The sequence below is a fragment of the Tachypleus tridentatus genome, chromosome 12, assembly GCF_004210375.1.
Source record: "Tachypleus tridentatus isolate NWPU-2018 chromosome 12, ASM421037v1, whole genome shotgun sequence".
Taxonomy (NCBI): Eukaryota; Metazoa; Arthropoda; class Merostomata; order Xiphosura; family Limulidae; genus Tachypleus; species Tachypleus tridentatus.
Window position 1 is genome coordinate 47,157,232 of NC_134836.1, and position 72,089 is coordinate 47,229,320.

The window sequence follows — 72,089 nt, forward strand, 5'->3', positions numbered from 1 at the left end:
TTGGACATGTGGAAGCCATTAAAAAAGTATTTTCACTGTGTAAAGGAAAAACTAGATTCAAAAGGATCTAAAGTGCAGCTCAGTCAGGCAGCAAGACTTGAACAGTCAGGATATCCTCTCATCCACACAAGGGACACAGTCAAGACACCCTCTCAGCCACACAGGGACACAGTCAAGACACCCTCCCAGCCGCACAGGGACACACTCAAGACACCCTCTCAGCCACACAGGGACACACTCAAGACACCCTCTCAGCCACACAGAGACACAGTCAATACATCCTCTCAGCCACACAGGGACACAAGACAATAGTCTCCAAAAGCAGTCAAAGAAATATTTGATATAACTCAATATATGTTTAGGCAGTGTGACCTTGAACTAAAGAAGAGACTTTCAATGAAAAAAGAGAAGAAAACGAAAGCTAACAAGGAAGCAACCAAAAAAGTTATGCGCAGAGCAAGTTAGATAAGTTAACAGTTTTCTTGGACAACAAAATGAACTTGTTATTTTGTCTTTTTCTTCAGTCTGCAATTCCTCTATTTGAGCAAGCCAATTTGATATTGCAAAGAGAAGAACCTTGCATAAACATTATGCATAGAACTCTGATTACACAAGTTAAAAATATACTTGTCAGATACATCAAGCCAGAATATCTTGAAGGCAACATCACTGAACTTGACTACAACAATGAATCCTTACACAAATCTGATGAGGCAGTTTCTATTGGAAGTGCTGCCAAAGAACACAATGTTAATTATGAAAACGACCTGGACCTGATCAGCTTCTACACCAGTGTCAATAAATACTATATTGCAGCTACAAATTACATGATGAAACATTTCCCTCTGAGTGATGAACTTTTGATTCATGCAGAGGTTTCTGATCCAAAACTGAAAGTCAGTAAAGATTTCTCTTCTCTACACTTCTTCACAGACAGATATCCTGTTTTTGTCAATACACATGAGGCAGTATTTGAACTATCAAATTGATACTTTCTCAGAAACTGTCCTTCAGTTGAATGTTGACAAGTTTTTGGTTCAGCTGTCTACAGTTAAGGATGGAAATGGCAACCAGAAGTATGACATTCTGTGTAGAGTTATGCTTGGAATTTTTACAATCTTCCATTATAATGCTGACAGTGAAAGGATATTTAGTTTAGTGACTAAAATCAAAAGCAAGTTCAGACCAAACTTGAGCACCTCAGTTTTGAGTAGTATTATAACACACAAGATGTGTATGCAGTCAAATGGACAATGTTGTTATAACTTCCAACCATCCAGAGACATTCTCATGAAAACAAAGACTGCGAAAGCTGCAAAACTATTACAATAAGTGTCATAAACATGATATAAACTAGTCCTTAAGCAAAGGCTTTTTCTGCTTACTGTTTGTGCATGTTCAATGTTGTTTTACCAGTATGTTTGTTACTCTGAACTAAATAAAAGACAATTTCAAAATAATTTTTTAAAAATTTATTTATTAAATACACAAAACACAGTCATAAATGAGCAATCTATAGCAGTAATAAACAATAATAGTTATAATAATAATATAATAATAAACAGCTTAGAGACATTGGTCAGCCACAAAGGGCTTTGTCTACAATCATTACGCTCAGTCATTTGATATAATTGGCATCTCTGTATATACATATACATATGTGTGTTTAGATAACCACTGTCGCTACCAGTTGATGCTATAAAAGTCTATTCATATTTACCTGCTAATAAAGGAATTTTTTATTTTTCCTATTGTGAAAAACGAATAAAAAATGACGTAGAGATTTAATAAAAAAACAATAACGTGTTTCGAAATATCAAGCATTATTATCTATCATATATTATTCATAAGCTGTGTAATCTACCAATTAATATTTCTATGAATTGTTCCATATAAACAAAATTGGACTTAAAACAGTTTGTCCTTGGTTCTACGACTGGTTGTATTTGTTTCGCCTCTGGAAACTTTCGGTTTGTAATCCGGTCCGAGGAATTTTTTATCGTGTAGATTGCAAAATGAACCAAGAATGTAGGTCATTACAAGTAAAATAATTATTTTTTTTTGTTTTTATAATACTTTATAAGACAGTTGAAACATCTGCGACTCACAAAACAGAGTTGTATTGAATACTCTAAAAATAAAGCATTATTTATCAATTTGTTAATGTTAGTTACCTAGTTATTCAAAACGCTTCTTATTTCTGATCAAACTTATGCTTTTAAACTATAAATTCTGTATTTTAACACATTCTGAACAAACGTCACTTTTGACAGAAAGTTCTTAAGTAATTTCGAGACAAGAAAAATGAAGTTTTGTGGATTCCTCGTGGTTTTGGTGTTTTTTATGACTTTGTAAGTAAAATTCAATACAGCTAAATATGGAGTATGTATTATTTTGTAAACTCAACATAAATAACCGCGTGTTTGATAGCTATTTGAAGAAACTTTTAAATATAAATGGTTTACATATTATAACTTTAGTTTTTGAATCAAGACTTTTTATAGTGATTTCAGAAACACAGTGTTGTATTTATGTTTAGTACTTTCTTTTGTTCTCATAAAAGTTATTTATCACATTGCTTAGGATATTTCAAAATATAAATAATATCAAACCAGATTAAATTTTTAGTGATGGCAAAGTAGTCGAATTATTTATAAATAAACAACGTTAAGAGAAGGTACTTTAGTTTTATAAAATATTGCAAATAAGTGGAAATAGCAACAGATTCAAATAGTATTGGGTTTATTTTGTTTGTTTGGAATTTCACTCGAAGCTACACAAGGGCTATCTGCGCTAGCCGTCCTTAATTTAACAGTGTAAGACTGAAAGTAAGGCAACTAATCATAATCTCTCACCCCCCAAAGATAAGTCTACTCTTTTCCCAACGAATACATTTAATTCTTAGTGATAGTAAAGTACTCAAAATCTTTATATAAATAAACAACGATAAAAGAAAGTACTTTAATGTTAAATAATGTTGCAAGTAACTTGAAAGAGCAACCAATTCTTGCATTATTGGATAATTTTGTATGTTTCACAAAAGGAAAGCAGCTAATCATTATCACTCAACCCCAACGCTAACTAAGTATACTCTTTTACCAACAAATAGTGGGTTTAACCCGTCACAGTATAACATCAACTGCTAAAAGGAACGAGCGTGTTTGGGGTAACGAGGAGTCGAAGCAGTCACCCTCAGAATATGAGTTGAATCCCTAACCTCCTGGGTGCCGAGCGGAGGATTAATTGTAATAATTATAATTGTTGTTCAGCATTTGAAAGTTAAAAGCATTTTTATTTTCGAATAGATGGTCAATTGAATGTCGACCACCATTTCCGATTGGTTGTGGAAATTGTGCAGCAAGGTTATGTTCTTTTGTTCTTCCATCATCCTGTCCAGGTGGTAAAACTACTTTGGATAGATGTGGCTGTTGCAGAGTTTGTAGAAGGGTACGAATATATTTTGTAATATTTATTCGATTAATATTACTTGTATAAATTAAAGTAATCTGTCACTGTCTGAAATTGTAAGACGTTCAAAATATCTTTATTTTCATTAATTAATTTAAAGGACAAAAACAGTTAAGTTCTTGTCCAGTGTATTTAAACATAATGATCGTTGCTTAATGAACAAAGTATAATTAAATTATTGTACAGTTACTTATGTATTTAGAATATGTAATGAAATACATGTATTTATTTACTAATAAGATTTAAAAATATATCATTAATGAGACTTCTAAAAATGATGCATTTCTTTTGTTTCTTAGAGTATTTAACTAGTGTATTTTGTGACATATACAGAAAGTGGACAAAAATGTGGCTCCCCTTGAAAATGTTGTTATTTTATAATACTTCTGTAAAACTGTACGATTTCAGAACGTACTTGACGAGATCTGTACAAATGTGATCTCATATCATAATTTTGTTACTGTATTTTATAAATAACTGTACTTCACTCAAATTGCCATACTTCCAATGCGTTTGTACAAATATTCCTGATATATTAACTGTCATCTTTCTTTGAGTGTTTCAAAAATATCATATTCCATGTTTCGTTTGCGATCTTTCTTCAATCGGCTTAACTGAGCCCATAAATATTTAATGGAATTAATTTTAGGTGATTAATCTTGACAGTCTATGTCATCAGTTCTATTATTTTGAATATATCTTTTAAAGGATTTCACAACTGTAGAGAAATTTGTTTTATCATTTTATAGTCTAATTGGAATAAGAACGTCAAAGACACTGCAGCAGGTGTACAATAATGTTTATAAGAAAATATAATTGTGTCATAAAAAGTTCAGTTATTTGTGAAATCTACTGTTAAAATTAGGATTTGAGATCATATGTGAGCAGATCTCTCCGAGTACGTTCTAAAAACAGGTAGTTTTACATATTTTTCTGTTATCTAATAAAAAATATAACAAATTAACAACGTTTTTGTTGGAGGATCAGTCTATTTCCTCCCTTTGTTTATGTATTGTAACAACAATTCTAATCTTATACCAAAAATAAAATATAACAAGAATTTATAGTTTGTGTTCTCAAAGTGTTTTATTTTTATTTTCAGGGCGGATGGAGCGGATAGACCTTTTGAATTTTCAAAAGCACATTGGTTTTTGCACAATGTATGAAATACTTATAAAAGATTCACAATATAAAATAAAAGTAAACAAGAATTATGAATTTCAAAATAGTTTAGATTTTTTTAATTGTACCGAATCCTTTCTAACCTACATTAATTAAAAATACTAACATAAATGTCTCCCTACTACCACAGCCGCATGTATTGGGACTCATACATCTAGAAACCGGGTTTTGTTGCCGTGGTGGGTAGAACACCAATATCTTATTATGTATATTTGTATAAATAAATATACGTAAATACACTGGATGCTGTTGTTTATATTCGTCTGTTTTAGTTCAAATAACTTTCCACATCACAAGCTTCCGCGCCTCTTTTAATTTCAATGAATGATTTTTCTAAAGACTGAAACAATTTAAGTTCAATACTCTAAATTATATCAATATTTCTTTGAACAAAAAATCATAAATTGTAAATTATACTTTGAATGTAACTTCCTATTATGTAAGTTTTATCTTTTTTCTTCAGAATAAAGATTAACTGGACGAAACATTTGTATTTATCAATGATTAATGAGTATGTGCATTGAAGATAACTGAAATGTGCAATGTTCTTGTTATATAGTTCATGTTCCAAAAAACATAAAGAAACATTTTTCTACTGGGTTGAAAATGTTTAAACATATTTTAATATTTTGAGATCTCTTTAGTCACAAATTGTTTCCAAAGAGGAAAACAAGTTTATATTGCGTTTAAACCTAAGTGGAAAATTTAGCTTTTTTTTTATCTTGATATTTAATGAGGTTATTTAGATAAGGATATTGTACATTCCTGAGCTACCCAGTTGGGTTTGTATTCGTGAAATACCAAAAAATATATTCGCACTTTAAGCTATGACTGTGTATTAAAAGTAACAGTCAATCCATTAGTGTGGACGATGGTTGGCAGGGTGCTACTGACCGGCTTCCTTCCAAAGTAATCAGTAATAGAACACCAGAGCTTGTTTAATAGCACTGTCATAAATGTAAAATAGCAATGCTAAGTTATGGATATCTTTTCAAAACTGGATTACAACTTGAGAGGTATATAAAGAAGTAAGATGGTGTGTATTATTTTATACAACAAAGCTAGTGCAATTGACTTAAATCTACACAATTTTTTGTTATTATATAAAACGCTTTAGAATACCATAGTTTAATTGTATACGTTGGTTAAGTTTTTCAGAAGAAGGTGTGTTGTTGGTGATAAAATTTAAATTTGTGTAATACATTTCCAAATTGTCAAAATATCATTTATCATATGATATAACGATACTTTATAATTATAAGCCCCCCAGTGGCTCAGTGGTAAGTCTGCGACTTACAATACTAAAAAGCGGGTTTCGATACTCGTGGTGGGCAGATCACAGATAGCCCGTTGTGTAGGTTTGTGTTTAATTCAAAACAACAATTTCTTTAAAACAATGTTTTACATTTTGTACTTTATTGTGCTCTTACTTTTAATACTGGCATACTCATTACTTATGGGAATTATATATATTATTTTGTAACTTGGGCGAGCGAGGCCAGTGGTTAGCGGGACGAACTGTGGGTTTGTGGGTCATGCGTTTGTATCCCATTACCAAATAAAAAAATCACGTTCCACACTCTTTAGCCGTTGAGTGTTTCATTTTATTTGGGTCAAACAAGAGTAACCCAAGTATTGGAGGTGGATTCTGTTGATTAATTACCTTGTCTCCAATCTACCAGGTTCAAAACAAAGCACAACTTGTGCCAATAGCTCAGGAGCAGCTTTGTGCAAATATCGAAAATAAAGTAAGATTTCGTTTGCAATTTTAATAAAGTAGCTCAAATAAAAATTCTAGTCAATCTGCCGACAATTTACCGAACACGGGGTACCTGATTGAAAGTAAAGAAAAAAGAAACTTAAGTGATTACTTGGGACTTGATAGACTATGGAAACTACTGTGAATAGAATAAGGTAAAATAAAAAAAAAAACTTTGTGTTATTTGTCACAATATTGTAGATTTCATTAAATAATTACTGATCTTATTTTGAGATAATTCGTATTTTTAAAGTAAGGAATGAAATATTCTAAATTAAGTTAGCATAATATTCGTCTGTAGTTTTAAAAACAAGAACTATTTAGCGATTTAAATGTATTGCTTTTAGCTTTGTTAATAGCTAAACGAAACACTTTTGTATCTGAAAACGGCTGGTATGGCTATTAATACTTTTACTAATGAGGCAAGGAACAACGTTTCGATCATTCAGGTTAATAAAAACACACTTCTGTACGAAATGTAACTTGGCAAGAACGATGTTTTACTGGCATGTTGCTACTTTATATGATGGGTTAAAAAGTGATACTGTCAGCCTCTAAAAATATTTCCTGTCAAGAAAATGTACTCTCTGAGAGTATGATTTTTAATAGGCGAATTCATAAACTGTGTAAACTTGCTAGTATATTTGTAAGAGTTGGGATAATTCGTGATGAAGAGAAATCAAACTGAAGTAAAAATGTTTCTCAGGACGGCTGGTATTGGTATTAATACTTTTACGAATGAAGCACAGAACAACGTTTCGACCTTCTTAGGTCATATTCAGGCTAACAAAAAGAGAGTTTGCACCGTACACAAGTCTTGGGGACAAGAGTATAAACGAGTACGGGATTGTATATTATTAAGTTAATAATTAGTATAGATATAAAGATTTTTCTTTATTTTGATTTAGTTTTGGTTTTAGTTGTTGTATATGTAAAGATTCTTTGATTTTGCGTTTGTTTATATTTGTTTCCCTACTTAGTATCTGCGAGTTTTCTATGGTTATGTTGTGTTTATTTGATTTGTAGTGGTCAAAACGTGTGAAAATGTTTTTTGTTCTTTGAATCTGGTTTCTATTTTTCTGCTTGTTTCTCCAATACAGAAGTCGTGGCAGTTGTTGCATTGTATTTTATAATTAAGGTTGGTGTTGTATTTGTCAGCGTAGTTTTTAGATTGCATGGAGTTTAGTTTTTACCTGTTTTTTGAATAAATTTAGTGTTTACTGGAATGTTGTGTTTTGTTACATTTTTTCCAGATGTTTGTTAATTTTTCGCTGATGTAGACAATATATGGTATGCAGCAGTGTAATGTTTTCTAGTTTCTTGTATCTTTAGATTTATTATCGTTTATTTATCGTTAATTGTGTTATTGATTTAGGTGTGTGCGTACAATTTTTCTATGTTTTTTGGAAAAAATTGTTGATGTTGTTGAAATGTTATTTTATTTTATTGATTTCATTGTTAATTTGATTGAGTGAGCATAGTTTTGCGACTGTGTTTATTTGGTTTCTTAATGTGTTAAGTTTTTGTTTTATTTCATGTGCTGAGCAATAAAGAATGTAGATTCCAGTGTGGGTGATTTTTTTGTGGCTTTCTGTTTTGAATTGTATCGGTTCTAGTTATCTCGAGGTTGAGAAATACTATTCGGTTAGTTTTTTCGTGTTCACAGGTGAACTTAATGTCGGGATGTATCGAGTTAACGTGATTGAAAAACTAAGTGTGTGTTATGTAGATGTGAATCCAGCAGTTGTATCATCAACATACCTCTACCAGCATAGTGGTGGATATAAGGCTGAATTGATCGTTTGAAACTCAATCTATGCCATGAAAAATATTGGTTAGTACTGGTGACATGGGATTCCTTACATTTATGACATTTATTTGAAGGTAGTTTTGATTATTGAACATAAAGTTAGTTTTGGTGGTAGTGAATTTTATAGTGGTTACTAATTGGTTCCTGTGGATGTGTATCAATGGCTTAGGGTCTTGGACATAAATTTCTCAAGCTATCTTGCAGGCTTAATAGATGGAACTTTTGTAAACAGTGATATTGCATTAAAACTAACCATTAAGGCTTTATGACTTAGTTCATTGAGAATATATTCAAAATTAAAAGAGTCTTTGAAAAAGGAGCCGACTAATGTTACATATTTAGAAAATATATATCGATGTTGTACTTAAATGTTTATTAGGGCTATATTATTGGTAATAAGGGACAATCGGGTTTGTAAGGCTTGGGAGTTCCGATTAATTGTGGTATGCGTGACTCGGTCCATCGTAGGTAAGAATAAAGGTTTTCTAATATTGTTTATTTTTTCATTTGTAGTAGCATTTTGTTGAATAAATTTTCATACGTTTTTGTTGGATTTGTGTGTATTAGTTTAAATTTGTTTGTATCTGTTAAAATGGTATTCATTTTTCGAAGATATTCATTTGTTTTCGTTATAACTATAGCATTACCTTTATCTGCTTTTATACTTTTGATATTGTCGTCTTGTTTTAGGTTGTTCATATAATTAATATCTTTTTGTGTGAGGTTGTTTTCTATGTTCTTTTTTTGTGAAATAATGTTGATGATTTTCCGTGAAAATTCTTTGAAAAAGTTGTTTGAGATGCTGTTTTGAGGTGTTTCTGGCAAATAGATGTTTCAAGTTTAACCTGGGAAAATAGAACCTAGGTTGTCGACGAAATTCTTGTTCAAGTGCTCCTTGTGTTCGCTTTCCGTTGTTTTGTTGATGTTCTCAGTTTTTGTAGAATGAACCACCAGTCATCCAGCTAAGTCTTCCAAAGAGACTTTCATTTCGATTGATGGAATATTTCTAGGTGTTACTGCAAAGTTGAGTCCTTTGTTGAGTATAAGTATTTATTCATTCCTTAATTTTCGATTGGATATCCGTTAATTATGAGGATGGTTGATGGTTCGTCGTGTTAGCGTCTATTTGTTGTTCGCATTTTAATTTATCTAGTTTTTTGTTGCGGTAAATCCTCTATTCCTTGTCTTTTACAATTGATTTGTTTGATGTTGCGTTGTATGAGTCCGCTAGAATCCAGGTTTCGGTACCCGTGATCGACAAGAGACAGATAGCCTGTTGTGTTGCTTTGTGCTTAATTACAAACAAAAAGAAAATTTTCTAATTTCAAAAACGTATTCATTTTCGTTATCATTTGGTTTAGAATCATTTGTTACAAGTTCTTTTCACAATACTTAGAGAAAAAACATATTTAATTATAACTGACTTTGGTCCGGCATGGCCATGTGATTAAGGCGCTTGACTCGTACTCTGAGAGTCGGAAGTTTGAATTCCCGTCACACCAAACATGCTCGCCCTTTCAGTCGATGGGGCATTATAATGTAACAGTCAGTCCCACTATTCGTTGGTAAAAGAGTAGCCCAAGAGCTAGCAGTGGGTGGTAATGACTAGCTACCTTTCAGCTTGTCACTGCTAAATGATGTATGGCTAACGCAGATATCCCTCGTGTAGCTTCGCGTAAAATTAAAAATCAAACAACAAAACATTAACTAATTTCAACCATAAAATATTAAATGACCAGCTCTTAGTTCATTGGTGTATTACTAATAACTTTTATCCAGTTAAAATCATTTATCCAACTCTGAATTACAACACTATGTTCCTTCAATTTACAGATGTAAGACTTTCGTTACCATCTTAAATCTAGTATAGATCGATTCTCTCTATGTAAGTACTTTAGTAAAGAAGAACCTTTCAGGTTATTATGAGCTTATTAACGTTCTGCGAAAATGAAAAGCAAATTCTTAGCTGTTTTATTCGGATGTTGCCCAGCAATAATTGTTGGTTAGTGAGCTCTACTCGAAACCATACGTTCGCGAAAATAAAACCAAACGTTGAAAATGCATGCATTTTCAGCTATATAAGTAACATTGCTTAAACGTAAGATTATCACCCTATCTTTGACAGGAACGACATATCACAATATTAGGAATGCACATTATTTATTGAAATATATTTTAATTACTCAAGATGAATTTATATTTTAATAATTTGATTTTCACAAATTTTCTGTACTAAAAGAGGTACAAACCGGTTCAACAATAGAGAATTAACAATTATTTATAAAGACCATATATTTATATCTAATATATGTAATTTATGAGCCATGTAGTATATCGAAAAATTTTACTATGAACCGATGTGTTAAAAACTTAGTTTAATAGTTTACCAAGGAATGATTATTTCATTGTTTATTTTAAGGTTTATATTTTTTTATGTTTCAGGAATTGGTGTACTTACAATTTGTTGAAAGCGTATTTTATCGTGTATAATAATTAGAGATGATGTAATTCATTCGTATTATTTCTTATTTTTTCTTAAGTCGTTAAATGGTTGAAACCACTGTGAATACACAAAATAATCTTATCCTAGTTCTGTTATGCCACAATACAACATATTTAGAGTATCCATTCATTATTTAGTTACATAGTACATTTAAAGGATTCTTATTTTTGATTAAATGTTTGCTTCATAGGTTATTTTACTAGTTTATAGAACAGTAAATTCTTTATCTTCAACACATTGTTAAAAACCTTCTGATAGAATTCCTTAAGCGATTTCAGGGCCGCAAAATAGGGTCTCATGGATTGTTTTTTGTCTTGGTTTTCTACTTTGTAAGTAGATCTTGTCATTCTAACCTTGTGAATTAGATTTGTTGAGATTTTTCTTTACAAGTAGGTTTTCTCGTCATCACTGATTTATTTATTACTATTGTTAACAAACCAGAGCCTTTAGATTGCCTATTATAACTACCTGGAAGTAAATATAAAATTCCAGCACGAATGTTTGAATTAAAAAAATACAGAAAGTAAAAGAATTAGAGATAAATACCGTATTAGTAATTAGGTTGACACTTCAGCATCCACAGTATTCCAACACAGCAAGGCGGAAGATAGAGGGGAATGAAGTTATTTATTATTATCAAATGATGAGAGTAATCGATGTGTTTGTTACAAACACCGAATTGTTATCAATACTTTAATCACTTTATACATGGACAAGCTATGTAGTATTGGAAAATATATTTGTTAATTCTAGACATGTTTTTCTCTGTGTACAAACTTATAGACAGTTGTTAAAATAATGTTTTCACATGTGAAAGTAACGTGAAATATGTGTAAATTTAGTTGAAAGTTTGTTCCATAATAACGGTTTTTTTATATAATGTATAAGTTATAACTGTTGCATAATATCAACTTAAACCTAGAGATATATATCGTGTGCCTGGTAAAAATGTATGTTATGATCATATAACAATAAAGAAAATTTCGTATCATTGAAAATATTTTATTGATTAAGTTTCAGTTCTTATGTTACCTATTAATTAAATACAATTGTATTGATTAAGTAATAATTTCTCATTCTTTTTAGGACGATTTAATTATAAATCAGTAAGAGCTAATAGTCCTTTTCAGAAGTTGAACTAATTATAAATGACTTAAATAATTAGTGTTAAGCATATTATATAGGACAAATTAATTATAAGTATCAATTTAATGATTACATTCATGTTGAAATGGGCCAGCATGTCCAGGTGGTTAAAGCTCTCGATTCGTAATCTGAGGACAAAACATGTTTGCCCTTCAGCCGTGGTTGTTGAAAGTTTCAGTCAATCCTATTATTCGTTGGTAAAAGAGAACCCCAAGAGTTGGCGGAGGGTGGTGATGACTAGCTACCTTCCCTCTAGTCTTATGCTGCTAAATCAGAGAAGACTAGAGCAGATAGACCTCGTGTAGCTTTCAGTAAGTTTTGCTTTATGGTTTGAAAAAAATTATGGTCATAATATAATTAATCATAGGTTGGTATTTGCTGTTTTCAGCGCAGCCCTTCCTCATGACTTCTTTATTCATTTAACTTCGGTTTGGTTTGGTTTTTGGAATTTCACACAAAGCTACTCGAGGGCTATCTGTGCTAGCCGTCCCTAATTTAGCAGTGTAAGACTAGAGGAAAAGCAGCTAGTCATCACCACCCACCGCCAACCCTTGGGCTACTCTTTTACCAACGAATAGTGGGATTGACCGTCACATTATAACGCCCCCACAGCTGGGAGGGCGAGCATGTTTGGCGAGACTCGGGCGTCATTTAACTTCATTTAGATATAATTATTTAATTTCACACGTATATCATAAAGTAGAGCTTTATATGATCTCTTTGTTTTGTCTTTGTTTATGACGAAGGTACTAATATTATATTCCACTGCTTTTCATTCCGAACTTTAGGTTAAGGGAAAGACAAACAGTCATCAATACATTCTGCCTATCCATGCGCTACTCTTTTTCAAAGAACAATGCATTGTTTGAGTACAAAATATACATTTTTTGGAAAGTATTTTAAGTAATTAACGATTTTCTTATGAAGATACTAGATTTAGCTAACCAAATGGTTAGTAGTAAATATTCAAAAATGTGTTTAACAGTCAGAATGTGACACATACTTTTACAATCAATTTTATATTAATTATTTAATATAATTCTCGAAATGAAAAAACACAAAAAATAGCCATTTGAAGAAGATAGAAAGTTTGTTTGTATATTTGTTTCTGAATTTCGGGCAAAAGTACACGAGGGCTATTTACGCTAACCGTCCCTAATTTTGCAGTGTAAAACTAGAGGGAAGATAGAAAATATCAATGTCATAACTTGTTTTACGTCAATGTATTTTGAAGCAAGGATACAAATATGCAGGTGAATGGTACTTTAGTTGAATGATCGAAATCAAAAAGTGTCACTTTAAATTTAGACTTCTTCCCTAAAACGATATATATATTAATAAATTAAGAATATAGTTATAACAAATAAGAAACAAACAGGCCAAGCCATGTTAATAGAAATAGAAACCAAGAGCTTGGAGTGATCGAGAAATCGTTAATGAAAGAATGGGACCATCAGCGATGAAAATCATCAAAGATATTAATACGGAACATTATTCAATCAAATGATTGATGTTCAGTCTCATTACGGTGAGATACCTAAAAGGTAACGTCTTGAAAATAAAGAAAAATATAATAATATGACATTCAAAGAAAATTGGATTTCAGGAGGTGGATTTGGAATCAAATTATTTAATGCTTTGGTGATTTCGCTGCTATCAGATAAGTTAGGTTTTGTATCTGTAACAAAGCCTCCAGAATCTAAGTAAGCTTGAAGGAAACACCAACAGATAAATTTGTTTGTGTGAAGATAGAGAGAAAGTGTTTCGGATTAGGTTAAGATTACATAATTAGCAAGTTTTTATATTCTCAATTGTTTAGTTATCTGGTATGAAAAACCTCAAGCCATGTTGTTTATTTTTTGCGAATGCAATTTCACTTTAAGTATATTCTATTTATGTAATTTTTACAATCCCTATTATCATTTTGTAAATTAACAATTTTTAATGCACTTGTAATAATATATCTAACTTTAATTAACAATGCTACTTTTGTTAAAAACCTTTTCGACTTTAAAAAAAAATTTAATCTCAACAGACATGACGTATTCTTTCCAAACATGCAACGACTTTTAAATTGATTTCACTCTGGGTTCGCGGAATAACCTATATTCCTTTTGAAGTGAAATTACGTATTTTCTAAATCAAACTTAGCCTCAGTATAGAGTTCTCCTAGGAAATAAACACCATGCAATACATTTTTATTAAGATTTCGTTTAAAAAGCATTTTTAAACATGTTTCAAAAAAGTATATTTTGACCAAAACTACTATGCTTTAGATTTTTTTCAAAGTTTTGTAGAAAATAGTATTTATTCATATCTCAAAACAAATACACCCTTTATCTACTCTTCCATAAATGAATATCTTCTCACCAAAGGTCTCATTATTTATTCCATAATCTGATTTCAAAATTTAGGCTAACTTACATTTTTATTTTGTTTCTGAAGATATGGCAAAGTGAGGAAACGTTTTATAAATAAAACAGTTTAAAAACCATTCATACAAAAGGTCAAAAGTATTCTGTCCAAATACACTGCGACTGTTGGATTGCTTTTACGCTGGGTTTGCAGAATTCCTTTTTGTTTGTTTGTTTTCATTGGAAGCGACGTTTTGCAATTTTGTGCTTCATGGATTATCTTCTGTCATGCAGTTAATATGGTTTTAAATTCAGTATCTGTTGGTTTGTTTCTTTTTTCTATCATCTTAGTCTACTACTTGTAATATTGAAACAGAGTTACAGTAGAATATATTTTTTATTGATAAGTTTCATGTGGAAAAAAGCTTGATGAAAATAGAGACATTATATATTCAATGAGATTTGTGGGACTGAAATTTGAAGTATCGTAATTTCATATCAACCATTTTTTGTTAATTTTTCACCGTTTCATGTCACAGTAATAGCTTTGTCAATTATGTCACTGTAATGTATGGGGAAAACAATTTTATTATGAAGATGACAACATAAGTTTAAGAAATTTTCGTTATTACTTGATTCTCCAAGAACATTTTATTTTGTTCATAAAGTTTCCCAGTTATTTTTTATCCATTTTATCCTAATATTACAATTTTTTAATGATGTTATAGTATTTCTTTGAGTTTGAATAAGAACAGAATACATAAAAGAAAAGCAGTAAACACTACACAATACTGTTGAACTAAAATTGAAACATCTAAATGGAACAAAAGAAAAATTAACTTTTCTGGCAATTTATGCTTTCGAACGTAACGAAAACGTCATTGTTTACCCTCTTTCAAATATCAATAAATTAGGTTTCATATGTTACACAAACGTCCTATAATTAATTATTGTCTTCAAAGCACATAATTATTAATCATTTTGAATATAAATGTTTCATTCGATTAAGTGTATTCTCATTAAAAAACTTAAAAAAGTGTATAAAAAGTTAGTTCAAAGTTAGTACAATATTTAAGTTAAAAAGTTTTGTAAGCTTAGATAAATCGTGTACAAAAATTGAAAGGACTAGTAAACTTGCTATGTGTAAAATTTCCTATTTTCCAAAATATAAATAAAATGTGAAAAAACATCCAGCATCTTTTTTTTGTATTTTGTAATTTATATAGATGAGAGAAATTTCACAATAAGAAAAAAAATATTTTTAAATTCGTAAAGTAAACCTGTTCTCTTATATTTTATATTTTGTATCTTCTTATAAAGAAAAAAAGATTTCGAAAGTAAAAAAAGAGTGATTTTGAAACTTCAAATGGCTTATCCAAATCATTCACTTCCTCCCTGAAAGAAAGAATAAAGTATTATTTTGATTTCAACTATTTTGAAACAAACTATTATTCATAGTGAAACTGTAATTTTCGTAGTAAGCTATGAACTCTTGTATTATACCTTTATTATATACATACACACACATTACAAAATAGTTGAGCCTTTCAAAGTAAGAAACAAGAAAAACATTTTTACAGCTCTTTATTAATCAATTAAATTTTGGTTTTTCTTGTTGTTCATAAAATAAAACCAATAAATCTACTTAACTTTATATATTTAAGTTATCTTTATGTTAAGAAATATGTATAATTAAGGAAAAATTCTCAATAAATATCGTTATTAATACACGTATATTTGAAGCTAGTTTTGTTTCAAAATTTACCGTTTTTGTTCAGAAACAAATATTGAATATTAAAAGCATTTACTATGAATTCTACAACTAGTGAGAAAATTGAGGATCATTAAATATTCTATAACTTTTAATTTTATATGATTAAATAATATTAATTAAATAAGTCTTACCAGATAAAAGATCATACATACTCACATACTTCACAACAGTCGCCTTCATCCAAAGTAATTCAGCAACCTGGACCAAATAGAGGTTCTTGAACGCACAAGATTATTATACATATTTCACAATCATTCCAAAATTGTAGTAGACATTCGATTGTTCAACTAAAACAAAAACATAACTTTTAAACTTTACATTTAACAAAAATTGTTGACACAAACAACCTACAACGAGAATTTTAAGGAATACTTACATATTTAACGTAGTTATAGAATACAAGCTCTCTCTCTTGTTGTTTGGGTGTATGCACTGCTGGCCAAAATCTTAAGGCCAATGAACATAAAAAAAAACTATGCATTTTGCGTTGTTAGACTCAACCATTTATTTGAGAAGACGTTTGAAAGATTAAAATAAAAACAGAGAAAATAAAAATAAAAAAGTTTTTAGCATTTAATAAGGAAATGTAAACACTATTAAATTAGCCTAAATACTAGCTGGTCAATAGTCTAAGACCATACCAAAAATAAGCCCTAAACACGGTAGGAAACGCCCAACAAGAGGTCTTAGTAGTGAGTTGCACGGCCGTCATTGCGAATAACTTCAAACATTCGCTTTGACATGGTCGATATAACCGTTTGCAGAAGGCTGGCTGGAATGTTATTCCAAGTGGTGCAGATAGCTTCACGAAGATCATGCACTGTTTGGAATTGATGTTCACTTTGCTAGACTTCCCTTGCCATCCACCCCATACATTTTCAATGAAGTTCAGTTCGAGCAAAAACACTAGATGGGCCAAAAGAATCACGTTGTTCGCCATGTAAAAGTTCCTTGTCCTGCAGGCATTGTGGATTGCAGCGTTGACCTACTGTAAGATCCAGTCATGTTTACACAAGCGAGGGCTTTTAGTTAGTAAGGATGCTCTCCCCAACATTCCAATGTAGCCAGCTGCTGTTTGATGCCCCTATATAACCTGAAGCTCCATTGTTCCATGGAAAAAGAAAGTATCCCAAATCATGATGTAACCTCCTCCACTGTGTCGTGTAACAAATGTCTCCGGTGGGATATGCTTATCGTGCCAGTAACGTTTGAAGTCATCTGGACCATCCCTGTTAAATTTTGTCTTATCAGAGAACAAAACCTTCGTCCACTTTTCTACGTTCCATGTTTGGTGCTACTCAGCAGAGTTTAACCGAGCTGTTTCGTGGTGTGGAAAGAAGCGTGGCCTTTGAAGACGTTTACGGTTTTTAAAGCCTTTCTCTCTTAGATCCCGTCTTATTGTTCTTGAGCTGCATATTGCGTCCGTAAGGGCTTTACTCTGGTTCGACGATCGGCTGGTGTCTTGACGTTCAACCGGTCGAATTCTCCTAATCAACGCTGGCGAAAGTTTCTTGGGCCTACCACTTAAAATTCTCGTTTCGTATTCCTCATTGTCTTTTAATAAATTTGCAACAGTTGTTTTACTACGTCCAATCTCACCAGCGATAGCACGTTGAGAGAGACCTTACGTTTGCAGTTCGACAATTCTGTTACGTTGAAACTCTGTTCAACTTTTAGCCTTTGAAATGTTTTTACCCAATGTAACACAGGAGATGTCAGTGGAAGATGTTGAAAACGCTAATGCTTGAACAAAAATGACTAAATTTCGTTACGTGTTTACCGATTAACGCTTCGTTTTAGTATGGCCTAAAACTTTTGACTAGCTGGTATTTAGACTCATTTCATATTTTTCACATTTTCCGTATTAAATATTAAAAAAGTTTTTTATTTTTATTTTCCCTTTTCATACTTTCATATTTCGAAGCTCTACTCAAATAAGTGGTTGAGTATAACAAAGCAAAATGCATATTTTTTTCTTTATGTTCATTAGCTTCAAGATTTTTAGCCAGCAGTGTATGTGTACACTCAGGAGGGTCAGGTGCACTTGATCTCTTCCTCTTTCCTTTTCTTTGTTGATGTGAACTGTTTAGTATAAAAATAATTACTACATGAGGATTAGAGTAACCCGCATTTACTCAGGCCTCTATAAGGGTAAAGTTGACACTTTAGCATTCAAAAGATGATGCCAGAGAGGATGTCATTTTCTGTTATTGTCATGGATATTACGTGGACATCGTACCAAGTTTACTATCAGGGTCACATTGCTAGGCCGCCGTGACAGGTAATAGATTACATAATAGTGAAACAACGTACAGGACATGTCTTTAATCAGACATGACTCATACAATGCATGTTTGAATTTCGTGGAAACCTAGGTTCCATTTTTCCAGGGTGACCTTGAAACATCTATTTCCCCGAAACACCTCAAAACAGCATCTCAAACAACTTTTTGAAAGAATTTTCACGGAAAATCATCAACATTATTTCAAAGAAAAGAACACAGAAAACAACGTCACACAAAAAGATATGAATTCTGTAAACAACCTAAAACAAGACGCCAATATCAAAATTTTAAAAGCAGATAAAGGTAATGCTATAGTTATAATGAAAACAAATGAATACCTTCAAAAATGAACAACATTTTAACAGATACAAACAAATTTAAACTAATACACACAAATCCAACAAAAACGTATGAAAACTAATGCAACAAAATGCTACTACAAATGAAAAAAGAAACAATATTAAAAAACCTTTATTCTTACCTACGATGGACCGAGTCACGCATACCACAATTAATCGGAACCCCCGAGCCTTACAAACCCGATAGTCCACTATGACCAATAATATAGCCCTAATAAACATTTAAGTACAACATCGGTATATATATATAACATGGGCATTTTCTAAATATGTAACATTAGTCGGCTCCTTTTTCAAAGACTATTTTAATTTTGAATATATTCTTAGCTAACTCAACCATAAAGCCTTAATGGTCAGTTTTAATGCAATATCCCTGTTTACAAAAGTTCCATCTACTAAAGCCTACAAGATGGCTTGAAAAATTTATATCCAAGGCCCTAAGCCATTGATACACATTAATAGGAACCAATTAGTAACCATTATAGAATTCACTACCACCAAAACTAGCTTTGGGTGTGGCATGGCCAAGCGCGTAAGGCGGGCGACTCGTAATCGGAGGTTCGCGGGTTCGCACTGGCGTCGCGCTAAAAATGCTCGCCCTCCCAGCCGTGGGGGCGTATAATGTGATGGTCAATCCCACTATTTGTTGGTGAAAGAGTAGCCCAAGAGTGGGCGGTGGGTGGTGATAATTAGCTGCCTTCCCTCTAGTCTTACACTGCTAAATTAGAGACGGCTCGGTGCAGCGGGCGAACAACTTACTCACGTAAATACCTGTTGAAGAATATGCAAGCGATTGCGGCCCTATGTTCTTTGATGGAATCTAATGGTGATAACTAAACTAACTAAAACTAGCTTTATGTTCAATAACCAAAACTACATTCAAATAAATGTCATAAATGTGAGGAATCCCATGTCACCAGCTATACCCAATATTTTTCATGGCATATATTGAGTTTTAAGCAATCAATTCAGCCTTACATGCTGGATTCAAATCTATATAACACACGTTTAGTTTTTCAATCACGTTAACTCGGTACATCCCAACATTTAGTTCACATGTGAGCACGAAAAAACTAACCGAATAGCAATTATCACCCTCGAGATAACTAGAACAGAAACAATTCAAAACAGAAGTCCACAGAAAATCATCCACACTGGAATCTAAGTTCTTTATTGCTCAACACATGAAACTCAAACAGAAACTTAACACATTAAGAAACCAAGTAAACACAGTCGCAAAACTATGCTCACTCGATCAAATTTTCTTTTCATAAAATTATTACATACGTTAGAATTAAAAGTTATACACACTAATTCATAATTTTTAGCAACCTCAAGTTTTTAATTTGGGTATTTTTTTATTAAATACGAGTACTCAGGAATATTTGTTTTTTAAAAACTTAATGTCAGATTCAGAGTGAGTTTGACTGTAAACCATCTTAGACTGCAAAAAAGTTCTAAATTATTGTGCGTTTTGAAACAAACATTGAAATCATCTAATTTACTAGTATTAGGTTATTGGTACGTTTCAGACGGAAGAGAGAGATTAATGAGAAATGTTAGTTACATACTAGAGAATGTTTTGTACATAAGTAATAAAAATTGTTTTCTGTTTAGCCGTGGCTCATTGAACGGCTCTGACTTTTTACTATTTTGTGTGTGTTTGTGTTCTTTCAAGGACAACTTTTATCTCTCATATCTCTGTCATCTTTTGATTGAGTCAAGAAATAATTTTAGTTTTTGACTAACAATGTCAAACTCTTTAGGTTCATTATTTAAATGTCCAAGGTCTTCAAAGATTAATTTAATATAATCCTACCTAAAATAGTGTCGTGACTATTGAAGATTTTTCCTTCTTTCTGTACACAAGAGATAATAAGATAAATAAACTTTTGGAAAATTTCATTGTTAGTTTAATTTTCCAAGAACATTTTGCTTTTGTTGATAAAGTCTCCAAATTCTTGTTCTTCTCTTGGATGGATTTTGTAAAGAGAATATATTGATAAAATGTCTTAATAGAGAAATAAGAGTACAATATATGAAATAAAACAAATACATTAGTATTTCAACCACATTATCAATTGAATATTAAACGTCACCCAAACAGGTATTACTATATGTTTGACATAAGTAAAATATTAAATAATAAGACTTTGACTTCATTCGTAGCAGAATTGAAAGGTCTGTCAGAAACAGAAATAATTGTTTTGTCTGTAGCTATCAAACTCCATTTTTTTTAAATCTATAATTTTCTTTTTATATATAACACGAACATTGCACACTTCAGTTATCTTCAATGTACATACTCATTAATCATTGATAAATACAAATGTTTCGTCCAATTAACCTTTATTCTGAAGAATGAGATAAAACGTACATAATAGGAAGTTACATTCAAAGTATAATTTACAATTTATGACTTTTGTTCAAAGAAATGTTGATATAATTTAGAATATTAAACTTAAAATGTTTGAGTCTTTAGAAAAATCATTCATTGAAATTAAAAGAGGCGCGGAAGCTTGTGATGTGGAAAGGTATTTGAACTTTAAACAGACGAATGTAAACAACAGCATCCAGTGTAATTATGTATGTTTATTTGCAATTAAGTACAAAGATACATAATAGGATATCAGTGCTCTACCCACCATGGTATCGAAACCTGGTATCTAGTTGTATGTGTCTCCAGACACATGTCGCTGTGCTAGTAGGGAGCATAATGTTAGTATTTTTTAATTAATGTAGGTCAGAAAGGATTCGGTACAATTAAAGAATCTACACTATTTTGAAATTCATAATTTTTGTTTACTTTCATTTTATATTGTGAATCTTATTATAAGTATTACATACATTGTGAACAAACCAATGTGCTTTTGAAAATTCAAAAGGTCTATTCACCCCATCGGCCCTGAAAATAAAAATAAAACACTTTGAGAACACAAACTATAAATTCTAGTTATATTTTATTTTTGGTATAAGATTAAAATTGTTATAATAATAAATAAACAGAGGGAGAACAAAAAAGTGATCCTCCAACAAAAACGTTGTTAATTTGTTATATTTTTTATTAGATAACAGAAAAATATGTAAAACTACCTGTTTTTAGAACGTACTCGGAGAGATCTGCTCACATATGATTTCAAATCCTAATTTTAACAGTAGATTTCACAAATAACTGAACTTTTTATGACACAATTATATTTTCTTATTAAAAGTGCGCTACACCTGCTGCAGTGTCTTTGACGTTCTTATTCCAATTAGACTATAAAATGATAAAACAAATTTCTCTACAGTTGTGAAATCCTTTAAAAGATGTATTCAAAATAATAGAACTGATGACATAGACTGTCAAGATTAATCATCTAAAATTAATTCCATTAAATATTTATGGGCTCAGTTAAGCCGATTGAAGAAAGATCGCAAACGAAACATGGAATATGATATTTTTGAAGCACTCAAAGAAAGATGACAGTTAATATATCGGGAATATTTGTACAAACGCATTGGAAGTATGGCAATTTGAGTGAAGTACAGTTATTTATAAAATACAGTAACAAAATTATGATATGAGATCACATTTGTACAGATCTCGTCAAGTACGTTCTGAAATCGTACAGTTTTACAGAGGTATTATAAAATAACAACATTTTCAAGGGGAGCCACATTTTTGTCCACTTACTGTATATGTTACAAAATACACTAGTTAAATACGCTAAGAAACAAAAGAAATGCATCATTTTTAGAAGTCTCATTAATGATATATTTTTAAATGTTATTAGTAAATAAATACATGTATTTCATTACATATTCTAAATACATACGTAACTGTTCAATAATTTAATTATACTTTGTTCATTAAGCGACGATCATTGTGTGTAAATACGTTGGACAAGAACTTAACTGTTTTTGTCCTTTAAATTCAGTAATGAAAATAAAGATATTTTGAACGTCTTACAATTTCAGACAGTGACAGATTACTTTAATTTATACAAGTAATATTAATCGAATAAATATTACAAAATATATTCGTACCCTTCTACAAACTCTGCAACAGCCACATCTATCCAAAGTAGTTTAACCACCTGGACAGGATGATGGAAGAACAAAAGGACATAACCTTGCTGCACAAATTCCACAACCAATCGGAAATGGTGGTCGACATTCAATTGACTATCTATTCGAAAAAAAAAATGTTTTTAACTTTCAAATGCTGAATAACAATTATAATTATTACAGTTAATCCTCCGCTCGGCACCCAGGAGGTTAGGGATTCAACTCATATTCTGAGGGTGACTTGTTTTTTCTCATCGCTACTCCAAACATGCTCGTTCCTTTTAGCAGTTGATGTTATATTGTGACGGGTTAAACCCATTATTTGTTGGTAAAAGAGTATACTTAGTTAGCGTTGGGGTTGAGTGATAATGATTAGCTGCTTTCCTTTTGTGAAGCATACAAAATTATCCAATAATGCTAGAATTGGTTGCTCTTTAAAATTACTTATAATATTATTTAAAATTGAAGTACTTTATTTTATCGTTGTTTATTTATATAAAGATTTTGAGTACTTTACTATCACTAAGAATTAAATGTATTCGTTGGGAAAAGAGTAGACTTATCTTTGGGGGGTGAGAGATTATGATTAGTTGCCTTACTTTCAGTCTTACACTGTTAAATTAAGGACGGCTAGCGCAGATAGCTCTTGTGTAGCTTCGCGTGAAATTCCAAACAAACAAAATAAACCCAATACTATTTGAATCTGTTGCTATTTCCACTTATTTGCAATATTCTCTAAAACTAAAGTACCTTCTCTTAACGTTGTTCATTTATAAATAATTTGACTACTTTGCCATCACTAAAAATTAAATCTGGTTTGGTATTATATATATTTTGAAATATCCTAAGCAATATGATAAAATAACATTTATGAGAACTAAAGAAACTACAAAATATAAATACGATATTGTGTTTCTGAAATCACTATAAAAAGTCTTGATTCAAAACTAAAGTTACAATATGTAAACCATTATTATTTTAACAGTTTCTTCAAAAATCTATCAAACACGCGGTTATTTATGTTGAGTTTACAAAATAATACATACTCCACATCTAGTTGTATTGAATTTTACTTACAAAGTCATAAAGAACACCAAAACCACAAGAAATCCACAAAACTTCATTTTCTTCTCTCGAAATTACTAAAAACTTTCTGTCAAAAGTGACGTTTGTTCAGAATGTGTTAAAATACAGAATTTATAGTTTTTTTACGATGTGGTAAGCCTGTCAAGAAGCACAAGTTTGATTAGAAATAAGATGCGTTTTGAATAACTAGGTAACTACCATTAACAAATTGATATCATAAAGCTTTAGTTTTATAGTATTCATTGAACCAATACAACTCTGTTTTATGAGTTAGCAGGTCTTTCAACAGTCTTATAAACTATTTTAAAAAAAAAGTAACAGTTATTTTGCTTGTGTTGTTCTACATTCTTGCTTCATGTTGCAACATTTATGGTAAACACTCCTTGGACCGGATTACAAACACGTGCAGTTTCTGGAAGTGAAAAAATACAACCTGTTGCACAATCAAGGACAAAACCATTTTAAGTTTAATCTGGTTGATATGCAACAATTCATGGAAATATTACACGGCTTATGAATAACATATAGTATATAATAATAATTGATATTTCGAAACACGTTATTGTCATCTCATTAAATCTGTTTGTGATTTTTTATTCGTCTTTTATACTAGTAATAATTGAAAATCTGCAAATAAACATGGTGTAGGTTAAACATAAAGTGGTATAGCATCAACTGGTAGCGATAGCATGATTGTTTGTTTTTGAATTTCGCACAAAGCTACTCGAGGGCTATCTGTGCTAGCCGTCCCAAATTTAGCAATGTAAGACTTGAGGGAAGGCAGCTAGTCATCACAACCCACCGCCAACTCTTGCGCTACTCTTTTACCAACGAATAGTGGGATTGACCGTTACTTTATAACGCTGGGAGGGCGAGCATGTTTGGCGCGACGGGGATGCGAACTCACGCCCCTCAGATGGCGAATCGCTCGCCTTAACACGCTTGGCCATGCCGAGCTCCGATAGTATAACAATTGTAAGTTTATTTAAACATATACAAATGAACATGCTATAAGCATAATGATTTTTACAAACCATAAGCCAAACACATTAACATGAAATAAAATACCTTGCGTAATTTAAAAAAAAAAAAAAAGATTCAAGGTTACAAGCTACAACATGAGATTATAAAATGCATCCTAGGTTTTGGAGGTGACTGCAGAAATAGAACCTATATTACGATTGGGATACACCGTCCATCAATATTAACCTTCAATTCGCTAAAGTCATATAAGAATATTAGAAATTACGAGAAAGAGATGTGGGTGCTCAAGTACACAACGTCCCACATTTATATCACCTTTCACTGCCTGCAGAGAGTTGTGGAAAGGTGACTGCTCTCCTAAGTTAAATAAGAAAAATATAAAAAAAATGAAAATAATTATAACAGTTTTATTGCTGCTAATGTAATAAAATGTAACAGCAAATAATATTTTTCATGTCCTATTTTGAATATTTTCCTACTACTTATATTAGGAACAAATATTATATCGACCATGTCAAAGCGAATGTTTGAAGTTATTCGCAATGACGCCCGTGCAACTCACTACTAAGACCTCTTGTTGGGCGTTTCCTACCGTGTTTAGGGCTTATTTTTGGTATGGGCTTAGATTATTGACCAGCTAGTATTTAGGCTAATTTAATAGTGTTTACATTTCCTTATTAAATGCTAAAACCTTTTTTTCTCTATTTTTATTTTAATCTTTCGAACGTCTTCTCAAATATATGGTTGAGTCTAACAACGCAAAATGCATAGTTTTTTTTATGTTCATTGGCCTTAAGATTTTGGCCAGCAGTGCATATACCCAAACAACAAGAGAGAGAGCTTGTATTCTATAACTACGTTAAATATGTAAGCATTCCTTAAAATTCTCGTTGTAGGTTGTTTGTGTCAACAATTTTTGTTAAATGTAAAGTTTAAAAGTTATGTTTTTGTTTTAGTTGAACAATCGAATATCTACTACAATGTTGGAATGATTGTGAAATATGTATAATAATCTTGTGCGTTCAAGAACCTCTATTTTGTCCAGGTTGCTGAATTACTTTGGATGAAGGCGACTGTTGTGAAGTATGTGAGTATGTATGATATTTTATCTCGTAAGACTTATTTAATTAATATTAGTTAATCATATAAAATTAAAAGTTATAGAATATTTAATGATCCTCAATTTTCTCACTAGTTGTAGAATTCATAGTAAATGCTTTTAATATTCAATATTTGTTTCTGAACAAAAACGGTAAATTTTGAAACAAAACTAGCTTCAAATATACGTGTATTAATAACGACATTTATTGAGAATTTTTCCTTAATTATACATATTTCTTAACATAAAGATAACTTAAATATATAAAGTTAAGTAGATTTATTGGTTTTATTTTAAGAACAACAAGAAAAACCAAAATTTAATTGATTAATAAAGAGCTGTAAAAATGTTTTTCTTGTTTCTTACTTTGAAAGGCTCAACTATTTTGTAATGTGTGTGTATGTATATAATAAAGGTATAATACAAGAGTTCATAGCTTACTACGAAAATTACAGTTTCACTATGAATAATTGTTTGTTTCAAAATAGTTGAAATCAAAATAATACTTTATTCTTTCTTTCAGGGAGGAAGTGAATGATTTGGATAAGCCATCTGAAGTTTCAAAATCACTCTTTTTTATTTTCGAAATCTTTTTTCTTTATAAGAAGATACAAAATATAAAATATAAGAGAACAAATTTACTTTACGAATTTAAAAATATTTTTTTTCTTATTGTGAAATTTCTCTCATCTGTATAAATTACAAAATACAAAAAAAAAAAGATGCTGGATGTTTTTTTCACATTTTATTTATATTTTGAAAAATAGGAAATTTTACACATAGCAAGTTTACTAGTCCTTTCAATTTTTGTACACGATTTATCTAAGCTTACAAAACTTTTTAACTTAAATATTGTAGCTTACATCAATAAATCTGATGAATTTTATACACAAGAAATTGAACTTTGAACTAACTTTTTATACACTTTTTTAAGTTTTTTAATGAGAATAACACTTAATCGAATGAAACATTTATATTCAAAATGATTAATAATGATGTGCTTTAAAGACAATAATTAATTATAGGACGTTTGTGTAACATATAAAACCTAATTTATTGATATTTGAAAGAGGGTAAACAATGACGTTTTCGTTACGTTCGAAGGCATAAATTGCCAGAAAAGTTAATTTTTCTTTTGTTCCAGATAGATGTTTCAATTTTAGTTCAACAGTATTGTGTAGTGTTTACTGCTTTTCTTTTATGTATTCTGTTCTTATTCAAACTCAAAGAAATACTATAACATCATAAAGAAAATACATAATTTCAGTTCAACAGGAAAATAGGTAATTCCGCGAACCCAGAGTGAAATCAATTTAAAAGTCGTAGCATGTTTTGAAAGAATACGTCATGTCTGTTGAGATTAATTTTTTTTTAAAAGTCGAAAAGGTTTTTTATCAAAAGCAGCATTGTTAATTAAAGTTAGATATATTATTACAAGTGCATTAGCAATTGTTAATTTACAAAATGATAACAGGGATTGTAAAAATTACATAGATAGAATATACTTAAAGTGAAATTGTATTCGCAAAAAACAAACAACATGGCTTGAGGTTTTTCATACCAGGTAACTAAACAATTGGGAATATAAAAAACTGCTAATTATGTAATCTTAACCTAATCCGAAACACTTTCTCCTTATCTCCACACAAACAGATTTATCTGTTGGTGTTTCCTTCAAGCTTACTTAGATTTTGGAGGCTTTGTTACAGATACAAAACCTAACTTATCTGATAGCAGCGAAATCACCATAGCATTAAATAATTTGATTCCAAATCCACCTCCTGAAATCCAGTTTTCTTCGAATGTCATATTATTATATTTTATCTTTATTTTCAAGACGTTACCTTTTAGGTATCTCACCGTAATGATACTGAACATCAATCATTTGATTGAATAATGTTCCGTATTAATTTCTTTTATGATTTTCATCGCTGATGGTCCCATTCTTCCAATTACGATTTCTCGATCACTCCATGTTGTTGGTTTCTATTGTTTTAACATGGTTTGGCCTGTTTGTTTCTTATTTGTTGTAACTATATTCTTAATTTATTAATATATATATCGTTTTAGGGAAGGATTCTAAATTTAAAGTGACACTTTTTGATTTCGATCATTCAACTAAAGTACCATTCACCTGCATATTTGTATCCTTGCTTCAAAATACATAAACGTAAAAGAGGTAATGTCATTGGTACTTTCTATCTTCCCTCTAGTTTTACACTACAAAATTATGGACAGCTAGCGTAAATAACCCTCGTGTATTGTTGCCCGAAATGCAAAAACAAACATACAAACAATCTTTTCATCTTCTTCAAATGGCTAATTTTTTGCATTTTCATTTGAGAATCATTTTAAATAATTAATAAAAAATTGATTGTAAAAGTATGTGTCACATTCTGACTGTTAAACACATTTTTGAATATTTACTACTAACCATTTGGTTAGCTAAATCTAGTATCTTCATAAGAAAATCGTTAATTACTTAAAATACTTTCCAAAAAATGTATATTTTGTACTCAAACAATACATTGTTCTTTGAAAAAGAGTAGCGCATGGATAGGCAGAATGTATTGATGACTGTTTCTCTTTCCCTTAACCTAAAGTTCGGAATGAAAAGCAGTGGAATATAATATTAGTACCTTCGTCATAAACAAAGACAAAACAAAGAGATCATATAATAGCTCTACTTTATGATATACGTGTGAAATTAAATAATTATATCTAAATGAAGTTAAATGACGCCCGAGTCTCGCCAAACATGGTCGCTCTCCCAGCCGTAGGGGCGTTATAATGTGACGGTCAATCCCACTATTCGTTGGTAAAAGAGTAGCCCAATGGTTGGCGGTGGGTGGTGATGACTAACTGCCTTCCCTCTAGTCTTACACTGCTAAATTAGGGACGGCTAGCACAGATAGCCCTCGAGTAGCTTTGTGTGAAATTCCAAAAACCAAACCAAACCGAAGTTAAATGAATAAAGAAGTCATGAGGAAGGACAGCGCTGAAAACAGCAAATACCAACTTATGATTAATTATATTATGACCATAATTTTTTCAAAACATAAAGCAAAACTTACTGACATCAAATATAATACGCTGCATATTTAAAAAAAAGGATTCAAGGGTACAAGTTACATCGTGGGATTATAAAATGTATCATAGATTTTGGAGGTGACCTCGAAGTAGTAGCCACATTCTGATGGGAATACATCGTCTATTAGTCTCAGCGTCGAATTTGCTTCTCTCACATACGAAATTCGCAGAGCGAGATGTGGGTACTCAAGCATACAACGTCCCACATCTTTATTACCCTTCACTGACTGCAGATAGTTGTGGGAAGTTGACTTCTCAACCAAGATAAAAGAGAAAAATGAAAGTAAGTTACCATCAGCTGGTTATTTTTAAATAAAATAATTTTAGTAGAATTTCTGTAACTTTACTTTCTTTCTATTTATTTTATACATTTCTTGTATTTATTACAGAATAATTTAATAATTTTATCTAAAATTTATTTATTAAAAGTATTAATTTTCGTATCTGTAAATCAACATTATTTATAAAATATTGTAATTTATCACCAATTTTACAATATCTGAATAACTGGAAATTTATAATGCTTAAAATAAATGGTTATGACACATTATTACTTAAGGAGGGAAAAATCAAAATGTTTTCTGTTATCAAAATTATTATAATGATATACTTTTTATCAATTACTTTAACTTTTAAATCTAAAAAATGTAAATTTGTATGGAAATTTAAGTGTTATACTTTCTTATTCTTCTGGATAAATGGTGTTAATAACATAATATATATCAGAATTATATCTTCTGATTAAATCATCAATATATCTGTAAGTTAAAGTAAAAATATCTGCATTTCTATAGTTTTCAATAATATATTTTCATAGTAATATAAATATAAATTTGCTACACAAGTTGAATAGTTAGCTCTTATTGAAAGTCCTGTTACTTTTTTAAAAACCTGTTTATTGAAAAATACTAAGTAACTTATTTAATTGTACTGTCGGTAGTTTTATAATTGTTTTTATTAAATTGGAAATAAACATAAATTGAATTGGAGATTTATGAAAATTGGAATAGTATAAAGAAACAGTAAACCTACATAAGAATTATGTTCAGAAGAAAGTTTATAACAAACTTTAAGGAAATTATTAATTACTGTATATTTCGATTGGTTGACAAGTTGTGTATTATTAATTTATTTTATCATACTTACTGCATAGAATGTTTTGCTATTTATACCAATATTACAGTTAATTTTATCAAGAGGAATTATAACATATTTCTCTTGCTGTTCTTTAATCTTATTTTTATCTAATTAAATGATAAATCTATATGTTATATTTTTAATTTATATCGGGTAATTTTATTTTAATTTCTTAAGTGAATATAATATATATTCTAAAAACCTTTTAGGTTAATAAGCTGTAATATTATTAAGTTTTAAAATATGTTTGTCATTATTTTTGTTGAGATTTTAAAATATTGTTTTTATTAAATTTTGTGGCTATTCTGTATTCAGTTACTTTTTTATTATTTTCTGTAATTAATGAATAATTTTAGAAATCTGTAATCTTGAATATTTTATGTCTAAAATTAATTATCAAATATGAAGGTTTAATTTTCTATTTTTTTTCAAGACTTGAAACATAATTATCTTTTAATCGATATTTTACAATGTCTTCAAGTAAGTATTTTGCATGAAAAATATATCTATTTATTACTTTAATTAATACTTTTATTTTGGAAAGATTAAGTTCATAAATCTTTTTTAAAAATACTTTACAAATACGAATGTTGTATCAAATCTATTATCTAAATATCTACACAATTCTGAAAAAATAATCTATTTTACTTTATTATTTCCTTTACTTCCAGTTTTTATTTTTGTGAATAAATTTATGTGTAAAGAAAAATTGTAATATGATAATCATTTTTCAAATTCTAAGCAGTAAAACAATTGAAATCTTTGTTTAATCAATAAGAATGTAATGTTTTTAGTTTTAAAATAAAAAGTTTGTCATTGACGTTTATTGGTGTCTTCACTAAATATTTCTCATATAATTGTCTTAACAGAGGTAAAAAGATGAATCCTGAAATGTTCCAGTTCTATAGAATTGATTAACTTGTTTTTAACTTGAAATTTATGTAAATTTATACGTATATGTAATGGGTTTGGAGTTTGACCCACATATTCCATATTATGTTTAGTAAATGTCAGTAAATCAATTATATTTTTTATTTTACAAAATGAATTAATATAAGTAATAGGAAAATATTCAAAATAGGACATGAAAAATATTATTTTCTGTTACATTTTATTACATTAGCAGCAATAAAATTGTTATAATTATTTTCATTTTTTTATATTTTTCTTATTTAACTTAGGAGAGCAGTCACATTCCCACAACTCTCTGCAGGCAGTGAAAGGTGATATAAATGTGGGACGTTGTGTACTTGAGCACCCACATCTCTTTCTCGTAATTTCTAATATTCTTATATGACTTTAGCGAATTGAAGGTTAATATTGATGGACGGTGTATCCCAATCGTAAAATAGGTTCTATTTCTGCAGTCACCTCCAAAACCTAGGATGCATTTTATAATCTCATGTTGTAGCTTGTAACCTTGAATCTTTTTTTTTTTAATTATGCAAGGTATCTTATTTCATGTTAATGTGTTTGGCTTATGGTTTGTAAAAATCATTATGGTTATAGCATGTTCATTTGTATATGTTTAAATAAACTTACAATTGTTCTACTATCGGGGCTCGGCATGGCCAAGCGTGTTAAGGCGTGCGATTCACCATCTGAGGGGCGCGAGTTCACATCCCCGTCGCGCCAAACATGCTCGCCCTCCCAGCGTTATAAAGTAACGGTCAATCCCACTATTCGTTGGTAAAAGAGTAGCGCAAGAGTTGGCGGTGGGTTCTGATGACTAGCTGCCTTCCCTCAAGTCTTACATTGCTAAATTTGGGACGGCTAGCACAGATAGCCCTCGAGTAGCTTTGTGCGAAATTAAAAAACAAACAATCATGCTATCGCTACCAGTTGATGCTATACCACTTTATGTTTAACCTACACCATGTTTATTTGCAGATTTTCAATTATTCCTAGTATAAAAGACGAATAAAAAATCACAAACAGATTTAATGAGATGACAATAACGTGTTTCGAAATATCAAGTATTATTATATACTATATGTTATTCATAAGCCGTGTAATATTTCCATGAATTGTTGCATATCACCCAGATTAAACGTAAAATGGTTTTGTTCTTGATTGTGCAACAGGTTGTATTTTTTTCACTTCCAGAAACTGCACGTGTTTGTAATCCGGTCCAAGGAGTGTTTACCATGTATGTTGCAATATGAAGCAAGAATGTAGAATGACACAAGCAAAATAACTGTTACTTTTTTTTGAAAGTAGTTTATAAGACTGTTGAAAGACCTGCTAACTCATAAAACAGAGTTGTATTGGTTCAATGAATACTATAAAACTAAAGCTTTATGATATCAATTTGTTAATGCTTGTAACCTTGTTATTCAGAACGCATCTTATTTCTGATCATACTTGTGATTCTTGTCAGGCTTACCACATCGTAAAAAAACTATAAATTCTGTATTTTAACACATTCTGAACAAACGTCACTTTTGACAGAAAGTTTTTAGTAATTTCGAGACAAGAAAATGAAGTTTTGTGGATTTCTTGTGGTTTTGGTGTTCTTTATGACTTTGTAAGTAAAATTCAATACAGCTAGATGTGGAGTATGTATTATTTTGTAAACTCAACATAAATAACCGTGTGTTTGATAGATTTTTGAAGAAACTTTTAAAATAATAATGGTTTACATATTGAAACTTTAGTTTTGAATCAAGACTTTTTATAGTGATTTCAGAAACACAATATCGTATTTATATTTTGTAGTTTCTTTAGTTCTCATAAATGTTATTTTATCACATTGCTTAGGATATTTCAAAATATATATAATATCAAACCAGATTTAATTTTTAGTGATGGCAAAGTAGTCAAATTATTTATAAATAAACAACGTTAAGAGAAGGTACTTTAGTTTTAGAGAATATTGCAAATAAGTGGAAATAGCAACAGATTCAAATAGTATTGGGTTTATTTTGTTTGTTTGGAATTTCACGCGAAGCTACACAAGAGCTATCTGCGCTAGCCGTTCTTAATTTAACAGTGTAAGACTGAAAGTAAGGCAACTAATCATAATCTCTCACCCCCCAAAGATAAGTCTACTCTTTTCCCAACGAATACATTTAATTCTTAGTGATAGTAAAGTACTCAAAATCTTTATATAAATAAACAACGATAAAAGAAAGTACTTTAATTTTAAATAATATTACAAGTAATTTGAAAAAGCAACCAATTCTAGTATTATTGGATAATTTTGTATGTTTCGCAAAAGGAAAGCAGCTAATCATTATCACTCAACCCCAACGCTAAATAAGTACACTCTTTTACCAAAGAATAGTGGGTTTAACCCGTCACAATATAACATCAACTGCAAAAAGAAACGAGCGTGTTGGGGTAGCGAGGAGTCGAAGCAGTCACCCTCAGAATATGAGTTGAATCCCTAACCTCCTGGGTGCCGAGCGGAGGATTAACTGTAATAATTGTAATTGTTGTTCAGCATTTGAAAGTTAAAAGCATTTTTATTTTCGAATAGATGGTCAATTGAATGTTGGCCACCATTTCCGATTGGTTGTGGAAATTGTGCAGCAACGTTTTGTCCTTATGTTCCTCCATCATCCTGCCCAGGTGGTAAAACTACCAGAGATAAATGTGGCTGTTGTACTGTGTGTAAGAAGGTATGATGAATATTTGTTTGTAATATTTATTCGATTAGTATTACTCATATAAATTTAAAGTAATTTGTCTCTGTCCGAAACTGCAAGACATTCGAAATATCTTCATTTTCGTTACTAAATTTAGAAGACAAAACTGGCTATAAAGTTAAGTTCTTGTCCAGTGTGTTTAAACATAATGATCGTTGCTTAATGAACAAAGTATAATTAAATTATTGTACAGTTACTTATGTATTTAGAATATGTAATGAAATACATGTATTTATTTACTAATAACATTTAAAAATATATCATTAATGAGACTTCTAAAAATGATGCATTTCTTTTGTTTCTTAGAGTATTTAACTAGTGCATTTTGTAACATATACAGAAAGTGGACAAAAATGTGGCTCCCCTTGAAAATGTTGTTATTTTATAATACCTCTGTAAAACTGTACGATTTCAGAACGTACTTGACGAGATCTGTACAAATGTGATCTCATATCATAATTTTGTTACTGTATTTTATAAATAACTGTACTTCACTCAAATTGCCATACTTCCAATGCGTTTGTACAAATATTCCCGATATATTAACTGTCATCTTTCTTTGAGTGCTTCAAAAATATCATATTCCATGTTTCGTTTGCGATCTTTCTTCAATCGGCTTAACTGAGCCCATAAATCTTAATGGAATTAATTTTAGGTGATTAATCTTGACAGTCTATGTCATCAGTTCTATTATTTTGAATACATCTTTTAAAGGATTTCACAACTGTAGAGAAATTTGTTTTATCATTTTATAGTCTAATTGGAATAAGAACGTCAAAGACACTGCAGCAGGTGTAGCGCACTTTTAATAAGAAAATATAATTGTGTCATAAAAAGTTCAGTTATTTGTGAAATCTACTGTTAAAATTAGGATTTTAAATCATATGTGAGCAGATATCTCCGAGTACGTTCTAAAAACAGGTAGTTTTACATATTTTTCTGTTATCTAATAAAAAATATAACAAATTAACAACGTTTTTGTTGGAGAATCAGTTTTTTGTTCTCCCTCTGTTTATTTATTATTATAACAATTTTAATCTAATACCAAAAATATAATATAACTAGAATTTATAGTTTGTGTTCTCAAAGTGTTTTATTTTTATTTTCAGGACCGATGGGGTGGATAGACCTTTTGAATTTTCAAAAGCACATTGGTTTGTTCACAATGTATGTAATACTTATAAAAAGATTCACAATATAAAATGAAAGTAAACAAGAATTACGAATTTCAAAATAGTTTAGATTCTTTAATTGTACCGAATCCTTTCTGACCTACATTTATTAAAAATATCAGTTTAAATACCTCCCTTCTAGCCCATCGGCATGTCTGGGGACTCATACATCTAGAAACCGGGTTTCGATACCATGGTGTGTAGAGCACTGATATCCTATTATGTATCTTTGTAGTTAATTGCAAATAAACATACATAATTACACTGGATGCTGTTGTTTACATTCGTCTGTTTAAAGTTCAAATAACGTTCCACATCACAAGCTTCCGCGCCTCTTTTAATTTCAATGAATGATTTATCTAAAGACTCAAACATTTTAAGTTTAATATTCTAAATTATATCAACATTTCTTTGAACAAAAGTCATAAATTGTAAATTATACTTTGAATGTAACTTCTTATTATGTACGTTTTATCTCATTCTTCAGAATAAAGGTTAATTGGACGAAACATTTGTATTTATCAATGATTAATGAGTATGTACATTGAAGATAACTGAAGTGTGCAATGTTCATGTTATATATAAAAAGAAAATTATAGATTTTAAAAAAATGGAGTTTGATAGCTACAGACAAAACAATTGTTTCTGTTTCTGACAGACCTTTCAATTCTGCTACGAATGAAGTCAAAGTCTTATTATTTAATATTTTACTTATGTCAAACATATAGTAATACCTGTTTGGGTGACGTTTAATATTCAATTGCTAATGTGGTTGAAATACTAATATATTTGTTTTATTTCATATATTGTACTCTTATTTCTCTATTAAGACATTTTATCAATATATTCTCTTTACAAAATCCATCCAAGAGAAGAACAAGAATTTGGAGACTTTATCAACAAAAGCAAAATATTCTTTGAAAATCAAACTAACAATGAAATTTTCCAAAAGCTTATTTATCTTATTATCTCTTGTGTACAGAAGGAAGGAAAAATCTTCAATAGTCACGACACTTGTAACTATTTTAGGTAGGATTATATTAAATTAATCTTTGAAGACCTTGGACATTTAAATAATGAACCTAAAGAGTTTGACATCGTTAGTCAAAAACTAAAATTATTTCTTGACTCAATCAAAAGATGACAGAGATATGAGAGATAAAAGTTGTCCTTGAAAGAACACAAACACACACAAAATAGGAAAAAGTCAGAGCCGTTCAATGAGCCACGGCTAAACAGAAAACAATTTTTATTACTTATGTACAAAACATTCTCTAGTATGTAACTAACATTTCTCATTAATCTCTCTCTTCCGTCTGAAACGTACCAATAACCTAATACTAGTAAATAAGATGATTTCAATGTTTATTTCAAAACGCACAATAATTTAGAATTTTTTTGCAGTCTAAGATGGTTTACAGTCAAACTCACTCTGAATCTGACATTAAGTTTTTAAAAAACAAAATATTCCTGAGTACTCGTATTTAATAAAAAAATACCCAAATTAAAAACTTGAGGTTGCTAAAAATTATGAATTAGTGTGTATAAATTTTAATTCTAACGTATGTAATAATTTTATGAAAAGAAAAATTACTCTATGAACTTAAAGTTAAAAATGCAAACTTTTAAAACGTATAAATGAAGTAATTTATTGGGTTCTCTTCAAGGAAAATATTTATCTTAACGAAGCTCAGTAACTATTTAAAGTAAGTTTCACCAAAAAACAGTTAAACTAGACACCACTTTTTAATACCCCAGAAGTATTTATCAAACATTAAATAAATTATACAGAGGTCGATATGTGATAATCAGATATGAAATTCTTATTAACAAATAACCCGTTCAAGTTTTTCCTACATTATTTAAAAGATTAATTAAACCAATAATTATATTAAACTTGAATATAAATGCAGGTAACCTTTCAGCCCTCCTTGAACATGGTTTCAAATATATTGTATTTATAATGGCTTATGTCGATAAACATATAATTATTTTTTAAAGTGATTTAGCAACGGTCTTCTTTCTACAAGCACCATTCTTTTCACTGTGAACACTATTTTTCCTGATACACAATTACCCCATAACATATGTTAAAAACACTATATATTATTTACCTACACTAAAAAACATGGATCATAGATGAGGTTCACATTTCATAAATTACCTGAATTTGAGAAAGCGTTAGTTATGCACACCAACGAGGGGTAAAATCAGCTTATGTTTTGCTTTTAAAAACGTAGATAAAAACAAGGCAATTCTCGAAATATTTCGTACAGAAAGTACATTATACTGAAATGTTAATGGTGCCCCACATATTACCACAGTCCATGTCGCTACATCGTGTAATGATCTGTCTCAAAACCGTAAATTTTGACTCCAGTCCAACAGAGTGGTTTCATTGCAAAACGTTTCACTATAAGGATGTCTTGTCTACAGCAGTCTTGTCTCTTCTCTGATATTTTCAATAATCCGTCCAAGGTACGAGGCCCACATGCCTGCCACTATCGTTTCAACAGTATGATACACAAACACGTCTGCAGATTATACACTGTTATCGTTGAATATCGTGCCAACATGTATATTGTACAACTACAAAGCTTTACGTTTTCTTATTCACTTTTTGTGTGACCTCAGTAAACAAATTCTTATTTTTGTGGCGAAGAATGCAATATTTTAACTTACGTTAGAATAATACTTATTTACAGTTTTAACAGCAATCATTGTTTAGCGATTAATATATACTGCTTTTAAACTTGTAAGTAGCTAAACAAGACGGCCCGGCATGGCCAGGTGGGTTAAGGCGTTCGACTCTTAATCCCAGGGTCGCGAGTTCAAATCTCGGCTGCACCAAACATGCTCGCTCTTTCAGCCGTGGGGGCATTATAATGTTACGATAAATCCCACTATTCTTTGGTAAAAGAGTAGCCCAAGAGTTGGCGGTGCGTGGTGATGACTAGCTGCCTTCCCTCTAGTCTTACACTGCTAAATTATGAACGACTAGCACAGATAGCCCTCGAGTTGCTTTGTGCGAAATTCAAAAAACAAACAAACAAGCTATACAAGATACACTTCCGTACAAGATGTAACTTGCTAAGAACGATGGTTTACTGACATACTGTTACTTTATACGTTACGTTAAAAATGTAGTATTTTTACCTTCATGAAATAGTTCCTTTCAAAAAATCAACTCTATAAGAGTATTATATATAACAAGCGAATTCATAAACTGTGTAATCTAGCGAGTGTCTTTCTAAGAGTTGTTTATAATCTTGGAAGACCATTGAAAAGATCACAAGGACGAAATTTTTTATCGTATAAATTGTACCAGTAAATTGTTATTTTAAACGATGCGGACCTGGGGAATTTTATTCAAAAAGGGAAAAACCCGAGGACGGCACCCGTACGTTCTAAGGTATCAGAAATGGTAATCACTTTTCACAAAGAACGCGGAGATTTTTCTCTCCGGTTATCAAAAAGTACATTGCTGCCAACTTTAACCTCGACGATGAGCGGATGAATCTCTTTATCAAGAAGTATGTTCGGTCAGCAATGAGTAGTGGTATTCTCACACAGACTTATGAAAAGGAGCTAAGGGCGCTGAGTGCTTAAAAGAGCAAAGAGAAGGTGGTGAAAAAAACCTTAGAAGAAAGAAAAAAAACCGCAAAGAAAAGTAAAACCTCGAGCAAACCCATGGAAGCAGCTGAGAAGAAAGCAAACACTAGAAAACCCAAGGGAAAAACGAAAATCAAGAAAGTGGCCTAACCACCAAAGAAATCTGTAGCCAGTAAATCAAAAGCCCCCAAGAAGGCCAAAGCCACCCCTAAGAAGGCTACTTCCAAGAAGGTGGCAAGAAAGAAGGAACTACGGATCCTACGCCACCCTGAAGGACCCTAAGTTCCACATCAGCCGTTGATTCTTGTAATATTCATACATTGGTGTCTGTTGTCGGTTTTTCTCTCGAGGCTTTCTTTCCAGCGATCTTTCAAAGTGAAGTTAATGAAATTATTATTTTTTCTTCCGGGTAGTGAGATCTAGCAACTGTCTTGAAAGGGATGAACACTCCTTGATTATATCTGTTTCTTAGGCACTAGCGACATATATATTTAAATCGATATACCTACAAGATTTTATTTTTCAATTTAATTCTTTGTAGCTCTGACATAACTTTCCATTTTCTTTCAGATTTGCTAATGTGGGATAGAGTGTATTGTAAGTTGTATAGTCGAAACCAGTCAATACAAAAAATATTGTGCGACCATGTCAATCATAGGAAACGTAAAAAACCTAAATCTTTTCTTTAGAAAACAAACGTGATACAGAAATCGTCACTTACTTCCGTATTAGCTTGTTTTGTTTTTAAAAGTGAGCTAAACAATAGACCTGAAGCTTTTGGGATATTCTAGAACAATCTGATTGTTCATCTATATCATTAAAAAATCTGTTTGAAAATGCTGTGTTTTAAGTTCAATGAAATAAATTTCTCACTAACTGGTTGTGTGTGTTTACTTATAACAAAGCCACATCGGGCTATCTGCTGAGTCCACCGAGTGGATTCAAAACCCTGATTTTAGTGTTGTGAATCCGCAGACTTACCGCTATACTAGCGGGAGTCTAACACTTTTCTTAAGTGAAATCTTTTTAGATGTGGAGGACCAGAAAACTAAAGCTTGTCATTACCTTTTTTTCGTGTGATGCTTTTTCTAAAAACTACTTTAAAAAAGAAAGTGTCAACATTCATCTGATTTTTATACATTTGTAGAGCAAACCTAGACATGGCAGGTTGTATAACGCTACAGCATCATATCAGTTAAACTGTTAGCTCCAAGTAATGTAAAGAGACTTAAATTAAAATCCATTGTTCTTTGTATTTTTAAAAGGTTTTAAAAATGAACAGTTTATATCTCGTGAGACAAGTAAATATTTCTACAGTAAGTTAAACAGAATTACCCTATAATTTCTAGTTCATTTTATTTCAAAGTGACTTCATGACGCAGCGGTAATTCTAAGGGTTTATAACGCTGAACATCGGTTTTCAATACCTTGTTTGGTGCTGCACGTAAAGTCCATTGTGTAGCTTCATGTTCAATAACATTCTTTAAGATCCAAGTAAAATAAAGGTGCAAGAAATGCTCATGTGTAAGATTCTTCAGAATAAAAAAATATAAATGTAATTTCGAAATCAATTTAGTTTATTTTTAATGTTAATGTTAAACAAAAACACTGTTATTTTAAACATTAAAATACTGGATATCAAAGAACACAATTAAATACTGAGTTATATTACCAGATTAAACATGTTAACTGCTCATTGAACAGGCTATCGTCTTTAAATAACTACCAATTCAAATGTATGTATTTTTTTAACAAAGGTTTTATGTCTGTAGATTTAAGAAATATTTGAAATCGGAACGCGACTTTTAACCTATAAAATACCTTACAAGATAACTTCAAAAATGTCGACTGCTAAATTACATGAATGTTATCTACTTGCAAAATAGAGTAATTTATCTGTTACCATACTATCAGTTTGTTTGTTTTGAATTTCGCGCAAAGCTACTCGAGGGCTATCTATGCTAGCTGTCCCTAATTTGGCAGTGTAAGACAAGAGGGAAGGCAGCTAGTCATCACCACCCACCGCCAACTGTTGGGCTACGAACGAAGAGTGGGATTCACCGTATCATTATAACGCCCAACGGCTGAAAGGGCGAGCATGTTTGGTGCGACGGGGATTCGAACTTGCGAACCTCGGATTACGAGTATACTATTAGACACACCAATATACGAGGTCTGTTAAAAAATACGCGGACTGTTTGAATTAAGCGGCTCCAGTTGGTTCCAGGGGAATCCGCTTGGTGTCACTAGGTTTGCACAGATCAGCTGATTACGATGCTATTTCCCGATTGCAAATATCTTCATTTGTGTATCAGCTACGCGGTTTTAAGTGAAGTGCGATTTTTTTCGTTTGGCGGATTTCAGAATGAATGACCTAAAGGAGCAACGACTTGCTGTGAAATTTTGTGTTAAACTTGAAAAGTCTGCGACTGAAACTTTTGCTATGCTTAACACTGCTTACGGTGATGTTGCTATGAAGCGTACGGCATGTTTCAAGTGGCATGAACGTTTTAAGGATGGTCGACAATCCATTGAAGTTGATGAGCATCCTGGACGTCCTTCCACGTCAACTGACGATCCACACGTCGACAAAATCAACACCCTGGTGCGGGCAAATCGACATCTGACTGTCAGGGAGCTTGCTAAAGAGTGTGGGATATCAGTTGGATCTTGTTACGAGATTTTGACCGAAAATTTGAAGATGTACTGCGTTGCTGCGAAATTTGTGCCTCAGAACTCGTGAGTTTTTGGCCAAACACTCGATTACTGTTCTTCCCCACCCCCCCTACTCACCTGACCTTGCTCCTTGAGATTTTTCTTGTTCCCCAAACTCAAAAGAACCTTGAAAGGAAGAAGATTTGAGACGATTCCCGAGATTAAGGCAAATGCGACGAAGGAGCTGGAGGACATTACAAAAGAAGCGTACCAGGACTGTTTCAACAAGTGGAAACACCGTTGGGATATGTGTGTGCATTGGGGAGGAGAGTACTTTGAAGGGGTCCCAGACCTGTAACTTCTAAATAAAGTAGATTTTGTTTTATGACGTCAGTCCGCGTATTTTTTGAACAGCCCTCGTATATTAAAGTGTTATTGTAAATACGTCATTTAATAATCTAACTATAATCGCTTTTTAATAAATAAACGTTACTTACTTAAACTGTTTACTGTAACACGAAACCATAAAGCCAATCAATGAATAAAATTAATTAACGTAAAAGTAAATATGATAATCTTTAAATGTTAATTTTCGAGAAATATTGCATTCAGATGTTTTCTGGCATGGCTTTGTAGTTAGGCCTTGTAATTTGGGGATCGAAGTAAGGCACCAAAAATGTTTCCTCTTTCAGCTGTATGAATTAAGTTCTGCTATTTCTCTTTCGTTGAAAAAATAGCTTATCAATTGGCTGATAAAATTATTCTCTTTTGTCACCTCTTGTAAACAAAAAAGATGGATACTTTTAGTAACTTTATTACAAAAAAACCTATTATTCAATTGTCAATTCAAATGATATAGTAATACTGCATACAATTTGTTTAAGGAGCGTTTATGTTTTAATAAACGCGTTTAGTTAAACATAGATTTACTTTAACTCGCCACCAGGTGGGAAAATGCCATAATATTCTGCATGTGTAGATGAACAAATTTTGGTTTTCATGCAATGAATACCATTAATTCATTTACTGCGAAAAATCTATGAAAGGCTTCAATAACATAAAATTAATAAAAATAGAAACACCAAGTATGACTATTGAAGATACACTGTAGTATCAACTAATAATTCTACTATCGGTTGTAGGAAGGTCATGTCTCACCAGTTGACCTTCATTGTTCAAGTTATAGATAAGGATACTTGTTTCTGCCTCCCTTCCAGGAATGGACGTGTTTATGCTTATTTATAAAAGTTCAGTCAGCAGCGAACGGTCTGGCGTTAATTAACTCACATCATAACACAAAAGTGTGCTAACAATTCGTTAAAACTACTAATTTTTTATTTCAAAACTATTGTTTTTTTATGATCAAACGTTTACTTCGTAGAATGATTCACCACATTGTAGAATAATTATAAATTCTGTACTAAAAAAAATCTCAAGAAACGCCTATTCTGACAAGAATTTCTTAAGTAGTTACGAGATCACAAAATGAAGTTTTGTGCAGTCATCTTTTTCTTGGCATTCTCTATATCGTTGACCATGTAAGTAGTTGTGAGGGCCTGTATTATTTTAAACATCAGATTACTTTACAGATTACTTAACAACCTTTTGAAAAATCCTTAAATATAAATTATATCCATCACGTGATTTTAATTTGAAAGCCAGACTTTACATAGAGATTTTAAAAATTCGGTATTGTTTATGTGTTTTTAATATATTATATTGTTTTAAACGCTTATTATACCACAATAATTAAAACAAAATATAATTAGATGAAATTTTAAAACAGATTTGATTTATTGAAACAGCAAACCATTCAGAATCTTTAGACTGCATATTTTATAAACAAGTGAAGTTATACGTGTATGGACTTTAAATAAAATTTAAGTACAACTGTTTGAGAAATAAAGCTACAATAAATCAAATAATTCATTATAAATACTGTAGTGTGTAACCAGATTGATCATGTAAGCAATTATTCAAGTTTCTAGTTTCACTTTGATTATTTTAATGATGCTTTGCTCAGTGTGTGAATGTTAAAAGCGATTTTGCTTTATACAGATGGACAACTGAATGTCTACAGTACTTTCCGACCCCTTGTGGAAATTGTGCAGCAAGGTCCTGTCTTTACATTCCTCCAACGACCTGTCCAAGTGGTCAAGTTACTTTGGATGAATGTGGTTGTTGTCCTGTTTGTAAGAAGGTAAGAATATGTTTCATATTATATATTTTACTACTACATTATTTCATTAAGCACAAGAAATTTTTTCACTTAATGAAATTACAAGTCGTTCGACAATTCTCCATTTCTACCATCGCGTTTCAACGATAGAACCAGTAGGAACAAAGTGTCCAGGGACCAGTGGCTTTCGTTTTTACCTGCAGCTGTAACAAATACATTAAATTGAAGAAAGGATAGCCACATACGTGTTACTATTAACTTAAGTATTTATTTAGTACTTCACATAGTGGACATAATTCTTTAAGTAAACGTAACTTGAGAATATAAGTTAAATAGAGAGAGAGCTTGTATTTACTTATTTTAATAACTGCATTAAAAAAAAACAGATCCACTATTTGTGTTACTGAGAATACATAGCTCTTGCATTTTGCTCTGTGTATATACATATATATATAATAATAATAATATACATGTGAATGTTACGATCTAGTTACAAAGAGTAACATGTAACTATACTTTACAATTTGTGTTTCTCAAAATGCTGATTTTGATCTAATATTTTATTTTCTACTTTCAGATCATGTGGTGGGGTAAATAAATTATTCTGAATTTTTAAGAGCACACTGGTTTCATAACGAAGTTTTATTCCTGGTGAGTTGATTCACAATACAGAATGAAAGTGAATGAAGAAATAAATTTTCAAATAGTTCACAGTTTTTGACATGTATCAAATTCGATTTGACTTTAATTAAAAAGAAGTGCAAAAATAAATATACTGAATGATTCTATATATTTGTCGTTATTATTTGAAAATCAAATAACTTTCCACGCAGCAAACTTACATGTCCTCTTTCAATATTCATGAACATTTTTTTCTGAAACGTTCGTTTTTTCATTAACTTGAATTTGTAGATTACATCAATTCGTCTTTAAACTAAAATTATGTATAATGAACTGTATTTTGAACGTCACTTTCTTTCAGGTACATTTTAACTTTCTCACATTTGTTATTACAATCGTTAAAGAATGTAAATTGAAGATGATAAGTAAATTATGCAATGTCCATGTTAAAAATGAAACGAAATAATGTACAGTTTTTAGAAAGGTTACTTACATACCTTTGAATTCAAATAATATTATACACACATATATATATGGAAAGCTGCTCTATGACCTGAGAGTTTGAAAGGGATTTTAATTAAACGTATAAATAAAACGATTTAAGGAAAGGATTTAGCAATGGACACGCCCTGTTCATGGACGTCTTATATATTTATATTTATGGACAGACTTCACTGATAAAAGAGTTTTAGTAATAAAACTAAAATATTATATTATTTGTCGAATAACACGTAATATGTCCTCCCCCAACCAGGCTTGTTTCAATAATACAATTGTTTGTTGTAGAAGTGTAAATATAATCTTTGTATTTTCTAACGACTTATAGTTGACATTCAAAACACTGATACCATTATTAATTAATTTTGTTAATGCCTTGTGCATTATCATTTTGTACTTTTACTTCGTTGGTGAAGATTTTGCTACGTTTGGTATAATTATCTCTACTTTGGTAAAATTGATTTCTTGTTATGTCAGTGTCTCCTTTATGTTTTCTGTGTCTAGGTGGTAGTGCACGTCCATTGTGACCTTGATTCTGGGAGTTTATTGTTATATGACCTTTTCAAATGCATCCGAAGGCCATTATTTTAATAATTTGTTGAGGTCAGAAGGTTCCTAAACTTGGAAACAACGTCGCCCATTAGGAAAAACAACGACACTACTCAAACACTGTAGCTTAATAAACAAACACCTACGTCACAGCAGTCAAAAACACAACAACACGTGAAAAACCAGAAGTAGAAAATTTCACAACAACAAGAGAAAGCCAGATAAAACAGTACAACAAATAAAGAGAAAATCGAAAACACTCTTGTGGAAGCTCAAACAAGCATACAGTTACGACAGAAAGTGTTCGTACACCTGCGTTCCGAGTGGTTTTTGCTCATAACTATCACGAGTGGGCTAATAGAAGTATAATATATAATAAATATTATACTAACACACATTTACATAAATGTTTTTTGTAAATTAAAAGACAAAAAATATGTTTATAAACAAATAACCAAAAATAGGAGGAGGTGAAAGTGTTCGTACATTTTAGAACGTATGAAAAAACTGATATTCCCGTAAAAAATTTATTTAGTTTGGCGAATAAATTACATTATACCATTCCAGAACTAAACACTTGGTTCATAATTATTGGAATTTAGCCAGCAAAAAATGTACTTCTGCAATTTAGTGCCGTTTCCGTCATTATCTGCTGGTGAACAGGAAACAACTGTCCAGTGATTTAAAAAATCGAATTATTGTAAAATACAAGTCTCGCGTATCTCTTCCCGGTATTGCTACACAACTTAATGTGCCAAAATATACTGTTCAAAGCATAGTTGCCAAGTTTAAGCTTACAGCATCAACTGCTAACCTTCCTCGTTCCGGACGCCCCACCAAAATTTCAGAGAGAACAAAGAGGTAGGTTCTCAGAGAAGTTAGTAGGAACCCTAGTTCAACAGAAACTGGTAACTGGGGAAACTAGGGTTGAAGAAAGCACCTCTACAGTTACTAACATGTTACGCTCTTCTGGGTTCAAAGCATGCCGTCCTCGTAGAACTCCATATTTAAAGCCTGTTCATTTAGAAGCACGATTGAGGTATGAAAGAAAACATGTAGATAAACCCTTTACCTATTGGAAGAGTATTATTTGTCAGACGAGACTAAAATCGAGATTTTCGGCCACAATAATGTTCGCAATATTTTCTGTAAGAAGAGAGAACGAAATCTTCCAAAGAACACCGTCCATACAGTTAAACACGGAGGTGGCTCGATTATGCTATGGGGTTTCTTCAGCTCTTCTGGTGTAGGCAGCCTTCATCGCGTCAACGTAATCATGAAAAAAGAAGAGTACGTTTATATATTAGGCACTTATATCAAGAATGATGCTTGGAACTTGCAGTTGGGCGTCGTTGGATCTTCCAGCACGACTATGACCCTAAGCACACATCGAAATATGTAGAATCTTGGTTTCAGAGGAACCATATAAGCGTTCTGGAGCAGCCATCGCAGTCACCCGATCTCAACCAAATTGAAAACGTTTGGCAAGAGTTAAGACCAGGGCTAATCAGCGTTATCCGAAAAACTTGCAAGAGTTGGAGGCCTTTTCTAACGAAGAATGGAAGAAAATACCAGTCGAGTACTGTCAAACGATCATGGAGGGATATGAGGAGAGAATACGCCAAGTCATTCACCTGAAAGGCTACACAACTGACCATTAAAGTAGACGCACGAACACTTTCTATCCCTCCAATGTTTGGTTATTTGTTTATAAACAGTTTATTTGTCGTTCAATTTACATGAAACTTTATTTATATGTGTGTATCATATTCATAATATACTGTACTTTCATTATCCTAATCGTGATACTTTTAGTGTTATGAGGAAAAACTTCTCACGACGCAGGGGTTACGAACACTTTCTGTCGTAACTGTAATTACAGAATTCATGACAGAACACTCAAAAGTAAATAAAACAAACAACAGTACAGAAATACTTCAACTAATAATAAAGTTACAAACGGGTCTGGCTCTCATCATTTTATTCATACATTCACGGTGACACACGTCAATATCCAGCGTGATATTGCTTCCAAGAATGGCTCTCGTGTCGCTTTGTATTTGTATTTAAAATAAAAGAGTACACAATGATTAGAAAAGGTGGAACAAATAATAATGACCTCAACAGAAGCATACTGATGTTATAATAATCTGAACTGATCGTACAGGGAGTACAGAAACTTACTCAAATGAATGTATTATTATAGATGTGCAAACAGAAAATTAAATTAATGTTACAGTAGCAGGAATTCGCTGCTCACCAAATTAAAAAACTAAACACCAACTTTTTAAATTTTATAAGTAATAAAGTGTCCCCATTCCATTCACAGCAGCGACAAATGTACAACCATTATTAAATAATATTGACGAATACTTCCAAAAATATTACATAAAAATAAACGTACTAATATATCAATTATTAATATTCACAAGACAAACTAAACATGAAAAAGATTCTCCAAAATTGCACATACACGGAACATATTCCAAAACACAACTTCACAAAAATTTCTAAGTATAGTTTTTGATACGAAGCTAACGTGGGTGAAACATACAAATAATATACTAACAAAAATTTTGAAACACAAATTATTCAAGAAGTCCAACTGGTAAAAAACCAAAGAACTTCACCCGATATTTCAATAAATATCTACGAAACATATATAAAAACAATCCTAGAATAAGCAGGTCCAGCATGGTTAAACATAGCACCTAAAACATTAATGAAATACAACTAATACAAAACTCAATAATTTCTAGAGCATATAAAGTCCCTCGCAGTACACCGCCAAATTTTATAAATAATTATGCAATCCATAGCCAATAAACTGTTTCATAATTCCTAAATTACGTTCAGAAAAACTGTCAAAGAAAAAACAACAAACGATCTACAATGTGATCTTGATCGCTACTACATACATGATTGATGTAGAACTCATATATTTTATTAATATTTATTTTAGAAAGAGATATCTAATAAAGACACCTATTACAAGACAATAAAACCCACACAATATTTGGGCCAATATGATAACATTTAAAAAACAGATTTTTGTACGTAAAATGTTTTTCAATTAATAAAGAAATACGTTGACTGCATATACCGAACTGTTTATTTAATTGAAAGACATTTCAAAACCAAACATTAAAAACGTTAAACGCAAACACAAGAATGCTGATGAGGATACTTACATGGATATTTGCCCTGAAAGAGGTCAAAGCTGGTTAATTAGGCCAAAATCCCGCCAATGAGAAGAACACACGTTTGTTATAGTGTAACCATTAAAACTATTCATTTGTAATAAAGATCGTCACGAAAAGTGCAGCCACAAAGTGAATAATAAAGATTCAATTTTTTTAGCCTGCAACAAGCGACTCTAGAAAGTGAACCAACAGACTGGAAATATCATTTATAATATTTTCATGAGCTTTAAATTTCCATTTTGACTCTGATAAAGCTGATGAATACTGTAGATAAAAAAAGAAACAAGTTAAATCAAGATGTAAATATTATATTATTCAAACTTACAACAAGAAGCTCATAAGAATAAACAAAAAATTACTGAAAATAGTATCTACCTTATTTTCTCAAAATACAAATTTCTTCTGTTACTCCATTTCCACATAAAATATAATTTTGTCCCTTATTTCCTCGGCCCGGCATGACCAGGTGGTTAAATAATTCTACTCGTAATCTGAGGGTCGAGGGTTCGAATCGCCCTCACATTACACATGCTCGTCATATTAGCCGTGGGGACGTTATAATGCGACTCTCAATCCTACTATTCGTTGATAAAAGAGTAGCCCAAACGTTGGTGGGAGCTGGTGATGACTAGGTGCCTTCCCTCTTGTCTTACATTGCCAAATTAGGGACTGTTATGCAACTACTATAGATAAAATATAAACTTATTCTTAAAGGACAGCTTTAAGGCAAGGATTATATTACCAAAATTTAATGATCGACTTTAATCAGTGTCGCATGTTACAAACGGTGAGCAGTAACAAAACAATCTCACTCATCTCTTCTAAGGTAATAAAACACAGTTTAATCCATTACGAAAACAGCCATTTACATTCTTGTCTCCTTAGGTCTACATGACACTTGTGTTCTTAAACAGCTGTGCATAAGTGTTTGCTAGAATAGGACGACATCAATATTGTATGTAAATTAGACAACAGAAAACACTTAATGCAAATCCCAATTATGAACAACATTTACAACAGTTATCTTAAAACCAACTATCCAGGAATAGCAAACCTATGTTAAATAGTGCTATATTCATTTTTAATAAATGATAAATACATACTCACTTTGTTAGGAAAAATCTACCATGCCAAACTTCCATGGTTAAAAACTTGCTAAAACATATTCGCAAAAATCAATGTTGAGACAGCAAACCCGAGTAACGATGAACAATAGCGACTCAAGTAACTATAAGCAACCTAAAAATCGAGAACCTTTCACGTTGCCGTTTCTAATTTGTTTGTTTGTTTCTTTTGGAATTTCGCACAAAGCTACTCGAGTGCTATCTGTGCTAGCCGTCCCTAATTTAGCAGTGTAAGACTAGAGAGAAGGCAGCTAGTAATCACCAACCACCGCCAACTCTTGGGCTACTCTTTTACCAACGAAAAGTGGGATTTACCGACACAACGTAACACCCCACAGGTGGGAGGGCGAGCATGTTTTGCGACTCGGGCGCGAATAATCAATGCATTGTAACATGCACGAGCCGCAAGTTTTAACTAACGCGCACGCAAAACATTGATTTTTTTTAAAGGCAGATATGAAGGAAGGGCTTGGAAAATGTTACAGCAAGAAAACTTAAGGAGGTCGAATTAAGCTTAAAACAACTCAGATTCTTTACACTATTCCTTTGAGATTCCACACTGCAATAGATATTATCCAAATAAACTTAAACAGGAGTCATAATGGAATATATTCCCTCGACCCTCGGATTACGAGTCGCACGCCTTACGCGCTTGGCCATGCCAGGCCTATTAGTGTGAGACTGGTGGGAAGGCAGCTAGTCATCACCATCCACCGCCAACTCTTGGACTACACTTTTACCAATGAATAATGGGATTGACCGACACATTATTTGTCCCTCACTGCTGAAAGGAAGAGCATCTTTGGTGCAACCGGGATTCGAACGCTGTAACACGCTGGACCATGCCGTGCCTGCAGTAAATACACAACTGTGACTTGTGAAACTATGAAATTGTTAAAATGATGTGAAACATTAGTAAATTTATTTTGTCTACAACAGCGAAACCACTTATTGTGTTTCTTAACAATGTGTGGGTGATCTTAACTACCGGCAAGGAAAGTTTTAACTATTGTTTCAAAAATACGTCTGCTATCTGAAGTGGTTTTTGGTCATATGTTCTGTTGGTGTTTTAAGCACATTTGTATGAGATTCCTATCAGTTAACCACTATCGTTACAAAAAGACTGAAAAAGAGACACCAGTGGCACATGAAAATAATATTAATGGATTGTATAAACCTTGTATAATAAATTACCACTTTTTATTCATTTATGTTTTCCCAGTCATGATGTGCGACGACATGAAACACACATTCAAAAGACAAAAATAAACAATATTTTCAGACAAATTAATAATAATTTAAACAATGTATAAATATAACTAATTTCTGTTTTAATATAGAAGGTGATTATGAAGATAAAATGTCGTATTTCATTTTTTATTATCTTACCAACAGTATCGTACAAGAGGGTGAAATTGTACAAGTTAAACTCAGAGTATCATGCGTATCATACCACATGGTTCCTCATATATCACATATTACCATCAGAGGTGCCACTGTTGTCTTTTCGCACATTTATCACAGGTATTAATGAAACTATGTAAGAAAGTGAACTAATGAAATGTTATTACATCAAAAGATGGATTTTTTTGCGGAAGTAACTAGTATTCCAGATGAGATGAGTTTTGTTCTATAACATCCTTTGTAACCCGGATATAGTGCACTTGACATTAAAGTAGTAAATTTAGAAGAGTTAGTGTGAGTTTACAAACACTAGTATATAGTGGCACTTCTGGAGGAAACATCTGAAAATGTAGCATTTCCATGCGCATGATATTCTTAGCATCATTGTGCAATTTTACTTTTTGTGCCACATCACAGTTGAGAGATACAACAGGCTATCTGTGCAAACTTTCTTTATATTGAACTCGAATATCGTGAGGATTTTAATTCCAAAAGTTTTCTTTTTTTTTTTTTGTAAAACGAAAGATCTTAAACTTTAGCTCCAACTCACTCTTCTTACAAGTTCTCACAGAGTAACGTCATCACACCTCACTCTTTGGATTTGTTTGGTTTGTTTAGAATTTTGCGCAAAGCAACTCCAGGGCTATCTGCGCTAGCCGTCACCACACACCGCCAAATCTGGGGCTCTTTTTTACCAACGAATAGCGGGATTGATCTTTACATATAACGCTCACACGGCTGAAAGGACGAGCATATCTGGTGTGAAGGGTATTTGAACTCGCGACCCCCACATTACGAGTCAAGCGCCCTAACCATTTGACCATATCGAGTTTATTATTTCTAATCCCAAAAAGGATGAGATTTATGATAATTCAAAAAGTTTGAACATATCCCAACTTATTCTACTTGGTTTAATGTTTTCGAAAAGTAGATCAAATGTACTTATAATGTGACGGCCAATCCCACTATTCGTTGGGAAAAGAACAGCGAAAGAATTGGTGATGGGTGGTTATGACTTTGCGAGAAATTCAAAAAATAAAACAAACAAATAAACATTATTTATATTGTTATAAATATTATCTGACCTTAGTCTTTTTTGTGATATATTTATAAGTAAGCAATAATTTTTATAATGTTTCTGTTTGGTGTTATAAAATATTTTAAAGACTAATTTATAAAATGTGACTGCTTTGGAAATAATCTCAAATGTTTCCTGTCATCAGATATTTGCTTAATATTTATTTTACTAAATGTGAAACTATTATTGAGATAGATGGCGCTTATATTATTTCTGTTATAATAATAAGCAGCTGCAAGCTGTTTAGTCGATGTTAGTAAACGTGTTGTTGTGTAAGTTATTCATTTCAACGTTTGTTTGAGAAGGGTTTTAGGTTATTGAGGTATGGTAGTAGCTATGTAGGATTTTTGGTATATCGTATGTTGTATTTATTAATTATTGTTTTGAGTAATAATTATGTAAGTTCAAATTTTAGCGTACGATAATTTGACCAACTTGATATAATCCTTTAAACTTGTGTACACGTGTACATTTACGTTAACTAAATATTACGTGAGAAATAGTTTATGTGTGATCGTGAAGAATGAAAGTTATACTTGAAACAGGTTTTCTACTCTATGCGAATTAGGAATATTTTAAATATTATTTGATGCTGCTATGTACTTGAATACTTTAACAGATTACTCAGTGTTAGCAATTAATTGCGTGTAACTAGGTCTGTGTACGTCTGTATTTGTGGTGCTAGTAGTTAATAGAATTGGGGATTTTATTTTTAGACTACAATATAAAAATAACTGTCAAATAGTTTATGATTCGTCATATGCTCAGATATGTAGTTATACTAATAATGCATAATACCACCGTTTCAGTGTTGTCAAAAAAGTTGAGATGGAGTTTATATATTACGATGGGTTTCAAGATCAGGTTATGTCTAAAAAGTGACTGACTTTCCAGAGTGTCGGAAAGTGTAGCAAACTCAGATTATTTTAAAATGACAGGATGTGTGTTTAATGTTCCTTTTGTCTAAACGGTGTCTAAGAACAAGGATGTTGGAAATATCTCAATCCTTAGAGAAAAAAAAATTACTTTAAATTAAGCACAAAAATACACAACAGGCTTTCTGTGCTCTGCGCACCACGGGTATCGAAACACTGTTTCCAACGTTGTAAGTCTACAGAAATACCGCTATGCCACTGGGGTGTCGTAAAAGAAACACTAAATCAATTATGATTTTTTTTTATGTACGAGAACCGAAAAGTGTGTGTGTGTGTGTGTGTGTTGTTTTTTTTAGTATAGCAAAGCCACAAAGGGCTATCTGCTCAGCCCACCGAGGGGAATCGAACCCCTGATTTTAGCGTTGTAAGAACCGAAAAGTATTTGGTATATTTTTACCAGGTTCAATGGCATTTGATTAATTATTTTCATGACAATTGGATATCAGTGACTCCAAGCTGTTATACTATAAGTATTTCACTTACAATCACAACATCAATTGGTGCAATAAGAAACACCCAGAAAGCTATTTTGTTCTACAGGTGTGTGCACCCAATGAATGCACCTGCTTCTAAAACAGTATCAGTCCCTCGCAAAATCAAATGGTGCTCTATTTTTGACCTAATACAAATTGATAAAGCCTGTTGATTATTTGTATAGCATGTAGATAAGTCATGGAGTAAGATTATCAAAATCAGCAGCAAGATGTCTATTAGCTCATTGACTGCTGATCGTCCGTATTGTACGATCCGCCTCCGGCAGTTAAATACCAGAGTGATCTGTACTGTGTACGTCTTGCAAACATTTTGCGCGCGCTAAGATCAGTCGCAATCAGTGGGTTAGTAGAAGAGTAGTCCAGATGAATGTAATATAATCATTTTTGTTTATATCCAAAACAGTCACTGAAACAAACAAAATTAAGGTCTTAATGCTTATTTTTGATATCAGACGTTAAAAACTTTACATAATTTACTACCTACCATTGTTTAATGAGCAACATTTCACCAAAGCAACGTTTCAGAAGATATTTGAAAAACAAACACTAATACCTGTATTATCACTTAATGCGTTTGTGAATCTTTTCCCTATCAAACTCTTCGGAAGATTTTGGAGATAGCAGAACCAACCTTGGCAGGTGAATTCGATGTGACTTTGTGTGGTGTCAATGTGTTTCATATCCTTATTTCTTTGGGGTACCTATGGGGCTAAGACATGTCCAGAATGTCATTTAGATATTTAGGAATTAAAATTTCAAGGATAATGAATTTATTTTACAAAAGAGTTTTCGAAATTGAATTCAATCATACTCGAAGGCCATTGGTATCAATATTGGCATACTAAAGGTAGGCGTCCTTATGGGTTTTGGGAATATAAAGGAGGTTTACTGGCTAATTAGGACCTTTCTTAATCATAAAGAGCATTTGAAGCAAATAATAGACCACTGGTATTTTATAATTTTTATCAAACACCTGTCCTGCACTCATTTCGAAGTTATTATTTATTGTTCAAATGTAGTGAATCCTGGGCTCGTTTGCACGTAATGGATACATAGGATAATCCAATTTCGTTTTTTTTTCTAAACTAAGCAAAATTATTTAGTAATCTAACCAGTAATTATCCTAAAATGAAGTTGAGAACAACCGTTTTACAACGTTTGATCTCTTAAATTGTGATAGGTCATTATTTTCACGTTTTGTAAATATTAATTATACTTATTTTGCCCAGGAAGGAATAAAGAAACTACAAAGTCTTGAAATGAAAGTCCATCATCTCATGCTCTCTGTTCTGTGTATTCTAGCAGTAACAAGGTATGGAGGATTCATTGACATTGCTTTCCGTTTTCTTGTGTCATTCTGTAAGTTATTTGAATTTGTTGTTGGGTGTTTCATAATGCAAAGCTATTCATATCATATAGATTGGTTTTAAACAGCCATTAAATAAGTTTTAAAATAATTAATTTTGAAAACGTAATACAGAAAACTTGTATAATTTATAGTTATAAAATTAGAAAAAAAATTGCCTATGGCATATTAAGACAACCATTATGCATAGCTTTGTGAATGTCTTGATCGCAAATGACTCGTCACAATGTCTTTAAGTTATCAATATCTACAATAAATCTTATACGCTGCTGAAGCCTAACAGTGAATTAAAAGTATAAAACTCTTCAAACTTTGCTTTTGTGACCTGGATAATGAAATTTATAATTTAACCTATTTTCTATGTAAAAACGGGCGAATTTGCACATTTTCACTTACATGAGTTTTGACGGTAGTGTTTTCTTATAGCAAATTTGCATTAGGCTAGATTACATCTAGCGTTGCAAATCGGAGACATACCGCTGTTCTAGCGGGGTCATATATTTAAAAAAATATTTAAAGCCTCATAGCGCTGCATAAGATCTGAATAAAACATGTGAATCAAGATTTACGTGTATATATACTAAAGATATACAAAAATGTTTAGAAGTGAGTGGTTTTCGAGATTTACGAATGTAATGTAAATCACTTTAACGTATCACCCTCCAAATTGTCTCAGCATTCGACTTTATTAGACCAAGATCTCTGATCAAGTCATAGATGTCTCTTTGTTTGGGATAATATGAGTTTTTCTCACCAGCTGCACCTCTGAAACTGTTATCTGGATCTTCAACCTCTACCTCATTCTTTAATTTCCTGCTCTCTTTTGAGGATGGCTGCTTTCCCTCTGGCGGAGTGAGTACAGGGAGCCCAAGGCAGTGTGGTACTGGGGCAATAGGTGATGGAAGGTCCAGATACTTGATAGCAGATGCATTCTTGCCAGCCCTACGGTTTGGAGGGCCCTCATGCAGAAGCACTAATTGCTTGAGTGGTCAGTAGGTTCACGCCAAATTCTTGGAATAGCGTACTTAATGGCTTTTTTTTTTCCTCCATGTACCATCCTGTATGGGAGTAAAATACAATTTTTTATTATGGAGAATAAATTTTTCATCCACAACTAGTGTAAGAGGTTCGTGAAAAATAGTAATATTTTTTATACTTCTGGAAATTAAAAATAAATTTAAAATATTTAAATTTTAAAAGGTTTAATTTGTATAATATCAATTTTTTTCTATTCAAACAAACAAACATTTTGCGTATTACCTTCTAGAGATTTATTTGCAGAGCTCGCAGATAAAATGAGGTACCCTGGGTTTGTCTTCACACTCAACAGGCACGTCAAAATATGCCTTGTAGGACTCGAACATTTTAACAAATGCTGTCAGAGTACTTTTTCGCTCTAGTCTTCATAAATTGGCCACATACATAGAAGAATGCGTCTGAAGAATGCTTGTAGCTTCTTGATGTAATCTCTGATAAAATCGCATAGATCTAGGTGTTCGCTTAGAAAGCTAGAACTAAACTGAAATGGTGAGTGGTGAGCCCCTTGAATATCTATTACTATGGAAAATTCTAGAAAATTCTAAATGTGTTTGAAAATTCTCGTAAGTTCAACAACAATCTTGAAAATTCTTATCTTCTTGTAAGCTCGAGAAAATTCTCTATCAGCACTTAATCTGCCTGGTATGTTATGGAAAATGGGTAACACTGAAAATTTCATTACCCAGGTCACAAAAGCAAAGTTTGAAGAGAAAAATAGGTCTTTTATCCATTTACTTTAGGCGTAAGCAATTTGGAAAAAAAAAACATTTTCTGCTCAGGGTGGGTTTTGTCTCGCATAAAAAAAATGAATATGGAAACTGTTTTAGAAGCTCATCAGAAGCCGATGGATGAATTTTCCTTTAAAACAAAGGATATATATATTGAGTTTAACGACTAATATAAACACGGATAGCAAGTCATTATGACATAGGTAGAATGGAATATATTGATAAACCAGCAATTCTCCATTTCTATTGTGCCCTGCGTGGCCAGGTGGTAAAGGCAAACGAGCCGTAATCTGAGGGTTGCGGGTACAAATTCCCATCACACCAAACATGCTCGCCCTATCAGCCGTGTTGGATTTATAATGTTACGGTCGATTCCACTATTCGTTGGTGAAAGAGTAGCCAAAGAGTAGGTGGTGGGTGGTGAAGACTAGCTGCCTTCCCTCTTTGGTGATAATTCTGATCCGAAAACTGCTAAACCAAACAAGCAAGTCTTTCTGCGGAGATCGGATAACATCGTACAAAGAAAATATTAGTGTAAATTATATTTATGTATGTGTAATTATGGTAAAAATGAATACATGCACGAATACACTCGCACACACACGACTGGAATTGCGAAAGCTGGATTGAAGTATATCACGTGTTTGATTTCCTAGTAAATATTTCACAATGAATAAAGGATGACAAAAACTTAAATAATAGTTTGAAGCAAACATTTGCGATGTGAAATGTTTTTCTCAGAAAAGTACTGAGATCTTATATATGTACCAGTTCCTAATTATGATACACCTCTTTCTCTAAGGTATAATTACATCTTCAAAAATCTCTAAAAATAACAGTTTACATTTTTATAATTAAGTTCTTGGTATCCTTCAAAGGATAATAAAGATACAAAGAATGAAAAATAAAATTAAAGGATAGATGGATTATTCTTTAACTATTAGCAGAGATTTTGCATTTCTACAACCATCAAATATTTCTGACAAGTAATTGCATACAATTAAATTCAATAATTATTAAACAAGCGAAATATTTGTCAAGTAACTGACCTCTTCCTAACTTTTTTCTCTAGCTAGTGTTCTCTATGAATTCTGTTCTTCTTTTAATGAAACTTATTGCCAAGTTTAAGCTATTCCTGAACGCTTGTAAGTTTTCCAGTTATTTTAAGAAACTTGAGAGAAGCAGCAAATAAAGAAAAATAACCATCGGCTTGGCACCAGGTGATTAAAAACACTCGACTTGTTATCTGAGGGTCTCGGGTTCGAATCTCCGTTCACCCTTTAAGCCCTAAGGGGCGTTTAAATTAACAGTCAGTCCAAGTATTCGGTGGTAAAAGAGTAGCCAAAGGGTTGGCGTTGGATGGTGATGACAAGCTGCCTTCCCTCTACATAGCACGTCTAAGTGTGTGCGAAATTCAAAAACAAAAAAAGTCACGTTTATTAAATACAACTATAGTCGGGAAACTTGAATGTTAGTAATTTTACTAACATTGAGTTATATATAGAAAATAATTATAGGACTTCCCAAAAATTATTTGCACAGATTTTGCTAAGATGCAACTTGAAAATTCATCCAACTACTTTTCTTTAATGGTTAAATGAGTTCTTGGAAACCTTAATGAAAATATTTTAGTTTGTTGCTACAAGTTCACTACTTGCAATTATTTTAGAAAGTGTAACATAAGGTGTAATATAATATTGGTTTAAACATATATTTCTTTCAAAAAATAAGATTTAATTTCAGCGAACATTAAGTAATCTAATTATACACTCATAACCACTTTCGTTTTTCGGACCTAATAGTAGACTAAAACTAACTCTTTCAGAAAAAAAATATCGAGAAAATTAAATGATTTTAAGTGTTTTCCGACCGATAACATTTTTCCAAGTGTTTTAAAGGTGGTTACACGTTGTACATGCGAGTCACTTTCTGTTAATTGTGTCATCTTTACCTGTGGCAGATTACAAACGATTATAAGTTGACTGATGTTGCTTCTGTTTTCAAGAGAGGTAAGTATTCACCCTGTAGCTATATGTTTGAGTTATTAATGATGAAGGTTTTTCAACATCATTTAATAAAGTGCAAAATTAAGTAGAAGAAAGTTTTCCTTAAATCTTTTAATATTTTTAAAGAGGTTTTGCTTATTACATTAAGATAAGTGTATGAATTTGACGCATCTTGATATTTAGAAAAAATTTGCCAAGTTAGTTTCAATGGTATGTGTGTATTTGAGTCTATATGGGGTTAGTTGGCTCATTAAGGTGAAAGTGGCTAGATGGAGAAAAGAAAGGACTGTTCAAAATAGATTTCAGTCAAATAAGATTGTCACTAATTATCAGAACTTTTGTTCATTTTTGGTAGAATAATTTTAATGGGAATTATATTAACAGTGTTCTAGAAGAAAATAAATATTGTGTAATGGTTGAGTGTGTGTAAGATGTATGGCAATTGGTCTTTTAGGTTGTTTCTCAGAAAATATTTAATTTGTCTAAAGAGGTTAGAATTTCATTGTATACGTCACTCGTTATGTTACGTCTGTAGGATTGTGTCTAGTACTAGACTCTCATTATCTTACGAAAAGCATTGTTTTGTTGTAAATGGTGTGAAGGATTACTAAGATGTTACCTGGGGTAGAATTTGTTATAAAAGAACAGGTTATTGTTTTGTTTTGAAAATTAAAGAGCTAGAAGAAACATAGCTAAGGTACTTAAGATTATTATGAGAACTAGCAATGTTAAAGCACCACATTCTTTCCAACTTAATCGTCAGATTGATAAGACAACAAAACATAAATTCAACACTTTGCAGGTTAGAGTCGTCTTTATCTAAGACAGTTATTTTTCTTGCAAGATAATTGGTTCTTGAAATGGGTTCTCTTCAGACGCAGTGGAAACAGTAAATTTAAGAGAATTTAAAGAAAGGCTTGATAAATGTTTGAATGATATAATCTGGCTTTGAGTGTGTATTTATGTGTGTGTGTATCTAGGCCTACAGATAGTTTAGTAGATAAACATCCTCGTTGACCAACCAACGTCACTGTCGTCCTTAAATGTTACACTATAGCGGTATAATAATAATTTTACACATGTATTAGAAACCTTTGTTTCTTTGTAATCACTTAGCTGGTCAGCTGAATGTAAACGACTAAACTGTGCAGTAGTTCGATGTGCATACGTTGACCCATCGTCTTGTCCAAGTGGAAAAACTTTTACGCCTCCAAACCGTTGTTGTCCAATTTGTAAGGTGCGTTTTCAGCTCTAAGTTAAGATAACATATTTTTATTAATTTGACGCATAAAGATAGAATAAAAAATGTGGCTCCTTTACTTGCTAAGCTCAGATATTTGATTTTAAACAAGCTGTTACATAACACTTAAATAATAAACTAATTAATTTTAGTGAACTGAACTTATAATTTTCCAATATTATGTTTACTTTGTAAGTAAGACACCTTAAATGGTGTTTAATATACTTTGGTATTTAATTTGTAGAAGAATGTCAACAAATGATAATGAAGTTTTAAGAAGACAGCATCTTGAAAAAGTGGAGAATAATTAGTTATGTTATAAAGTATTTATAAAATGTGATCACTGAAGGAAATAAACAAAAGTAAAAAGCTCAGTATAATGATTTATGTGATATTTATTTATCTGGTTCACCTACAACTGTATTCAATACATTTGTATATTCTGCCTGAGAACAAAATATATCATTATGTGCAAAGCTACACAATGTTTTCTATTTGTGCGATGTCCACTTTGGGAATCGAAAGTCGATTTTTATTGTTATAGACCCACAATTTTGTCGTTAAATCATCAAAGAGCTAAAGCAAAAAATTAGTCGAATTTAAAGTCGATCAAATGATTGTCCACAAATACATAAGATTCAGTCTTCAATATAAATAGGCAGTTTTTACTAAAATAACTTTACAGCATTTAGACATTTGATTGCTTTGCGAAAAACAATTTAGAACTTTGTAATATAACATTGTCCTCAGTGTGGCATGGGTAAGTTTGTAAATATTCAGGGATCGACTTTCTGTAGTGGACAGAACGAAGATAGTCTGACGTGGAGCATTGCTCTAAGCTGTAAAACAAATTATATGCTAATCTTGTCATTCACTTTAATATTGAAACTGACGGTAGAGGAAGGAAAACATTATGAAAATGTAAAATACCATGTTCTGTTGAAGTAGTGGAACAAAAACAAATTCATTAATTGGGGGAATTCCGTGTTTGGTTTGCGATCTTTCTTCAATCAGCTAAACTCAGCCAATTATTTTTCAATCGGATCGATAACAGGTGATTGACCTGACTATTTCATATCATCAGTTCTCTTATTTCTAAGGTATTTTTTAACGACTTCACAATTGTAGAGAAACATGTTTAATCATTTTGCAGACTAATGGTAATAAGATGAAAGAATCTACAACAGATGAAGATCACGTTTTATGAGAATACGTAACTAAATCATGAAACGTTTATGTATTTATGAAAGCTACAGATTTGAGATCATATATGAGCAGATCTCGCCGAGTACGGTCTAAAAATACAGTTTTACGTATTTTTCTATTATTTAATAAAAGATATAATAAATTAACAACATTTTCGATATAAGCTCACTTTTTGTTCTCCTTCTATTTATGTATTATTATAACAATTGCAATATTTTACCAGAAAAATAACGTTACTAAAAATGTATAGGTTGTGTTTTCAAAGTGTTTTATTTTTATTTTCAGGAAAGATGGCGTGGATAGACCTTTTGAATTTTCAAAAACACATTGGTTTGTTCACAAAGTATGTAAAACTTATAAAAAGATTCAAAATATAAAATGAAAGTAAACAAGAATTATGAATTTCAAAATAGTTTAGATTCTTTAATTGTACCGAATCCTTTCTGACCTACATTAATTAAAAAATACTAACATTATGCTCCCTACTAGCACAGCGACATGTGTCTGGAGACACATACAACTAGATACCAGGTTTCGATACCATGGTGGGTAGAGCACTGATATCCTATTATGTATCTTTGTACTTAATTGCAAATAAACATACATAATTACACTGGATGCTGTTGTTTACATTCGTCTGTTTAAAGTTCAAATAACGTTCCACATCACAAGCTTCCGCGCCTCTTTTAATTTCAATGAATGATTTATCTAAAGACTCAAACATTTTAAGTTTAATATTCTAAATTATATCAACATTTCTTTGAACAAAAGTCATAAATTGTAAATTATACTTTGAATGTAACTTCCTATTATGTACGTTTTATCTCTTTCTTCAGAATAAAGGTTAATTGGACGAAACATTTGTATTTATCAATGATTAATGAGTATGTACATTGAAGATAACTGAAGTGTGCAATGTTCGTGTTATATACAAAACGAAATTTATAGATTTTTAAAGAAATGTAGAGTTTGATTGCAACAAACAAAACAATTATTTTTGTTTTTGACAGACCTTTCAATTTTACTACGAATGAAGTTAACATTTTATTATTTAATATTTTACTTATTTTATTCATGTCAAAGGTATAGTACAACCTGACTGCGAGACCTTTAATATCCAATTGATAATGTGGAAGAAATACTAATGTATTGGTTTTATTTCATATATTGTACTCTTATATCTCTGTTAAAACATCTTAGCAGTATATTCTCTTTACAAAATCCATCCAAGAGAAGAACAAGAATTTGGAGACTTTATCAACAAAAGCAAAATGTTCTTGGAGAATCACACTAACAATGAAATTTTCCAAAAGCTTATTTATTTTATTATCTCTTGTGCACAGAAACAAGAAAAAGATCTTCAATAGTCACGACACTTGTAACTATTTCAGGTAGGATTATAGTAAAATAATCTCAGACCTGTCATTTAAATAATAAACCGAGAGAGTTTGACATCGTTAGTCCAAAACTGAAATTAGTTCTTGAATCAATCATAAGATGACAGAGGTATAAAAAAAATTGTCCATGAAAAACACACACACACACACACACACGCAAGTACAAAACTCAGAGCCATTCTATGAGCCACGGATAAAACGAAAACACCACTTATGATTTATGTACAAAACGTTCTCTAGTATGTAACTATCCTTTGTAATTAATCTGTCTTTCTTATGAAACCTACCGCAAATTTACTTGTTGCTCTGATTCTAATAAATTAAATGATTCAAATGTTTGTTACAAAACTCGCAATAATTTAGAATTTATCTGTAGTCTGAGATGGTTTACAGTCAAACTTACTGTGAATCTGACATTAAATTTTAAAAAATAAAATCTTACAGATTACTCGTATTTAACAAAAAATTACTCCAATTAAAAATCTTTGGGTTACTAAAAATTATGATGTAGTGTGTATAAATTTTAATTCTAACGTATTTAATAATTTCATGAAAAGAAAAATTACTCTATGAACTGAAAATTCAAACTGCATTATTTTGGAACGTATAAATGAAGTAGTTTATTGAGTTCTCTTCAAAGAAAATATTTATCTTAACAACGTTCATTAAATATTTAAAGTAAGTTTCACCAAAAAAAAACAAAAAAAAAAAAAACAGTTCAATTGGGCACCACTTTTTAATACGCCAGCAGTATTTTTCAAGCCCCCCGCTAGTACAGCGGTATGTCTCCGGATTTACAACGCTAAAATCAGGGGTTCGATTCCCCTCGGTGGGCTGAGCAGATAACCCTTTGTGGCTTTGATATACGAAACACACACACACACACACACACACTATTTTTCAAACATTAAATGAATTATACAGAGGTCCATATGTAATCGTCAGTTTTGAAATTCTTATGAACAAGGAACCCGTGCAAGTTTTTTCATTATTTAAAATATTAAGTTAACTTCAATATAAACGCAGGTAACCTTTCAGGCCTCCTTGAATATAGTTTTAAATATATTGTATTTATAATGGCGTATGTCAATAAACATATAATTTAAAGTGATTTAGCAACGGTCTCCTTTCTACAAGCACCATTCTTTCCACTATCAACACTATTTTTCCTGATACATAATTACACCATAACATATGTTAAAAATACTATATATATTTTACTTGTATTAGAAAACATAGATCATAGATGATGTTCATACTTCATAAATTACCTGACTTTGAGAAAGCGCTATGCAAACCAACGAGGGGTAAAATCCTGCTTATGTTTTGCTTTTAAAAACGTAGATGAAACCAAGACGATTCTCAAGATACTTCTTACAGAAAGTACATTATACTGAAACGTTTATGGTGCTCCACATATTGCCACAGTCCATGTCGCTTCATCGGGTAATGATCTGTCTCAAAACGGTAAATTTTGATTCCAGTCGAACAGAGTGACTTTCATTGTAAAAAGTTTCACAATCAGGATGTTTTGTATACAGCACGATACTCTTATCTGATATTTTGAATAATTCGTCCTAAGTACGAGGCCCACAGGCCTGCAACTATCTTTTTTATAGTATGATACACAAACACGTCTGCAGATTACACATTATTATCGTTGAATATCGTGCCAACATGTATACTGTACAACTACAAAGCTTTAAGTTTTTTAATCTTTTTTTGTGTGACCTCAGTAAACAAATTCTTATTTTGTGGCGAAGAATGCAATATTTTAACTTATTTTAGCATAATACTTATTTATAGTTTTAACAGCAAGTATTGTTTAGCGACTAATATATACTGCTTTTAGACCTGTAAGTAGCTAAACAAGACGGCCCGGCATGGCCAGGTGGGCTAAGGTGTTCGACTCGTAATCCGAGGATCGCGAGTTCGAAACTCGGCTGCACCAAACATGCTCGCTCTTTCAGCCGTGGGGGCGTTATAATGTGACGCTCAATCCCACTATTATAAACAACTCTTAGAAAGATACTCGCTAGATTACACAGTTTATGAATTCGCTTGTTATATATAATACTCTTATAGAGCTGATTTTTTGAAAGGAACTATTTCATGAAGCTAACAGTACTACATTTTAACCTAACGTATAAAGTAACAGTATGTCATCGTTCTTACCAAGTTACATCTCGTACAAAAGTGTGTCTTGTTTAGCTTCTTTGTTTGTTTGTTTTTTGAATTTCGCACAAAGCAACTCGAGGGCTATCTTTGCTAGCCGTCCCTAATTTAGCAGTGTAAGACTAGAGGGAAGGCAGCAAGTCATCACCACCCACCGTCAACTCTTGGGCTACTCTTTTACCAACGAATAAATGACCGTCACATTATAACGCCCCCACGGCTGAGAGGGGAAGCATGTTTGGTGCGAAGGGGATTCGAGCCTGTGACTCTCGGATTACGAGTATACTATCAGACACACCAATATGTATTAAAGAGTTATTGTAAATACGTCATTTAATAAGCTAACTATAATCGCTTTTTATATAATAAAAGTTACTTAAACTGTTTACTATAACATGAAACCATAATGCCAATTAATGAATAAGATTAATTAACGTTAAAGTAAATATGATAATATTCATGTTCCATTATATTCTGCACTAGTATGATAATCTTTAAATGTTAATTTTCGACAAACATTGCATTCAGATGTTTCCTGGCAGGGCTTGGTAGTTAGGCCTCGTAATTTGGGGATCAGAGTTAGGCACAAAAGTGTTTCCTAATTCACCTGTATGAGTTAAGTTCTGCTATTTGTCTTTCTTGGAAAAATAGCTTATCAATTGGCGGTTATCGCAGCAGGCCAATTGTTTTCCCTTTGTCAGCTCTTATAAAACAAAAAGATGGGCAGTTTTAGTGAGTTTATTACAAAAAAAAAACCTATTATTCAATTGTGAATTCAAATGATATAGTAATACTGCATACAATTTGTTTAAGGAGTGTTTATGTTTTAATAAACGCTTTTAGTTAAACATACATTTACTTTAAGTCGCCACCAGGTGGGAAAATGCCATAATATTCTGCATGTGTAGATAAACAAATTTTGGTTTTCATGCATTGAATGCCATTAATTCATTACTGCGAGAAATCTATGAAAGGCTTCAATAACATAAAATTAATAAAAATAGAAACACCAAGTATGACTATTGAAGATACACTGTAGTATCAACTAATAATTCTATGATCTGTTGTAGGAAGGTCATGTCTCACCAGTTGACCTTCATTGTTCAAGTTATAGATAAGGATACTTGTTTCTGCCTCCCTTCCAGGAATGGACGTGTTTATGCTTATTTATAAAAGTTCAGTCAGCAGCGAAAGGTCTGGTGTTAATTCACTCGCATCATAACACAAAAAGTGTGCTAACAATTCGTTAAAACTACTAATTTTTTATTTCAAAACTATTGTTTTTTCTGATCAAAAGTTTACTGTAGAATGATTTACCACATTGTAGAATAATTATAAATTTTGTACTAAAAAAAATCTCAAGAAACGTCTATTCTGAAAAGAATTTCTTAAGCAAATACGAGATCACAAAATGAAGTTTTGTGCAGTCATCTTTTTCTTGGCATTCTCTATGTCGTTGACCATGTATACACATATATAATAATAATAATAATATACATGTGAATGTTACGATCTAGTTACAAAGAGTAACATGTAACTATACTTTACAATTTGTATTTCTCAAAATGCTGAATTTGATCTAATATTTTATTTTCTACTTTCAGATCGCGTGGTGGGGTAAATAAATTATTCTGAATTTTAAGAGCACACTGGTTTCATAACGAAGTTTTATTCCTGGTGAGTTGATTCACAATACAGAATGAAAGTGAATGAAGAAATAAATTTTCAAATAGTTCACATTTCTTGACATGTATCGAATTCGATTTGACTTTAATTAAAAAGAAATGCAGAAATAAATATACTGAATGATTCTATATATTTGTCGTTATTATTTGAAAATCAAATAACTTTCCACGCAGCAAACTTACATGTCCTCTTTCAATATTCATGAACATTTTTTTCTGAAACGTTCGTTTTTTCATTAACTTGAATTTGTAGATTACATCAATTCGTCTTTAAACTAAAATTATGTATAATGAACTGTATTTTGAACGTCACTTTCTTTCAGGTACATTTTAACTTTCTCACATTTGTTATTACAATCGTTAAAGAATGTAAATTGAAGATGATGAGTAAATTATGCAATGTCCATGTTAAAAATGAAACGAAATAATGTACAGTTTTTAGAAAGGTTACTTACATACCTTTGAATTCAAATAATATTATACACACATATATATATGGAAAGGTGCTTTATGACCTGAGAGTTTGAAGGGATTTTAATTAAACGTATAAATAAAACGATTTAAGGAAAGGATTTAACAATGGACACGCCCTGTTCAGGGACGTCTTATATGTTTATAATTATGGACAGACTTCACTGATAAAAAAGTTTTAGTAATAAAACTAAAGTATTATATTATTTGTCGAATAACACGTAATATGTCCTCCCCCAACCAGGCTTGTCTCAATAATACAATTGTTTGTTGTAGAAGTGTAAATATAATCTTTGTATTTTCTAACGACTTATAGTTTACATTCAAAATAGATTTATTGTTTAAACATATGCAGGAATAATAATCATCAGGTAACTTTTTTCACTTTATGAGCCCATAATAACTGTGTTGTTTTTACCTCAAAATTGTGAGTCATTCAAATGCCATATACATTCCATAAAACACAAATTTATTTTATAATTTTGGCATCCGTTACAGGTTGTTGTGTGATGTTCGCCACATTTGCAGCATTTAGGTTCATGATACTATTCTTACGTTGTGAAATGTGATGATTCTCCTTATACCCTACACATAGTGAGCTTTGCTGCCTGATAAGCTATCGAGATGTGCCCGAATTTTGACAGTGCTAATATTGGGTTACCACTATGAATGATGTCTTAGTTTGTGTGTACCACATACTGATACCATTATTAATTAATTTTGTTAATGCCTTGTGCATTATCATTTTCTACTTTTACTTCGTTGGTGAAGATTTTGCAACGTTTGGTATAATTCTCTCTACTTTGGTAAAATTGATTTCTTGTTATGTCAGTGTCTCCTTTATGTTGTCTGTGTCTAGGTGGTAGTGCACGTTTATTGTGACCTTGATTCTGGGGAGTTTATTGTTATATGACCTTTTCAAATGCATCCGAAGGCCATTATTTTAATAATCTGTTGAGGTCAGAAGGTTCCTAAACTTGGAAACAACGTCGCCCATTAGGAAAAACAACGACACTACTACAAACACTGTAGCTTAATAAACAAACACCTACGTCATAGCAGTCAAAAATACAACAACACGTGAAAACCAGAAGTAGAAAATTTCACAACAACAAGAGAAAGCCAGATGAAACAGTACAACAAATAAAGAGAAAATCGAAAACACTCTTGTGGAAGCTCAAACAAGCACACAGTTACGACAAAAAGTGTTCGTACACCTGCGTCCCGAGTTGTTTTTTCCTCATAATTATCACGAGTGTATTAATAGAAGTATAATATATAATAAATATTATACTAATACACATTTACATAAATGTTTTTGTAAATTAAAAGACAAAAAAATGTTTATAAACAAATAACCAAAAATAGGAGGAGGTGAAAGTGTTCGTACATTTTAGAACGTGTGAAAAAACTGATATTCCCGTAAAAATTTTATTTAGTTTGGCGAATAAATTACATTATACCATTCCAGAACTAGACACTGGGTTCATAATTATTAGAATTTAGCCAGCAAAAAATGTACTTCTGCAATTTAGCGCCGTCTCCGTCATTATCTGCTTGTTTATCATGGTGAACAGGAAACAACTGTCCAGTGTTTTAAAAAATCGAATTATTGTAAAATACAAGTCTCGTGTATCTCTTCCCGGTATTGCTACACAACTTAATGTGCCAAAATATACTGTTCAAACCAGTCATAATTGCGTTTAATTAACCATGTCTATATGTAACACATATATTTAAAATAAAAGGGTATTCAATGATTATAAAAGGTGGAACAAATAATAATGACCTTAACAGAAGCATACTGATGTTATAATAATCTGAACTGATCGTACAGGGAGTACAGAAACTTACTCAAATGAATATATTATTATAGATGTGCAAACAGAAAATTAAATTAATGTTATAGTAGCAGGAATTCGCTGCTCACCAAATGAAAAAACTAAACACCAACTTTTTAAATTTTATAAGTAATAAAGTGTCTCCATTCCATTCACAGCAGCGACAAATGTACAACCATTATTCAATAATATTGACGAATACTTCCAAAAAATATTACATAAAAATAAACGTACTAATACATCAATTATTAATATTCACAAGACAAACAAAACATGAAAAAGATTCTCCAAAATTGCACATAAACGGAACATATTCCAAAACACAACTTCACAAAAATTCCTTAGTATAGTTTTTGATACGAAGCTAACGTGGGTGAAACATACAAATAATATACTAACAAAAATTTTGAAACACAAATTATTCAAGATTTCCAACTGGTAAAAACCAAAGAACCTCACCCGATATTTCAATAAATATCTACGAAACATATATAAAAACAATCCTAGAATAAGCAAGTCCAGCATGGTTAAACATAGCACCTAATAACATTAATGAAATACAAAACTCAATAATTTCTAGAGCATATAAAGTCCCTCGCAGTACACCGCCAAATTTTATAAATAATTATACAATCCATAGCCAATAAACTGTTTCATAATTCCTAAATTACGTTCAGAAAAACTGTCAAAGAAAAAACAACAAACGATCTACAATGTGATCTTGATCGCTACTACATACATGATTGAAGTAGAACTCATATATTTTATTAATATTTATTTTAGAAAGAGATATCTAATAAAGACACCTATTACAAGACAATAAAACCCACACAATATTTGGGCCAATATGATAACATTTAAAAAACAGATTTTTGTACGTAAAATGTTTTTCAATTAATAAAGAAATACGTTGACTGCATATACCGAACTGTTTATTTAATTGAAAGACATTTCAAAACCAAACATTAAAAAACGTTAAACGCAAACACAAGAATGCTGATGAGGATACTTACATGGATATTTGCCCTGAAAGAGGTCAAAGCTGGTTAATTAGGCCAAAATCCCGCCAATGAGAAGAACACACGTTTGTTATAGTGTAACTAATAAAACTATTCATTTGTAATAAAGATCGTCACGAAAAGTACAGCCACAAAGTGAATAATAAAGATTCAATTTTTTTAGCCTCCAACGAGCGACTCTAGAAAATGAACCAACAGACTAGAAATATCATTTATAATATTTTCATAAGCTTTAACTTTCCATTTTGACTCTGATAAAACTGATGAATACTGTAGATAAAAAAGAAACAAGTTAAATCAAGATGTAAATATTATATTATTCAAACTTACAACAAGAAGCTCATAAGAATAAACAAAAATTACTGAAAATAGTATCTACCTTATTTTCTCAAGATACAAATCTCTACTGTTACTCCATTTCCACATAAAATATAATTTTTGTCCCTTATTTCTTCGGCCCGGCATGACCAGGTGGTTAAATAATTCTACTCGTAATCTGAGGGTCGCGGGTTCGAATCGCCCTCACATTACACATGCTCGTCATATTAGCCGTGGGGACGTTATAATGTCACGCTTAATCCTACTATTTGTTGATAAAAGAGTAGCCCAAAAGTGGGCGGTAGCTGGTAATGACTAGCTGCCTTCCCTCTTGTCTTACATTGCCAAATTAGGGACTGTTATGCAACTACTATAGATAAAATGTAAACTTATTCTTAAAGGACAGCTTTAAGGCAAGGATTATATTATCAAAATTTAATGATCGACTTTAATCAGTGTCGCATGTTACAAACGGTGAGCAGTAACAAAACAATCTCACTCATCTCTTCTAAGGTAATAAAACACAGTTTAATCCATTACGAAAACAGCCATTTACATTCTTGTCTCCTTAGGTCTACATGACACTTGTGTTCTTAAACAGCTGTGCATAAGTGTTTGCTAGAATAGGACGACATCAATATTGTATGTAAATTAGACAACAGAAAACACTTAATGCAAATCCCAATTATGAACAACATTTACAACAGTTATCTTAAAACCAACTATCCAGGAATAGCAAACCTATGTTAAATAGTGCTATATTCATTTTTAATAAATGATAAATACATACTCACTTTGTCAGGAAAAATCTACCATGCCAAACTTCCATGGTTAAAAACTTGCTAAAACATATTCGCAAAAATCAATGTTGAGACAGCAAACCCGAGTAACGATGAACAATAGCGACTCAAGTAACTATAAGCAACCTAAAAATCGAGAACCTTTCACGTTGCCGTTTCTAATTAATGCATTGTAACATGCACAAGCCGCAAGTTTTAACTAACGCGCACGCAAAACATTGGATTTTTTTTTAAAGGCAGATATGAAGGAAGGGCTTGGAAAATGTTACAGCAAGAAAACTTAAGGAGGTCGAATTAAGCTTAAAACAACTCAGATTCTTTACACTATTCCTTTGAGATTCCACACTGCAATAGATATTATCCAAATAAACTTGAACAGGAGTCATAATAAAATATATTCCCTCGACCCTCGGATTACGAGTCGCACGCCTTACGCGCTTGGCAATGCCACGCCTATTAGTGTGAGACTGGTGGGAAGGCAGCTAGTCATCACCATCCACCGCCAACTCTTGGACTACTCTTTTACCAATGAATAATGGGATTGACCGACACATTATTTGTCCCTCACTGCTGAAAGGAAGAGCATGTTTGGTGCAACCGGGATTCGAACGCTGTAACACGCTGGACCATGCCGTGCCTGCAGCAAATACACAACTGTGACTTGTGAAACTATGAAATTGTTAAAAATGATGTGAAACATTAGTAAATTTATTTTGTCTACAACAGCGAAACCACTTATTGCGCTTCTTAACAATGTGTGGGTGATCTTAATTACCGGCAAGGAAAGTTTTAACTATTGTTTCAAAAATACGTCTGCTATCTGAAGTGGTTTTTGGTCATATGTTCTGTTGGTGTTTTAAGCACATTTGTATGAGATTCCTATCAGTTAACCACTATCGTTACAAAAAGACTGAAAAAGAGACACCAGTGGCACATGAAAATAATATTAATGGATTGTATAAACCTTGTATAATAAATTACCACTTTTTATTCATTTATGTTTTCCCAGTCATGATGTGCGACGACATGAAACACACATTCAAAAGACAAAAATAAACAATATTTTTAGACAAATTAATAATAATTTAAACAATGTATAAATATAACTAATTTCTGTTTTAATATAGAAGGTGATTATGAAGATAAAATGTCGTATTTCATTTTTTATTATCTTACCAACAGTATCGTACAAGAGGGTGAAATTGTACAAGTTAAACTCAGAGTATCATGCGTATCATACCACATGGTTCCTCATATATCACATATTACCATCAGAGGTGCCACTGTTGTCTTTTTCGCATATTTATCACAGGTATTAATGAAACTATGTAGGGAAGTGAACTAATGAAATGTTATTACATCAAAAGATGGATTTTTTTGCGGAAGTAACTAGTATTCCAGATGAGATGAGTTTTGTTCTATAACATCCTTTGTAACCCGGATATAGTGCACTTGACATTAAAGTAGTACATTTAGAAGAGTTAGTGTGAGTTTACAAACACTAGTATATAGTGGCACTTCTGGAGGAAACATCTGAAAA

General features: G+C 31.7%; 1 protein-coding gene and 4 long non-coding RNA genes across 7 annotated transcripts; 4 read left to right on the forward strand and 1 right to left on the reverse strand.

Moving 5' to 3' along the window:
• Positions 1–2,110: 2,110 nt before the first annotated feature.
• Positions 2,111–4,894, forward strand: LOC143233205 (uncharacterized). The gene is made up of 3 exons (XR_013018027.1): positions 2,111–2,351; positions 3,306–3,447; positions 4,571–4,894. It is a non-coding gene; the product is annotated as an uncharacterized LOC143233205 (long non-coding RNA).
• Positions 4,895–21,216: 16,322 nt separating this feature from the next.
• LOC143233208 (uncharacterized) lies at positions 21,217–24,075 on the reverse strand. Its single transcript, XR_013018028.1, has 3 exons — positions 23,767–24,075; positions 22,669–22,810; positions 21,217–21,544 (listed from the first exon to the last, which is right to left on the reverse strand). It is a non-coding gene; the product is annotated as an uncharacterized LOC143233208 (long non-coding RNA).
• Positions 24,076–32,272: 8,197 nt separating this feature from the next.
• Positions 32,273–35,176, forward strand: LOC143233209 (insulin-like growth factor-binding protein 7). Its single transcript, XM_076469182.1, has 3 exons — positions 32,273–32,612; positions 33,567–33,708; positions 34,845–35,176. The coding sequence occupies exons 1-3, from the start codon at positions 32,566–32,568 to the stop codon at positions 34,860–34,862; spliced, it is 207 nt and encodes a 68-aa protein (XP_076325297.1). The 5' UTR covers positions 32,273–32,565; the 3' UTR covers positions 34,863–35,176.
• Positions 35,177–42,327: 7,151 nt separating this feature from the next.
• Positions 42,328–44,143, forward strand: LOC143235025 (uncharacterized). Its single transcript, XR_013018894.1, has 3 exons — positions 42,328–42,712; positions 43,233–43,374; positions 43,931–44,143. It is a non-coding gene; the product is annotated as an uncharacterized LOC143235025 (long non-coding RNA).
• Positions 44,144–52,003: 7,860 nt separating this feature from the next.
• On the forward strand, positions 52,004–61,461 carry LOC143233210 (uncharacterized). 3 transcript variants are annotated; one of them, XR_013018032.1, is made up of 4 exons: positions 52,004–52,102; positions 54,489–54,571; positions 59,514–59,634; positions 59,882–60,011. It is a non-coding gene; the product is annotated as an uncharacterized LOC143233210 (long non-coding RNA). The 3 variants fall into 3 exon arrangements; XR_013018029.1 differs by lacking the exon at positions 59,882–60,011 and adding an exon at positions 61,129–61,461 and having other exon boundaries at positions 52,034–52,102; XR_013018030.1 differs by lacking the exon at positions 59,882–60,011 and adding an exon at positions 61,129–61,461 and having other exon boundaries at positions 52,076–52,152.
• Positions 61,462–72,089: the final 10,628 nt, after the last annotated feature.

What these genes read in the sequence shown, in the direction of transcription:
- LOC143233209 (XM_076469182.1), top strand. Translation starts at nt 32,566, where the DNA reads ATGAAGTTTTGTGGATTTCTTGTGGTTTTGGTGTTCTTTATGACTTT. An exon ending in TTGGTGTTCTTTATGACTTT is followed by an intron (nt 32,613 to 33,566) that starts GTAAGTAAAATT and finishes ATTTTCGAATAG; the next exon opens with ATGGTCAATTGAATGTTGGC.